We start from the raw sequence: 72,089 nt of genomic DNA on the forward strand, positions 1-72,089 counted from the left end.
CCTCCCCTAATGTCTTTTACACACTACCCCTACAGTTAGGCATACTCCACACCGGTTGTCAGAGATAAATAGCAGAAAGGTTAAGTGTGACCTCTGTTTGGCCCTGTAAAGGACCGAGGTCCCCAACCCTGTCCCTGATCCCACACTAACCCACCACATAATACCCCATATGATAGGCATGAAAGCCTTCTCACACTCTTACTCCATCTGTCTACTACACTAGTATTCCTCTCCCTCAACCTTCATCCAATATCTCCACCCTTATTTCATTCCATCCCCATCCTATGCTCCAATCGCAAAAGGCCCTACATCTACCATTCAGGATGCTTGAGCCTCATCTACCCCACTTTTCTAATAGACCAGGTCCTCCTATTGGACTTCTCTGAATAAATGCTTCAATCATTCATATTAGTATCGTTAACCTCTGGAACATCTCTAAAGCCCACCAACATGAGCTAGACTCTCTGTTATCTCACTACTCCCTTTCCTCTCATCAGAACCTCCCCACACGCCCAAGTCATCACCCTTGATCTTGCTTTTTTATTCTCCTCTCTTTCAACAGTCAACCCCACTGTTGATCATTCCTCCTGTGGCCATGTCAATACTTCTCCTGCCTCCTCATGTCTGCCCACCTCACTAACCACGGAATTGGTAATCAAGCCAGACCGCATGGCCCCATATCTGGCAGCAATCCAGACCTTCTTTTTTGGTCTTTTCCCCCACACCGCAATACCGCAATGAACCAAGCCCTCAATGACTTCATTCCGCTCAACCACATTCAAACACCACGGCCCTGCCCTGACCTTCACTCTACCCACTGCTTGCCCCCAGCCCAGGATCACTCCTAAAATCTGTCTAAGATTTTCTATATCCATGAAGTCCTTACAGTCTTCTTCTTCCTACCCCACTGCCTCTCTACTCTCTGCTAGCTCGTATTTGGTTATTCTCCACTTACTTTCCCATTAACTTGACTTTCCTTCTCTGATCAGCCAACCCTTCTGTGCATCAGTGCACCCCTTTGCTCCACAAGTCCTGAAAAGGACAGCACCCTTAACTTGCTCTTACCTCTTCAGCCTCTTCCTCTCCACAGCGATTGTCCCCAGGCTTTTAAAATCAGAAAAGCCGAAACGCAGTGAGAAGAAGGTTAAGCTCATGTCCGTGCGACACAGCACTCCAGAACCTTTCAGTTTACTGACCCCTGTCGGTCTGTGATCAGGTCATGTGAAATGAGACGGCAGTGCATATAGCTCTGCTATAATGGCTCCTTTCCATGCAAAAGCAAAGGGAAATTCTAAGGTGGTGGCCAGCTGTGATAAAAGTTTGCTCCATAAATGTATGTGAGCAGGAGGCAGGGCAAATTAAATGACAGGAAAGCCATGGACTAGGAGACTGCAACATCCAGAGGACTGAGGATGGGTTGTGATACACGCATGGTGGAGCCGCCAGCAGATGGTAGGAAAGTGAGAGTGAAGCACAGTGGAGAGGAGAGAAGAAGGGAAGGTTCTCTAAGGTATGAGATCACCTTGTCTTGTCAATGAGGTAGAGGAAGGTTGGGTGTTAGGACATAGAGTCAAATGTCTCATACTCCTGACGGCAGAAGTTTGATATTGAACCTAGCTTGAAGACCGACCCAAGTGGGCTGGCCCCTGGTGGCAGATGTGGGGATTGGCTTGGTGACATTCTGTCCTTACTCTTTGCAACTTACCACTCTACTCTTCTGGTTCTTTGGACAAAATCATCAACTTCAATACTTTCACTTTCTAGAGCCTCCCTCACACCTCTCCTTCTTCCCCTCGCCATCTTCATGCCAGTTAGTTTTCTATTTGCACCCATTATATCTTCACATCCCTACTTTTAGTCATAAAATCTATTCAAGGGCTAGGCTTCCCTACCAGCCATCCACTATCTACAGTAGTTCTCGACCCATCTCCTCTCTTTAAGTAATACTCTCAACCTTTCTGTTCCTCTCCCCCCTTGTTCATCCTCCTGCTTTGGATCCACCACTCTACATGCCGCCCACCACTGGAACTCCCCACCTCCTAATAAAAGAAAGAAATCACCAACATCCGCATAGTACAATTAGCATTTAAACACCATATTCTCGAAAAAAGGCACTCTCCTTTTCCCATCTGATTTTCCCTGATCATTAACATCGCTCCCCAAGCCTCAAGGTGGTACAAACCCCACCCCATCCCTCAACCCCATGTATTCTTCTCCTATTTCCACTTCATCGTTCATGTCCCGGAAATACAAATGACAACCTCAACAACCAATTCTTCTCTTATACTCGGATTCCATTGTAAGGAATTCGAAGCATATTATTACAAAATAAATAAATACAAACATCCCCTGTAACTGCCTTGCAAAAATAGAAAGAGGAGAACCCCTAGCTAGGCAAGATCAGTGGTCACCGAAGAGAGCCAGAAAGCGATGGGGAGAAAAGTAAACATGAGAGGGATTTTCAATATTCAATTGCCTTGCCACTGCCCAAATATAGGTTGTACTTGTTTAGTGGCAGGAGTAACGGCTGCACCTATATTACTGTTTGGAGGATTGTTTGGTCTACCCCTTACCTGATAAACGAGTATGACATTCTGGACTCACGCAAGCAAGCAGAACGCTTGGTGTTAAGCGCGTAGAGGAACTACACATGGCCATTTAGATAAACATCTGAAACTAATCTGACCCAGGAATGAAGTCCTAGAAAACACCTCAGACTTGCAAATGGTTAAATTGTCCTTGCAAAAGGTGCAGAGGTTGAGTTCGACAAAGTGGAATGAATAGAGAGGTAATGCATTTTCTGGTGGGGGACCAACCGATGGTGACATTCAGACAATCCATGCAGCATTCCATGGCTTCAGCGAGAGAGAGAAGAGAGCATGCTTTGGAATCCTAATGCACTAATCTCCATGACAACCTATCATTTATAAATGGAAGGTCAACTGTGAATTTAGGATGTTGCCTTAATCATGTCCACAGTGTAATTATCCCTCTCTAGTTTCCAGGGTGTGCATGGGCATCAGTGCCCAGCAGCAGCATTCTCTGTAGAAGGTACGGCCAATCCGAGATCTCAATGTACTTTTTGAACCAGTTTTAGATGGACCATGAGCACAGGACCCAAAAACAACCCGACCCAATATTTATTAATGAGAGCTTTGAATAGTTGGCACCCAGGTATATGTGATGACGATCTCATCTGCGTATTAGAGTAAATAAACGTCAGATGCAGATTCCTGTCCCGTCAAGGAGATGACCTCTGGAATATGTGAAGACCAGAAATGGAAAGCACCCAAGACTCTGGAAGCAGTTCAAAATGGGAACCACTGAACATTACCCTGCCTGACCGTGTTGCACCTGTCTGTGTTAAAAGACTTCATTTCTGTTTACACCTGCATTTTACTTCTCAGTTTAGCAACAATGGTCTATTTTGCATTACAAGTTTGAGGAATGTTGGGGCTTCCTGTGACCGATACTCATATTCCCTCTGTCCCCTTCTTTCGTTGCTTCCTGTCCCATTCCTCCACCCCTTTTCTTATCTTAGACATTTTATTTTATTGTGGTGCTGTATATAACGCAAAAGAAAAAATGTAAATATAATACAGGCCAGGTGAGACATACAGACCATTGCCTGCTATCCTGTTCAGGTGACTGGTGTAGTAGGATGAATTCCGTATTTGTGGGATTTAGCTTCAGGTATGTACTTTTCATCCAGGTTTGGATGAAAGCAAGGCAATTCCTGAGGTGCGAGATGTCCTGGATACCACTGACTTATCAATTTATTTGGTTATCATCCAAGCATTGGTAGAGTGAGATGTTGGGGGGTGTCCAGTCAACTGGTCGACTGCAATTTGGTCGACTGCAATTTGGTCGACGCAATTTGGTCGAATGCCAAATGGTCGAATTTTTTTTTTTTTATATATATATGTGTTTTGTGGGTTTTCGTGTGGGGAAAAAAAGAAAAAAGAAAAAAAAGGGGGTTGGGGGGGGGACCCCCCCAAAAAAAAACAAAAAATGGGTAAAAAAAAAAAAAAAAAAAAATTCGACCATTTGGCATTCGACCAAATGGTGTCGACCAAATTGTCTGTCGACCAAATGTTTTCGACCATTTGACTGGTAACCATGTTGGGGCCCATTCAGAAGTAATCCCAACAGTTCCATGTATAGATAAAATATCACCTAGGAGCACATTGAGCCCTGTGGGACTCTGCAGATAACCCGGCAGTGGTTTAACCTGAAGTTGTCAATATGAAAGTCTCGGTTACCCTCTGAGAGATGCAAACCAGAAAAAAAACTGTGTCTGAGCAGCCCATATTGTTTGCGGGTGGACTGGTCAGCAAGAAATGGTTGATCAAGTCGAACGCTGAGAGGTTAAGGAAAACCAGTATGAATGAGTTCCCATTGTTCATAATTTGAAGAGCATCATCTGCAACCTGGATGGTTGCTATTTCAGTGCTACATTTTGGTCGGAACCAAGACTGCTAATCATGGAGTAGGCCGTGTTGGTTTATCAATCATGGAGTTGGTTGGCAACTGTTTTGTTAATGATATTTATGATGTATGAGAGTCTAGTGATCGGTGCGTAATTTGCAAGATTCCCTGGGTCCAAGGTGGGTTTTTTGAGGAGAGAGAGCATGAGTCCTATTTTTTTGATACTTTGGAAGATAGCTTGCATTTACTGTTTCGTGGAGGGGCTGTGTGTGTCCTTCATGATATGCTTTAGGATGGCACCGGGAATGGGGTGATCTTTGTATATGGTTGGTTTAAGTGATGCAATGGTGTCAGCAAGATCGTTGGAGGTGAGAGGAGTGAAAGCACTCTAGGTTTACGTTATAAGATGTGGGATTGAGTGCAGGAGAGTGACTTATTTTGTGGTATTGATCTGTTGCTGCATGTTATCCATATTGTCGATGAAAACGTTATTAATAGCGTGAGCATTTTATGTGAACTCGGAGACTACCCGGTCGGGCAGTGGATTTGGGCAGTGTTTGACCTCTGTGAAGGGTGCTTTACTCATGTTGGTGAATGCCGAGATAGTTGACGAGAAATCTGCAATTTGGCTAAAATGTTGAAAACTGCCATGTACATGTGGCCTTCAGGGTGAGGTATTTGTTACTCTGTGTTTTACACCCGCATTTTTCAAGTGACCTATTGATGAGCTGTTTGGTTAGTTCTTCTGTGTACCAGTGGTGGAGAGTTTAATCCTGATGTGACATAGTTTCAATGAGTTCTGTTATGGTTTGGTTGGGAGTTGGTAAGAGAGCATTGACGTTGGGTATATAGTGCAGTTTCTTTGAGTTGCAAGCTTGTGCTCTAGTGCTTTAAATGGGAAGTGTAACTTCAGGACATGGTGTGCTTGTCCTATCTCTTGTTGGAAGGGAAAGTATTTGATAGGAAGATTTGGATAGTGGCGTGGTCTGTCCAGTCAAGCGAAATAGGGTTAAGATAGCGTTTCTGGGGAGATGATGAGAAGAAGAGGTCAGGTAGGTTTCTTCTGATGTGGGTGGGATGTAGAGTGTGTTGTTTTGTATCCAGGAAATCCATTAGGCGTAGGAGGGCATTCCTCATGCTTTTAGTGGCTTGGGTCACAGGCAGATTGAAATCAACAAGGAAGATTTTTGTTTTGTTTGCAATTGATGCTGAGGTGATGAGGTTGGAAATGTCATTGAGGATTGACACACACCTGTGACATGGGAGATAGATTAGATGAAATGTGGCTTTATGTCATGTCATTATAGAGGGAGGTGGCATTTGAAGTTCTTAGGAGTTCATGGCTGTTTGGCTGAGCATGCACAGGTCCAGTCTGATTCATGGATAACTATCCCGCCTCTCCTTACCTTGCCTGCCTGGTCAACATGTTGGACCCTTTTTCAGGGTGGGGGGAGGACGTCAAAGAAATGGTGGAGGTGGGGGGAGCCAAGATTCCATGGTAAAAATGGCACTGTGTTTGCGTGTGGGAATGAGGTCCGAAATGTAGGCAGTGTGGAAGATTGACGAGTGTGCATTCATAGCATTAGTTGTGAGAGAGGCAGGGTGCTGGAGATGGTGTGGAAGCAAGGGGGATGTGAATGAGATTGAGTGGATTTGTGGCACATTGTCGCAGCAATCAATTGTGAATGTTTCCTCATGAGTGTGGCAATGGGCTGCAGCTGTAAGAGGTGCAGTGTAGTATCTCCCTGATGCTAAAAGGCACAAACAGGTAATGTCCTTGTCTTTATCCTATGCAGAGGATGCTGGCCATGACCATGTCTAATGAAGGAGGCTGGATATGAGGAAGAGCAGATGGCTCCCAATTGGCTGGTGGGCTGGAGGATGAGGAGGCGGTCATGAGACCAGAGACACTCATCTGAGCCAGTTGGAATAACACTGCAAGGATTGAAAAGAAACAACCCCTTAAGAAATCACTGTTTGGTACGAAAATCTGGCAGAGTTAGATTTAGTCACCATTTGGCATGAAAAACTGAAGGCGGAAGAGCTAGTCACATGACCAGAGACACTCCTCTGAGCCTGGGGGAAGAGTAGTATGCACCATTAGAAGAGGACATGACAATATTACAAATAAAGATATTGCCTCAATTCTGGAAAAAAAGCTGCTCACACTTTATCAGGGACTCAGGGAAACCTTAAAAAACATTTTAGGCTTAACACAGACTTGGAGGTCCAAGTTGGTGGAGTTCAGGGTGCCTTTATGGTAATGAAACAAACAAGCATTAAACTGATGCAAACAGCCCTGACACTTACAAAGATCAAAGTCCACACTTTGATAGACAAGAAATTGTCAGTTTGGAAAGCAGCCTAAGGGATTTATTTTAATTAGAGATAGTGCAAATTGGCAGCAACATGCTAGATTAATATTTTTTTCTAAAAACAGATCAGGGCCCACCCACTACAAGCTAAAATAAAAATACTATGGAAAGAGCAATACGTATCATCCATAACTAGCCTACAAATTAAAACAGAATGAGCACAAGGCTTCATTAGTGACTTAAAAGAAACAGATGAAGAACACTGTAGAAAGAAAGCATATTCATTTAAACTTTAGTTGGAAGAGATAGTTAATAAGAATTAAAAAAGATAATTTCTAAGAGAGGCTTGACGTCTTACAACATGAAGGAAAATAATTTGAAGAGGTTTTAACTGTATATATAAATGTATATCTGTAAAATGTTTATAATGTACTATACAACCGTTTACCGAAGCACCCTTTTACCTCTCGGTCCAGAGCGCTATACAAATAAATAAAACAATAAAACAAACAAACAATAAACAAACAAACAAACTGCATCAGAATTTTAGAAAGTGATTGAGAAAAAGTAAGTAACATGTGATTAATTATTTAATGGCAGACAACTGAATCATCTCTTAGATTTGTATTTATCGCCAGAATTCATGGCTAGGTATTCCTTAAATTCTTGGCAAAAATGCTCCGTGAATCTCTCACTGGGCTTTTTGGAGATGCCTTATGTGTAGTAAATACTACTTCGTGAAACTTAACCCACTTGTTTCTTTTGTTAATTTTTAATTCAACCTGTGAGGTTGTGTCCAAATAATACTCTTCAGCTCTTCATATATCTTTTTTGGTTGATTATTTTATTTAGAAAAGGTTCTCATTATAGCAGAGACCCCGGCCAATGCATTTCGGACACACTGTCCATCCGCAGGGCGGCTTCTAAAATGTATAAACAGACAGTTGGTTATATTAACCCTTAATGCAAATTCGTTAAATATTACACTGTGCCACAGCCATTGCAAACTCATACCTGTAGCACTTTGCTTTGTCTCAAAACACATACTCCTTTTTTATTTCAAAGATGTTCGTGCGTGGTCAACTCATTGAAACTGTGCTATAATTCACACTGCCATTTTCACAAATTATGTGTTCCTTGTATCTTGGCAAAAGTAGCTGTAACAATAAAAAAAGCTTCTTGTACATATTGTCTATCACAAACTACAACATCTCTCATATTGCACATTTTCATCATAAGTTGTGGTTACTGCTTCCATGTAACATGCTAATGCATTTGGAGTCTTACTTTGCTCCAAACTGAGAGACACACATCTTTGTTCTGTGCAGACTGTGAGCGTGCGGTAAATTGCTGGTGTGTTCGAAAAAGGCATAGATTGTGTAGTTACTGCATGTCTGGAATCAGACCTTTAAGTTAAGATGCTTGTGATGAACATGCTTTTCTTTAAACAGCACGTTGTGCGCTATTCACCTAAACGCATTGTAAATCCTGGATGTACCTGCATTCTTGCTTTCGTGGCGCATTCGTCAGCTTCAGTTCTACCCGCGGCGTCCGTGTTGTCAATGGTTGCATGGCGCCGCGGGTCAACTTACTTACTTATAAATGCTATGTCAGCACATACAGCGTGATGACGAATGCGGATATGTTCCTTTGTAGTTTACTGCGAGCCTGCGCCGCAATTATGATGTGGTTGCCGTGTTCCCTAGGTTATGCAATGCCGCAATGTTTCATTATGCTCCCCTCATGATTGAGCACAATAAACAATGCGGATACCTCGCCATCGTCCTTGTCCACAGATGTAACAATTTAACCAACAAATAGCACACATTATCATGCAAATTATACCGAACCAAAACATCATTTTCAAGCATCAATATCAAGGTACAAATGTCAAGATACAAATATCTGCTTTTACGTTGTGTGTCCCAAAATAGAAATGATTGTTTGCTTTTCATAAACAATAAACAATGTACTGTACAAAATGTTCATCCTGTGCAGATAATATGATCACACTTCCATTCAATGTCACTACTCCTTATTGTTTGTTTTCTTGCTAAATCCTGTGAACCAACACACTATCTCTAAAGCTCCATCCAACGTGTCATCTGAAGAGAGCTTCTCTTGGACGTTACAAAAAAATGCACATGTCAGAGAGCACAAAGATCTTGATACTTCTTCTAGTTGCGAACTTTCCATGCTGAATATGGCTCCATATGTAAGATTTGTATTGCATGTATTGTGATGAAATGAGTCTCTCAGCTTTCTTCTTCATAGTGAGCCTCATTACGAGTCCAGCGGTAACCTGCCGGTTTCTCTGGCTCGGTTACCACCAGACTCGTATTACCATTCCGCCTCTGTGATTCCTGGAATTACCGGGGCATTACAACCCCGGTGACCTGGGAATTCCGGAGGCGGAATTCGTTAAATCCCCATTCCCATTGAGTCCCATATGACTCAATGGGAATGGGGACCATGGAAACACCGGCACCATCTCGTGATGGTGCCGGTGTTTCCACGTCCGCCTGCAGGTGGGCGGTGTTAAACCCACCAGGTCAGACCTGGCGGGAATGACACCTCCGCCTGCAGAACTTGAGATCACCCGGTATGGAAACAACGGTGGAGGCGGGTTTACCGCCACTGTTATTTCCTTACCAGGTGACTCGTAATGAGACCCAATGTATTAGTTCAATGTGTTGTTCTTCCTTGTTGTTATAGAAAGCAATGTAAACTTAATTCTTCATTAAGCCCGGCAGGAGCCACTGAGTCTAGTCTATGGATCCAATAAGCTTCACATTGTTCCAATCTTGTGCCAATACTCATGCGCAGATGTTTAGTGTAGACCACTTCTTGTACTTGAAAATGAATCTGTGCTATTTGATGCTTGAATAGGTTGAAGTGTCTAGCAACTGGTGAATTACGATTTTTGGTCCTTATATTGGATTTATGTTCATTCCATCGTACCTTAACTTTACTTCACTTGTTTGGCCAACATAGGTCAGTCCACACGGACATTTTATAGTGTGGATGCAATGTTTAGTGTCACAAGTAGCATAGTTTTTAAGTTTAATTTTTTCTCCAGTTTTTGAATGCGTCAAGATGTTGGTAATGGTTTTGCAATTATTGCACGAGAGACAAGGGTATGTTCCTGGGTGCTTGCATGCTTGTTTTACCTTTGCCTCAGATTGTGTTTTGACCAAAAGGTCCTTCATGTTCTGACTTCTTTTAAATGCAAAAATTGGTTTCTCCGTGAACTGATTTTGAAGTCTTGTGTCATTTGATAGCATCGGCCAATGTTTCAGAATAGTTTTCTTGATCCTTGTTCTTTGGGTGCTGTATTTGGTTACAAATACTAGAGGATTTTCAGACCCAGTCATCTTTTCCTTAGGATTTAACAAACTGTTATGTTCTTGTATGCTTAATTTCACTTTTGATGTGTGTAATTCATCATCATGGTAACCTCTGAATTTGAACTTGTTAAGCATTGCTTCTGATTCCATCTTCCAATTACTGATTGTGTTAATGATCCTTTTTACGCGTAAAAGGTAACTGTATGGTAAGCTCTTTATGGTTGAGGGTGGATGAAAGCTCAACTTGTGTAGGAGATTGTTTCTGTCAGTGGGTTTATGATAAACATTCGTGACAAGATTTGAAGCTGTTGGTGTTACTTTTACATCCAAGAAATGTAGACCTGGGTTACCAATTTCAAAAGCAAACTGAATTCTTGAATCAATGCAATTGAGATATGACAAAAAGGAGGTCAAATTCTCTTGTGTCCCACTTCAGATCATAAAAATATCGTCAATGTACCTGCCCCAATGCTTAATGTATCTGTGCCATACCGGGTGTATACAAATGTGGTCTTCTTCATATTTGAGCATGAAGACGTTAGCGTATGCTGGCGCCATGGTCGCCCCCATTGCGGTTCCACTTATCGCAGAGTAGAATGTCTTCCCATGTTTAAAGTAAGAGTTTTCCGCAATCATTTCTAATGACATTACTACAAATGCAGCTGATGCTCCAATGTTCTCTTCTCTTAACAGTATCCATTCCACTGCTTGGCATCCCAGATCATGTGGTATAGGCGTGTATAAGCTACACACGTCGATGGTAACTAAGATATCTTGCGGTTCAATCATAATTTGATGTATTCTGTTCAGAAAATCGGTAGTATCCTTGATGTATGTAGGACATTTTTGTGTGATTGGCTGTAAAATGTTGTCAATGTAGGTACCCAGTGGTTGTAATAATCCATTTGTTGCTGCCACTATGGGTGTGCCAGAAGGGTTATCTAAGGTTTTATGGATCTTAGTAAGTAGATAGAAATGAGGAACTTTTGGGAATTGTACTGTAAGGAAAGTCTTAGTTTTGTCGGATATCCATTCATTCTCTTCAGCTTCCATCAAGAAGGCACCAATCCTCTTTTTAATGGCTTGTGTGGGATCGCTCAGCAATTTGTGATATGTTGCTGTGTCATTAGGTTGGCGTAGACATTCCATTTCATAATCTGATGCATTCATTATTACAAGAGCATCTCCCTTGTCTGCAGAGCGTATCGTTATTTCATTGTCTTCATACCGATTTCTTATTAATACCAGTTCTTTCCTACTCAAATTAGTGTATTTTGGTCGTTGAAATGGAACTTTCTTTAAATCATTAAGAATCGCTTCATGGAAGACGTCAATGGTCCCATGGGGTGTTGGAGGTATGTAGGTGCTTTTAGGACATAGTTCCAAATAATTGGAGGCTGCCTGCTCTTGTTCCATGTCAATTCCTGCAAAATGTGCTTTCAATTTCAGTTTGCATGTAAACCGAACTGCTCGATTTTGGTATCAGAAAGAGTTGAACAATGAGTAGGAACAAAATGTAAGCCTTTCTGCAATGTCAGACTCTCAGAAGTGCTTAACCTGCGTTGGGATAAGTTAATCACTAAGTTCTGCGGCTCGGGTATCTGCTCTGTGGGCCGACTGCTTCCGCTCTTTCGTTTCCCCCTCCTGGTTCTTTTCTTCTTTCTCTGGCTTTTTCTAAAAAAGGAAGGCATCCTCTAGCTGGAGGTGACATCTGCGTGGCCGGTTGTCTTGCTGAGGTCTCTGGTTGTTGTTCAGGTCTGTCTTCTGTGGGCTGCCTTGCTTGGGTATCTGAATCTGAACTTGTACGGTCAGCCGAACTGTGTCTTTGTGGTCGATTTGGGTTGTTGTACTTAAGCATCCAGGTATACACCTCATCATTATGATAATCATATGTGTCACGCTTAAATTTCCTTATTTTCTTGGTTTCTAATTCAGTTTTGTAAGTTTCCAATTTTGAATTAATGTCTTCCAAAGTTTTTGTGATTTCCTCCTTACTGAAAGTATCAACAATTGACACCTGGTTCTCCTCTATCTCGGTGTTGATCACAATCAATTCCTTCGATAATTCCTGTATAGTTAATAGGATGAGGTCTAAAGAACATTTGTTCAGTATGCTCTCCCACTTCTTTACGAAATGTTTGTTGTCCTTACAAAGTGTCGGTCGTAACGGCATGCGTAAACCCCTTGGTATGCATTGTGCCCTATGGTATTTAGTCAGTGTCACAGCATGGCATTTTTCTATTAATTTGCTTCCAAATCAAATACTCCAGCTGATTGATTTTTTGTAGACGGATCAGAGGGTTTTAGTGTGAGTCCAGAGTCTGCAATAAGGTTTAGAATGGCCACTGCATCTTCAGATGTGAAGTCCATTGTTTCTGCATGTTTAGTCGTGATGTTAGAAATATCCTCAAACAACTTCTTAATTTCTTGCCATATCGCCTTCTCCACCATACAGTGCCTGAGAGCATTAAGTAGATAATTTGCCAATCTACTTTGCTGGTTTTATTCCTATTTACAAGGTCGGACCTACTCTCTGTCCTTGTCTGGTAAAACCTCCTCTCTGTTTTCCTTAAAATGCGGTGTGCCTCAAGGCTCTGTCCATGGCCCTCTCCTTTTCTCTATTTAAACTATCCCCCTTTCTTCATTAATCTCTCCTTTCAATCTGTCTTCCCATTTCTATGCTGATGATGTTCAAATCCTTTGGTCCTTTTCTTCCTTTTCCAATGAGATTTATACAACTCTTTCCAGCTGTCTCTTGGCTGTATAAGCAGGGATGAATTCTCGCTTTCCACGCTGAAATCCATCTAAAACTCAAGTACTGTTTTCCAGTGTCTCTCTTGGATCCCTCTGCCACCCCCTTCTCTTTTCTCTCCTCCTTCCTCTAGCCCCTTCTATTACTCTGTTAGGAAGCTCTGTTCTGTTTGATCCTACTATTTCTTTCACCACACATATTGCTAATACTGCAGAAACCTGTTTCTTTCACCTCTACAACATTCGCCCTCCTTTTCCACCTCTCTCCTTGTACCTCTGCTCTTCCCTCTCCTCGTTCTATCTCCTGCCTTTCCTTTTATTCGCAACAACTTTTCCTTTTCCTCTGTATTGTTTCCAAATGCACTCATGACTTGGCTCATCAGTAACTTTCTTCTCTGCTTTCTTTCTATCCTCCTCCTCCCTGGCATCTATGCTCGCAAGCTCAGTTCGTACTCACTGTCCCCAAACCTCCGTGTGCTGCCCCTCATTTCCATTATGTTTCCCTTTTGGCCCCCAAGCATTATTGGAATGTACTTCCTCTCAACATGTGTGCTTCCTCCTCTCTTGCCGGTTGCCATTCTCGACTTCAGTCTTACCTTGTATCAAATGATTTTTAATCTGGATGTTTATGATTTGTAATCTCCTTTGTCATTTCCATTTTGTTTGTGCACTATATAAATAACAATAAACTACAAAATATTGCCAAATACCTTTGTTTAGTAGTTCAACATTCACCAAAATCTTTAGTGTTTGTGCATTTTTGGACTACAGGAACTCCTACCTTAAATACCAGGGGAAATAGCTTTTCCATGAAATAGATGAGGCAAGGTGACAAGAGCAGGCAACACTGGACAATGGTCTCGCAGGAAAAAGCCTTTCGTTGTGAGGTGATGTTAGTGTTACAGCCATGCATTTAGTGCAAAATATTGCACTCATTTCTGACCTGTGCACTAGAACAACTATACGCTCTGTGGTGGTACAAGTTAGAGCATCTACTTCCTTTGTTGTGATGGAGAGCTTCTGTGAAATTGATTAAACTTCGTCTATTCGGTGGTTAAGAATTCAAACTGGTTGCAACTGACACACATGTGAGCATTGCCAAAGTCCCGCGAGAGAGGTTGCTTTCGATTAGGCACCATATTGATGTTTGGCATGTGTCTAACTCAGTGGCCAAGGAAATCAATGCTAAAGCTCTAAAAAACGAATACATTGTTCACAATCAATAAGTAATAACTCTGGAGGAAGTATTGCAATTGTGATCAATCGGAAGACACACTCGTCGAAAAGTGGCACTCATTTCTGCACCATACTGCCAGCCAGCCTGCATGGGAAGCAAACTGACGCCATCATGCAGGTGCACAACCACCACTGAGCGAGGAACAGGCGAGGAGGACAAAATGGCTTTAGCCAGAGTTGCGGCTGATGCGCCCCTTTTGAAGATAGTATGTGACATGGGATAGCCAGAGATTTGAAGAGCCTCAAAGAATGTTGTCACAAAGGGGTTTAGAAGTGTTCCATAACATGTGTCTCAAATATGGTGCCAAATGTTTTTCTGCATCAATGCATGGAAGCAAGGAGATGCAGTGTTGGTATACAATGGAAGCACAGGTAGGCAACAGCCAAGAACTGGTGCTGGTGCAATCGGAGTGGAAAGTAGTGGAGAATTGTGTTATGGATTGGCCTTCACCAAAATTAAAAAAAAGAGTGGTTATCCAAGCCATGTCTCGTTATGCCGTGCTGCTCTCAAAAGAGTACATCAGAAACGTAAATAGTGTCTTGCGGATTCTGCAGTGAAGTGCCCTGAGAACATGTCTTGGTAGGGTTCATCACATGGATGCCTGTTTCAAAGGAGTTATTACCTCACATTTCCCACAGCCAAAAAGAAAACCACATGGTTTGATGATGCTATCAGCACTGTGACTGCAGCATGGCTGTTTTTGACAAGTACATGTTGATCTGATCCGTTTAGCCTGTATTGGTTTCTGTGTTCACAGTAGTAATGCCATACCTCTAGGCCATTACCTTTGTCAAGGAGGGAACAAGCTGACACTCACAGAGAGGAGAGGTGCATGCCACTGCAGTGTGCGGCAGGCTTCCTTTGTATGGGATTAGCTAGTCCTAGGCAAGGGCAACTGGTCATTAGGGCACTACATCTGGATTAGAACTGGGAAAAACCAAAGCTTGTTCTACGTTGACAGATCCTTGTTAATAGGCTGACATGCCTACTCGAAATATTTGTTAGCCACCCATTGAATTCAAGGAGAATATTTAAATTTGACGTAAACAGACAAGATACGGGGTGGAGCAAGAATACAGCACTCACTTGTGAGAGAGGAATATCTTTGATGACGGGACTGAAAGTGTGGCCCCTTCTCTGTGTTCTCATAGACGTACACAGTTTGATGTACCGTGTCTTATATACACATTTCCAGGCCTACATTTGGTCCCTGTCCACCAACACGTTTTGGAAAGTGAAATAACATAAGTAAAGAGTGGTGGTCTAGAGATCTGTTACTCCAATGGAGCGTTGTGTAAATTGTCAATCACTGCATCTAAACATCATGAAGCATTAATACTTAAATCTGCTTAGGTGGCTACATTTGAAACTGCACCAAAAGAGTTGAGACCTATATCCCAGCCTTGCCACTGGATGACACAGTGAGCGTGCTCAAATGCATCGTATCTCACTGTTCAATACTGTGCTGCCTTGTGTGAGTTGTCCACTCGAGGTTTGAGTCGTTTTGAAAGCACAGGGCCTCCTCTTTCTTTCACATGAGCAATTTATGGGGAACACGTTTTTGGTAGGTGAGAACCAGCATAATGTCACAGGTCTTTGCCATTTGATTAATTGATTGATTTGTTTATTTATAGAGTGCCTTACACCAAGTCACTGTACAATAGAACTAATACAAAGAACAACAACAAACATTGGGAGCAAAAATTACATCATGAATCATTCAACAACAAAACAGTGCAAAGAGCAATTAACTGACCGGGAGGGGAAGCGTAGTGGGAGTAGGATTGGTGAGGGGGGTCATGAGAAGGATTTTTCTGAATATTTCTGAATATTTAACACAAGCAACTGTTGTTTTTTTTTAACAATTTAAAATGTAAATCGGCACATCATGAATACAATTTCTCAAGAGTATGTTGAGTGCATTTACAATTTAAAAATGCAGCTGTACAACTCAGATGAGATGTTTTAGGATCAAATCGATTATTATTGGGGTACTATTTTACTGTAGTCTATCAGATGCACTAGAAGATAAAGGTATAATCTTTCTTCTATAGTCACGCCTCTAAAGAAATAGTATCCCATTGTTCATCGTCTCATTTGTGCCCAACTCATGTCCACAAAAGAATTAAATATTGCAGTAAAACAGTAACACATTTTGGACTAGAGTAACTAGGTGAGGGACATGGTGACATGCGAAAATATCTGACTAATCTGAAATGCCATCTTCACCTCAGAACCAAGGTGTGTGATCCTGGGCAAGTCATTCAATCACATGATCCGCACCCTGTCTAGTTAGCCATGCACCAAATCTTTCATAATAGTCACCACCTATGAGTGAAAAGGTGTCTGTGGTAAGCAAATCCGAAAAACGGCACCCTATAAAGTTGCATGATATGTATTTAGTGTATATGCTCATATTTTAAAATGGCTTCTAAATGTGTCATAACTCCCTATGGACTTGGAACCTACAGGTTTTTGCCCAAGAGGCAAATAATATATTTTTTTATAACACACTTAATACCAGAGAGGTCCTAAGCGCAAACCCGGGATTCGAACCTGTGTTGCTCTGCTTCGTCTTTAGCGCTTTGCCTCTGAGCTATACCACCCGTGCCTAATCACGTTCATGATGATGTAGCAGCTGCTTGAAGAATAAAGACATTGACCTATCCAATGGTTCTTGTATCAACGTTGGCAAGTGTGGGCTAAGCCATGCCCTTTCAACCAAAAATCAACTTGACAACCGGTTTGAGGCAGTTGTGAGAATCATCAATTGTGCTCTGCATTTGTCAGACACTAGTTCTCCATACCTACCATTGCTGCTTTGAAGGACCGATTAATTTTAATGAAACACTATTAGTTTCGTTTTTTGATATGATCCAAAGAAAAAATTGGAATGTGCGATGTGTTTTTTTAATCTCTTGCTGGTCAATAGTAGGTGTTCACATACGCTGCTTTGACAAAGTTTTTACATTGCAGAAAAAGGGGAGCTATTTAAATGTGTCTTGTTCTTGAGATTCCAAGTGCACAGCAAAGGAAAATTGAAAGCTTCCAAAAAGTGTAGAAAGTTTTGATAATTTTTAAGAAATACCACAAGTACGGTGATTCACAATGCGCTTATTTTAGGCACAGGTGTATGGGAAGGAGAAAAGTATTTATTTCAAGTCTTTAATAAAAGGCTTAAGACTGGACATGAGAGAAAATCCAGAAAAATAGTCTTCATACCTGTTATGTAAGTACAGAAAATGTTGCATTGCATGTCAAACATATGTGATGGAAAACAATACATTAATAAGTGCATAGCTAGCTGCCACATGGCCCGGTCTCATGCAAGACACTGGGAGCCATTCCTGGCCTTGAAATTGCATACTGGGTTTTGTAATTTCGTTGTTTCCACTTAAAGTATGGACCTACCCTTATCAACATGCAATGGAAAGACCACAACTAGCTTGAGGTGTCACACATGACACAGTGCAACATGTGCAGCTACTAAATACTCACAAGGGACATGTATGACCTGTTAAGGCAGCTGGGCAAGACCAGGTTCCGTGAGATAACTGCCGTTGTGTTATTGTCTTCGCCATATACTGTCGCAAGACCTGTGTGTGACGCAGTCTTACTCTACCGCCCAAGAACCATGTGATGACATTCCTTCCTAACAGCCAACTGGTCTCAGTGATGATGATGAGCCCATGAATGCTGTTTTGCCTGTTTACAAGACAGAAATTGGAAAACATATTACAACCTGCCATCAAAGTTAAAGAAAGATAATTTGTTATCGCCCCTAGGTTTTCCAAGTGACCTCATTTTGATTTTGCTCTAAAATGTCATGAAACATATCACATTGACTGACTTCAGGAATGTAAAATAATTCTTGCTCATTCAGAGACATTGCCACCAACTCACAGCGGTGCATAAATAACTATTCCATTACAAGTTTTGGATTCTCATTCTACGATGTGACTATTGAAATCATATTCCTATTCGAGGTTGACAGGCCCCCTAACCTGCATAACATTTTGGGTTTATACCGCAACCTTCGTCAGGCCAAAACATCAGAGGTAAGGGAGACCATACCATATGCATGACCTCTAGTGATCACATGTTCTTGCATAATCATGTACATGTGGAGTTTTCTCTATGAGTGACCTCTGTTGAATTGGGTGGCCTGGCTTTCTGCACTGCAATGAGATTCCTGGTGGGACAGGATAGAGATGGTGGTGGGGAGAGAGTATTGGTGATAGCTGAGGAGACCTGGAGTGACAAGAGGGGACAGGGTGTGTCCTAACTAGTATCTGGTGAAGACAGATGGAGATGGTTTGTTTGTTTGTGTGTTTATTTATATAGCGCTCCAAACCCGGGGGTATCTGGGCACGTTACACGTTGAATTAAAATACTTTTTCACATTACAATGTTGCTAATACAAGAATCCGCAAGTTGGACAATTGCATAATGAATTTAACATAGTTACAGGTCAATATTTACAAAGTATTTACAAAGCTGTAAAGGCAATGCAGGAAACAGCAGATAAAAGATAGACGAGGAGATGTAACCATCGGATGATGGTTACAGGTATCTGGCGAAAAGCCAACTTTTTCTTTTTTTTTCTAAAGCTGAAGAATGATGGGTCAGATCTTAAGGCTGTGGGCATGGAGTTCCATAGCTGTGCTGCCATGACGGGAACGCTGCTTCCCCCTGTCTTTTTAAGGTTATATCTGGGGACTTTGAGCGAATGTGAATACACTGTCCTTGTCGGTCATGCAGATTTGGTTTTGGTAAATGTATCCACAAGGTATTCTTTAAGTCATCTATTTGGTTTTTCAAGTTGACTAGGGCAGTTTCTGTGCCATGTTTGGCTCTAAAACCCGATTGGCGGAGCCCCAGAAGATTATGAGTCTCTAGGTAGGACTGAATTTGAACGTAGGCAGCTTTATCAAGGATTTTTAAGAGGATTTATAACGTAGTTATAGGTTTATGATTAGTTGGGATATTTGGGTCCAGAGTAGGCTTCTTTAGTAACGATAGGGCCCAGGCGTCCTTGTGGTTGCTAGGAACTGAGCAGGAGTCAAATGAACCATTAATTAAAGACGTGATAAACAGGGCTAGGTCCCTAGTCGCTCCTTTCATAATGGATGCCGGGCAAGTGTCTCCCTGGCATTTGGAAGGTTTGAGGGATGTTATAATGTTCTCCCCATCCAGGATAGACACAGGGGAGAATTTGAATCGGATTAGGTGGTTTAGTAGGGACTTGCAGATATCCTTGCAGTGGGGGGCAGGGATGTTTCATTTTTAGCTTCAATTTTATCTTGAAGAAGGGATATTTTGTTGGACAGTGCCATTTGAATATTAGTACACCAAGTCTTATCCTTGATTCATGTATCAGTTAGGGTAGTGGGGTACTCAAGTTCTTTCAGTATAACAAAGAGCTCTCTTGTACTTGATCCTGCTTTGTTGATCCTGTCATTGTAAATATCACATTTGGTTTGGAGAATCTCAGATTTATATTTCAGTGAGATTTTGGAAAGACCATCCTTATTTAAGGTTGAAGGGTTGTATTTCCATAGGGATTCAGCTTTCCTTTTTTTTGCTTGAAAAGCTTTGAGATTTGGGGTGAACCATGAGTTGAGGTGGGCTCTAGGTTTACCTTTGCACATTTTTAAGGGTGCAATGTTATCTATGGCTTGATTAATTGTAGAGTTGCATAGGTCAACTAGGGCTGCCGGGTCAGTGCTGGAAACCATAGGATTAGTAATAGGTTGGAGCAGCGGCAGTATATTGTTCACTGTTGTTAGGGAGAATTCATAAATGTGCTAATTCCCTTCACCTTAGAGACCCCCAGCAAATTTGCTGGATTTTGAGGACTTGATTTGTTTACCTGGAAAGAGTGTGAGCCTTTTTTCCCACTCTTTCGTGTATTTTGATGTGTGTTTTACTCTTGTGTTCTTTCATTATGGAGTTTTAGATAACTCCATAGGCATAATCTGTTCATGTGTGTTACACAGCACCCTCAGTGCAGTGACACAAGGATGTCTTTTAGACTTCGGAAAGGTTTAAATACCTTCTCTGGGATTAACTACTGTTTCGCAGAGAATGTAAGGTTAAATCGACCTTACTAGTCTTTTTAGATTCCTAGACCCAGCACACACTATCTTCCTGTAGAGTGCTTGAGGGGTTACCTAGTATGCCCTGTGTCTAGAAACTAATGTAACAGTGAAATGCTACCCTTTCCTATCGAAATGGCTGGTGGCAGTGGTTTTACAACAAACTACCATGATGTTTTCCAATGGCGAACACCGGTAGCTAAAAATCATGGGAGCCATGTTTTTCAAGATGGCGACTTAAGCCTCTTTGTTTAAACAGGTCCTGGTCTTCTTTTTTAATTAGTTCTCTTCACTCATAATAGTGCAAAGTGTTAAACCCTTGCAGTCCCTTATCTTTGAATGTCCTAACAGTCATATGTCTAATGTGACAGGGAAAGGGTTGTAACATTTTAGGTAGAGTGAAAATTACACACAGGCACATTTAAAGGTGTGCATGTATACATAGATTGACAGTTGCACAAATATATAGACAGCAACACGCAGATGATTAATGGAAATTGCCCACACATGTTCAGAGAAACATGTGTGTACAATTTCACAACTGTACATTCCTAATTTGAGAAGACTGCGCACACATGCACGAATCCTTGCGAGTATTATTTTCTGAATTCAAACCTGTGCAGGTCATATTTAAGCTGGCCATTTTGTACATTTGAATGTCTTTCAGATAGCCTATACATTTGCAATCCCACACGTATACAGGGGAACTAAGTGAAAGGAATATACAAGAAGAAATTGGTACTGGCTATTCGTGCTTTGCCTCGGTAATAGTTATTTTACGAAGTTAATGTTAAAATGACTGAAGAGTCTTGACAAATCTTCATCTGTTAATGGTTTATTCTCAAAGATCAGCCGAAACGCGTTTTGACCTAAGTCGTCCTCAAGGCTGATACAGTGAAAATAGAATCATGATCAAGTATTGAAAATAGTTAAGAACGTGTATTTACACATGTTATAAATGTTGTCAACATACAGAGTGAAAAATAAAAAATTAAATGCACAATTATCACAAGGAAAAATTGTAAAAGCAAAATGTTGGTAATTAAAGCAAAAGGTTACATACCCCAAATCGTGTCACATATGAAGGGGTATGCAGAAAATACCATCTACATATCGCTTCCATGTAATAATCTTCTTAGAAAAACCACTGTTATTGAGAGCATGGGTCTCCTCAAAATGATCCAGGAATAGGTTAGCAAGAGATGGTGCATACTTGGCTCCCATAGCCACCCCTTTCGTCTCCATGTAATATATTTCAACAAGCACAAAGGCATTATTAACAAGCATAAATCTAAAGAACATTTTCAACATTTTGACATGCATGCAAAACGATGCTGAAAGATTGTGGTAAGTATAGTGAACTGCTTTGATTGCCAACTCATGATTTATACTTGTATAGAGGTGTCAACTCTAGCACTTGGGAAGTGATCTGCACTGATATCGAGATCGTCACTGAGGCCTTCTTCCCCCTCCTCCTCCTCCTCACCTGTTTCTGTAGATTAGACTTGGGTTTTCTTCCCGCCTTTCTTCTTGTCTTTGTGTCTTCTTTCGTTGAGATAGGGTCTCACTCGGTTCGAAGCCACTCTGCTGCCTTTTGAATGATGGCAAGCAAGAGGGACCCCTTCCCGCTGGAGTCCAAACAGAGGAAAAAGCCCAAAGGCAGAAAAAACCTCTTGGATTCTTGTCCAGAAACTGGAAGCTGTAGTAGTTGGATAGCGGTGGTGATACGACACTATTAGTTGACAATGGATGCAGACGGAAGCTCCAGGTAACAGTACGAGCCTCCGATGTCAATAGGTTCCAAACTGCAGTAGGGTATGTCCAAAGAAAACAAAAGGGAGCTTGGGAAGGGCACAGCTGACAAGAACTGTCCCCCCTCCCTTGGTACGGGAAAAGACGGCAGCCAGGTATGCTCTGGAAAGGAAGTGGAAGGGAAAACAAACAGACCGGAACAGGAGTAGTGTAAAAGGCAGATGGGAAAGTATCCCGGTGGAAGGTAGGAAAGAAGCAAAAGATCGGAGCCCAAGACGGGTAGAGAGTCGGAGCGGAAGGGTCCAGAGAAGACGGAAGATAGCAGGACGAAGTAAACAGAGCGAACCACGGAGGGGAAAGGTAAGCGAAAAGAGGAAAAAGAACAAAGATACTGGAGTGTGGCTAGGAACCTGGAAGGAAGCGACAAAACACAGAAGGAAATCACTAGCGTTAACCTCACGAAAAGGAATACAGTGAGTTGCAACACAAAGCTAGAATAGAGGTGATGGGCTTAAAGGCGGAAGGAAGAGAGGTGCTGTAAAGACTAGACCTACACACCCGAAAGGATGGGAGCATAATGGAAAACCCTACAGGCGATACAGTCGCCTAGAGGGCCAAATGCGCCAGGAGAATCGGCGAGTGACAAGAGGGCTGCTAATCCTAAAGTTGCTTACACCTAAATCTTGATACTTACCACAAAGTCACCATATGCCATGCATGAACCAAAAGTTACCTAAATCTAATCCATTTCACAGAGGGAATTGCTATAATGGCCATGAAAGAACGGGGTGCATTACATACCCACTCACAGAATGTAATTTGACACAAATAAGTGTGTGAAATATTGGAACAATTATGATTTATTGATCTTGTCTGTTCTTCTTGCTTCTACATACTCCTTCATATGTGACACAATTTTGGAAATGTAGCCTTTTGCTTTACTTACCAACATTTTGGTTTTACAATTTTGCGTTGTGATAATTGTGGATTTTTACTATTTTTCATTTTTCACTCTGTATGTTGACAACATTGATAACATTTGTATATAAACACATTCTTAACTATTTTCAATACTTGGTCATGATTCTATGGTTACTGTATCAGTCTTGAGGATGACTTAGGTCGAAACACGTGTCAGCAGATCTTTGAGAATAAACCATTAACAGATGAAGATTTGTCAAGACTTTTCAGGCATTTTAGCATTAACTTTGTAAAATAACTATTACCAAGGCAAAGTGCGATTCGCCAGTACCAATTATTTCTCGTGTTTCACTTTTATGAGGTTTTTATGGGCAGACCTTGCGGTATTGGCTAATCAGCTTGCCGTCTCATTGACCTCAAGTGGTCATAGCACACTCTCGAGTGGTTGGACCATACCCATTTTCACTTTGAGAGGAATTTATGTTTTAAATGTTGTTTGTTCAAGTAACTTTTCTACAATACCAATTGTTCCTATAATATGTCGAATTGGTTCCATTGAAAAAATGCATAATGATACAATGGCTAGAAAGCGGCAATATCATCATTGAAATATATTGTGTTACTTAGATGTAAGCAATAGAAATGTTTAGAATGCCAAGTATGCTACAATTAATATACATTTCTTTGAAGTTGCTTTAAATGGTTGCATAAAATTTGTTTGGTGGACCAATTGTATTTGAGAAAATAACAGTGTGGTGATCGCCATGGTGTAAAGCTGGAGACAACCTTGATTAAAATTTGATTCTTTTCTTTCTGTCTGTTTTTCTTCCCCAGAATTATGGGGTGGGACTGTATACTGGGGGCATGAATCTAGTCATGCCACGCTAAGAGAAATATGCATTTAAATGTGTCAAAATAAATTTTATATATATATATATTTTTTTTTTTTCTTTTGTTTTGTTTTGTTTTACACAGCCTGCAGTAGCGGCCGTGCGGTTATGGTTAAGTTGCTAAACTCATAGGAAGAGCACTTTTTCAGCGGCTTATAACTTTGCTCTCCCTGGACGAATCCTTACCAAACTTTGCAGAAGAAGTATATGGGCGGCTCTGAATTTTTCTGCCAAGTTGGGCGAGGTTTCGTGCAGGGGGGGAGTTATAGGGGGTCCCAAACATTTTTTTCCCCATAGACTGAATGGGGAAAAACTTTGCACATGGCTACAGGTCGAACGGCTGGACGGATTTTCACCAAATCTGCGCCAGGAGCGGGGGTTTGGGCCAGAAAGCATGCTTTTGTGTGGTCAGTGGAAATCGGACTGGTACATTTTTTGCTAAACACTGAAATGTACATCCCAAAAAATTATTGATAACTGGGTCCGCTCTGCGGACCCATTTCCCTGTTTTCTCTGCGGGCAGAAGTGTCACTGGATTGCGGTTCGGCGTGGTGTCGGAGAAGTTTGGACACGGCAGGTGGTTGGCTGGAGAAAAGCGTGCTGTGCGTCAACCTTTTTTGGGAAAGCCGCCATGGTGTATCGGAGGACAGTGCGGCTGTAGAAGGGGCTGGGAAACGTACCGTATCCATTGTGTTGGTGGCAATAAGGGAGGGAATGTTTGGGGGAATGAGAAGTGGTTTATATGTGCCATATGCAGGCTAGTATTTTCTGTGGTGATTGGAGGCAGCTGTTGTAACAGTCCCTTATCTTCTGGTGCAACCTGTTTGTAGCAAACTCTTTACTTGGTGAGTGGTGGCAGATCATGTGCAGATGGGGAGTGAATTGCACATGACATAGGTTGGGTGGGAGCGCGAGTGGCGGTGCGCTGCAGATGGAATGCGGTAGTTGGGCACATGGAAGCATGCATGGGTGAATGAAGGTGTGGTCGGTCTGTGGAAGGATTACACTATTGGGTGCATGGCCGAAGCCCCTAGGCTGTAGAGCATGCACTGAGGAGCATAGGACTGCAACATACACACCGCTGGAAAGCATGTTTGAGTCTGCATCTGGTACAGGGTGGTGCTTGCATAGTGCAGTGTGTGCAGATTGGTTGAACTAGCGTTAGTGTTGCAAACTGAATGTGGGTAGGTTGGCAATGACACAGTACTTTCTGAATGGGAGTGGGTATGCCTATAGTATGTGAATGAAAGTGTATAGGGGTGCAGGAGAGAGTGTTTTCTTTCAACATTGTGTTAACTGTTGCAATTTGTTGCTGCATACCTACATGGTGGTGCGCAGGTTGGGTAGGACTGCTGGGTGGCAGTGGTGTGTATGTCGATGGTCGTAGGTGGTGAAATGGTGAAATGGATGGTGCCATTACGTTGCTGTTGGTGTGTTCAAGGCCTATGCTGTGTGCAGAATTGTTGAAGTAGGCCGAATGTTGTGAAAATGTTGTGGTTAGTGACACAATACTTTGTGAATGGCTGTGGGTAGAGGTGGTGGAGGATGTGGTATGTTTGTGCATTCTGGTAAGTGCGACCTGTGTTCATGATTGAGTGTTTTATGGTGTAGGGGAGTTGGGGTAACGTGTGGCACGTTTCTGCAAAATGGTAGCTGGCCACATGGCCATTATGTTAACTGTTGCCATTTGTTGCTGAGTAGCACCATGGCAGTGTACAGGTTGGGTAGGAGTGTTGGTGGAAGTAGTGTCTATGTGGATTGTCAAAGTTGCTGATATGGAGACATGCATGGTGGCATTATGTTGCTGTGAGTGTGTTCAAGGCCTAGACTATTGCATGCATGGCCGAAGGCCGTAGGCCATGCATTGAAGAGCCTAGGCCTTGAGGACACGCACGGCAGTAATGCATTTTTCAATGTGCATGAGTTAAATGGTGGTGCATGTAAGGAATGGGTGTGGAGCACATTTAAGCCGTTATAGGCCACTGTTGCAAACAGATTGTGGTAGGTTGGCAGTGGCACAATACTTTGTGAATGGTAGTTGGTATGCCCATAGTATGTGATTGAAAGTACACAGGGATGCAGGAGAGAGTGTCTTGTTTGTACATTATGGTAACTGCTGCGATTTGTTACTGGATACCTTCATGTCGGTGCCCTGTGGTTGGAGATGCTGCAGTGAAAAGTCTCACTGTGTGCGCACTGGGTGTAATGCTTGTAAACTGTCAGTACGTTACAGGGTATGGTTGAAGGGCAGCTTATATGTGCTTGGATAGTGTGCTGTGTGCACACTGCTTGCAGTATGGGCAATATTCTATACATGTTGTGTTTACGTTGCCAGTGGAACAACCCTTTCTAAGTGGAAGTGGGTAAGACAATAGTATGTGAATGAAAGGGCATAGGGTGCCGGAGACATTGTAATGTTTATACATTATGGTAACAGTTGTATGTAATGATGTGTGTGTCCATTGCGGTGTTGAGGTTGATTAGGAGTGCTGGTGCCAGTGGTGCATATGTACATAGTGGTAGTTGGTGATATGCTGACATGTATTCTTGAATTACAGTGGGGGGAATGTGTGCAAGGAGCAGACCCACTGGAGCAATGCAGGTTTGGCAGTGTATGAGGCACAGGCTGGTGATCTTTGGAGAATGCGTGTGGAGCACATTGTCGACGTGCTACAGCAGCACAAGTGAGTTGCAAAGCGTGTATTGTGCATTCTATAGTTGTGGTGATAGTTGGAACATGCTACAGTATTTGGTGTGCGGCAGGAGATGGGCAGTGAAAAGTTGGGTAGTGTACCCACAGAGTGCAGTGTGTACGTAATGTGAGTATGGAAGTGGCTATGGTTGAAGGGCAGCTTGTATGTGGTTGGTTACTCTGCTGTGTGCATATTTATTGAAGTAGGCCCAATGTTGTGAAGGTGGTGTGCATAGGTTGGCAGTGGCACAATAGCCTGTGAACGGTAGTGCGTAGAGGTGGTGCAGGCTGTGTTATGTTTGTGGCTTCTGCCAAGTGTGACACATTTTCTTGAATGGGTATTTTACGGTTTGGAGGAGATGGGTAGAACTGCCGCTACGTATGTAAAATTTCTGCATAATGTTAGGTGCCCACATGGTTGCTTGCTTGGATGTGTAGTGTTGCGGTGGGTGTGGAAAGTGTTGCAATGTTCTGTGCATACCTAAAGGTGTGCTGGGGGCATGTTAGGATGTGTGTGGATGCTGCAATAGTGCCTTTTTTGGCAGACATTTCTGGTGGAGGGGCTTTGCAATCAAACGGAACATGTACTGAGAGTGTTTAACAGTAAATAATGAGTGGTGTATAGAAATGACAGTGTGTAATGCAGAGGTTTTGTATGTGATTGGTGCATGCGTGTTTTGAAATGTGACAGAACCCAATTTCGGAAGTGTTGTAAAAAGTGACCATGCAAAGGGAAGAAGTATTGTCAGAGCTTTACTGGGTTGGAAGGAGTGGACACTTTCTGGACCTGTCAGGGTGACTGCAGTTTCGGCGGGATGGTTCGCCTTTGCAGATATGTGGCGTCCATCAGAAACGTGGACTGTGTCGTGGTGCACTCTGGAAGTGCACATTTGGGTTACATGTCGTGCAAATGATTACTCAGTCTACTGATGAGGTTGCTGACCGCAGTGATGCATATTTTGCCTGCTGCCAAGATGGTTTTCTCATGCATAACACCAAGAGCAGTGTGGGTCCATGACGGTGCAATTGTCCCCAGCCAGTGGTCGGAAGGGGTGCTATCAACAGAATAATGCTTCAGTTTATGCAAACTGCTGGCATGTTCTCCACCCACTATGAGATCATGAGGTCGCGAAATATGCAGTGGTTCCGTAGAAATGGCATTTATTTGAGTGCCATTGGCAATGCCGTTTTCTTTCAAACTGTGCAAGAAGCATTGACCAGAATGTTGTAAAAATGTGAGGACAGGCAAACAGAAACACATATAAAGAGAAAATACAAAAAAAAAAGCTTGCACGCACGTAAAATAAATAATATTCTAATAACTTTATACATATACGCTGGAAGAATGAACCCCTCAACCCCCCCACAGCCTTCACTGTAACAAAAAGGTAGTGAATTGCGTGGTACTTTCAGGATGGCACATGCCACATCTTGAGTGGCTGTGTGGATGTATGCGGATGGAGAAATCGTGCATACTTTCATTGAACTTTGCAGTGGACGTGCTTCAGAACGGCACGACATTTGTACTGTAAATGTGCAACAGTACATTTCAAGTGTTGTACAGCAGTGACAGTGTTTGATGATGGCGGCTTTAAGGCGATTGGTGGATGCGTGTGTGCCTATTTACCAGTAACCTAACGAAGTAGAGCTGCAGAGAACATAGTGCAAAGGGAAGAAGGACTGTTCCAGTTATACAGGGGTGCGGTCCGCGTGCTACTTTGGGAGGCGCTCGTGGCAACATCTTCCCTTTACACCACCTTGCCCAATTGCCATGGCAGTGTGGGGATTAGCCAATCAGGTAGTGTGGGTGTGGTTAACAGGAAGGGGAGGTGAAATGGCTGCACATTATACTCTGCGTACTGAGGGTGGATGACATGGCGAAACATATTGTGTTGCCTTTAGATTTTCCCTTTGTAATAGATCTGCACAACTATGTCTTTGATGGCAATTTTGATTTGGAAGGAGTGGATGCATTGTGCAATGCTGTGCATAAGTGCCATTTCTTCCATATGCATGAACTTTGCAAAGACCTTGTCACATTTCCAGTAGTACATGCTAGCGTAATTCATTACGGTGGCATGCATTTGGGTTACCTGCCTTGCTTACATTTGTTTCCGTAGACTAAGGAGGTTGCTGGATGTTGTGAGGACGCTTTTTCTCGCCACCAAGATGCTTTTCTCATCTATAATACCGCGAAGAGTATGGCCTACTGCTCATAGATGTTGTTCCAAGTCAGACATAGGAAGGTGTCTCATCAGCAGAAGCATGTACACTTTTTTGTCCGCTCGTGGAATGTTCTTCTGCAACAATTACCTTATTACTTGTGGAAATGCGGAGTGTTTCTGAGAAAATGGCATCCATTGGCAAAGCAGTTTGGTTTGCTCGTCTACAGGATACAGTGAAGAGTTTACTGAACTAATGTGTGTAGAAGAAAACACAAAAGGTATTGAAAACAGACAAAAGAGGTGTTTTTGTAGAAGGATCTACACAAAAAAACAGACTCTTTTAAGAGTAGCCCCTTACTACGAACTCCCCCTGCACGTTATTCTGCCACGCCTGTATGCAGCACGAAAGTCACATACAGGGATTTTGTGGGTGGCAGCCACGTAAAAGGAACTATGGGGATTGTCCAATGAGTTGCTTAGGATGTGCGACAATAGGAAGAGGGACTCCTGCTGCACTGGGGACCGGCCCTCGACGTACTTGGGGATCCGCACATGCCACATTCGACGCTCCTCACCATACTGGCCTATAGAAATGGGACTGTAGCGATTGTCCTATCATGTGCTGCTCAGGGTGTGCGTCAGAGGAAAGAGTGCCAATAGGAAGAAGGACTCCTCCGGCTTGACTGGGCCGTGGCCCTGGAAGTACTTGGAGAAAGGCACGTGCCACATTCTGCGTTTGTGAGCTTAATGGCCAATAGATATGGGACTATGCCCTTTGACCAATCAGGTGGTCAGGGTGTACATTACAGAAAAGAGCACCAATCGGAGAAGGAGTCCTCCTGCTACACCGGGGCGCCTCCCTTGCAGTGATTGGGGAAAGGCACATGCCACATTTTGCCCTTCTCACCATGTTGGCCAATCAGGTGCTCTGGGTGTGCATCACAGGAAAGGGAGGCATTCACTTTTTCATAACTTTGTATACTGCAGCTGGCAAACATGGCAAGATGCACAGTTTCTGTCGTGGGTGATCACTTTGTGGAAGATCTTTGCGTGTATGCCCTCCAAGAAGACTTGTCTAGCAATCAAGGTTTGGAGGGAGTGGACATTTTGTGGAGTAATATGGAATCGTGCTGTTTCGGCAGTCTGCTTCTAGAATGTCGACGCGTGGCCTCTTCGGCAACTGTACATGTTGTGATTGTGCACTTTGGAGGCTTCTTTTTGGGCAACATGCCTTGTTCCCGTGTGTGCAGTCAACTGAAGATTTTGCTAAAAGCAGTGCAGTGCATTTTTCCTACTGCCAAGGTGCTTTTCTCATGCATACTGCTGAGATTCATGTGGCTTTATTCTGAAAGCTTCCTGTCACCTGCCAGAGGTCTGAAGGGGTCTCATCAACAGAAACATGTGTGACTTCTTGAGTGCTGCTGGGATGTTCTCCTTTGAGAATGAGAACATTGGTTCACGATACATACACCTTTTCAAGAGAAATGGCATGTCTTTGTCGGCCAGTGGCAATCAAATGTTCGTTCACAATCTACAGGCTGCACTGAAGACCCTACTGTAAGAATGTGAGCTGAAGATAAAAACACACATTCACGTATGAAAACCCCCAAAAAAGTGTTTCTAGGGAAGCACCTTTAAAAACCAAAACAAAAAACAAAAAAAAACAAAGGTTCTTTTAAGAGCCACCACAACCAATGACGTGCGCTCCCCTGGTAGAACGTTATTCCCCCACTCCCGCACGCATGCTGCACGAAACGTCCACGAATATCACGATAGCTGCAGGGTACATACACCCCTTTTGCAGATGACACCCAAGAAAATGGGTTTGCACAGGCTACGAGATTGGGCAATAAAGTTTGTGGGTGTGGTGTATACGGACCAACGGTGCTACATTGTGTATTTGTTCAATGAAATGCAGAGGGTGCCGTTATGGCTGTGTGTTTTAGGAGGCACGGCGTGCGAATTTTAGGGTATGCCGACATACATTCAGTGAAAGTGAACGCAAACACTGTACACTCGCTACTCATTTGCTAATCTATGATGTGCATGTGTAGTGCTATGGACTAGATACAATGAAGTGCCTGATTTTGGTTTGTGTGTGTCATACGCAATCATGATGATATTATTGTTGTTCATTGTGCAGGGAACACTGCACAGCATGTTCCACGTGTTTCAATGCCTTTTGCGATGAAGGAGGCACTTGCCCAGTTCATGCGTTTCTATCCGATCCCTTGCATAACTTTTTATCGCAGTATACAGCTACCGATGTGGCAGCGTCATTTTCTATTTGGTCTGTTAATGGAGACAGCGTGGTACTTTGCAAATAAGTGTATTTGTGCATTTCTTTGTCATGTGCCAATGGGATTCTTCGCCCATGGCATTATAATGTTTCACAGCGCAAATACCTTTCCCTAGCTACAACGTTCATCTTACTGTGCCAGCTATCTCGACTTCTGCACACCCCATCTAATTTGCCTTGGTGCCTTTCTTGCAAGTAGTGATATTTTCTTCTAGTCTAGTAAGTTTTGCTCTGTGCCTCTCTTGCGAACGCTCTGCAACACGTAAAGACATCTCTTTGTAGTGCGCTGTCATGAATGAGATTTATGATGGCATCTTTGATGTCATGGGTGTTAGTCCTTCCAGTGCACACTGGTGGTACGAGTTATAGTTGTGTAGTTTACCATAACTGTTGAATTTCAGGGTTTTTTCAGTTTTACCTGTAACCATAACGTTCCTGTAACAATATTTTTCCATTGAATATCACTGTTTTTTTAGTAGTGCAACTTAACCATAACGTCCCTTTAACAATGTTTTTTGTTAGTAAATATATATATATACATATTACACGGCCACAGTGGTGGCCGTGTAGTTATGGTTAAGTTGCTAAACCCATAGGAAGAGCACTTTTTGGGTGGCTTATAACTTCGCTTCCCCTGGACGAATCCACACCAAACTTTGCAAATAAAGTATATGGCCCTGAATTATTTTGCAAAGTTTGGTGAGGTTTGGTCCAGGGGGGGAAAGTTATAGGGGGGGTCCCAACATTTCTTTTTTTCCCCATAGACTAAATGGGGAAAAAACTTTGCTCACGCCTAGAGCGCAAACCGCTGGACGAATTTTCACCAAATTTGCGGCAGGAGCAGCGGCTTGGTCCCGAAAGCGTGCTTTTGTAAATTTGGTGAAAATCCGTCTGGTAGTTTTTTAAAATGACCAAAATGTAGGTCACAAAATATTTGTGATATCTATGTCCGTGCCACGGACACACTTCCCTGTTCGCTCCGCGGACAGGACACCGATTGGCTTATCGGCTTGCGTCATGTCCGCAGACATGTGACATGTCCACAAATTGGCTGGGATGAAGCATGAGGTACGTCTGATTTTTTCGATGCGCCTGCCATCTTGGATCCGTGTTGGGTGTCCGCGGACATCACAGTAAAAACATATTAAAAAACACAACATTGCACTTGTCAAACTGATCAAATAATCTCTGGGGAGGTGAGGGCTGATGAGGATGGGATGGGATATGGCTGCAAAAAGCAAAAAACAGGTGTTTTTTTGTCGCAAAAGTCCAAACAGTTAGGATGTTCGTGAACAGTCCTGTGCAGGAACGGAAGAAGTGGTTGATTCCATCTACGCCTCCACACAAAACACTTGAGAAGACTGTGTTTGATAAAACTCTCAAGAGATCTGACGGGACTCACAGCATTTTGTCACCCGGTAGATTTGGAGGTGTTCCACAGTATGATTGCATTTCGGCATTCAAGGGATGGAGATGTATAATCATGGAATTGTGTGCGATTTTGTTCCGAGTACACATACATTGTCAGAAAACATTGCCAGCGTGCCTTGTCCACCTAAAACAGAGCTTGTGGAACAGTTCAAATCCAGGTACAAATGATTACCATCTGTTTTTTTTTATCAACAATGTTTTTAAGAAGTGTCCAAATAAAGCATCCAATTTATCTGTTAAAATGTATCCTCTTTGTTAATTTTTTTTTCAGCTATTCCACTTTTTACGATTGCCTTACAACCCCACAAAAGGGATGAGACCTAGGATACATAAGTTAAGGAGTCTGTGACCTAAGCATAGATGGGCTATTGCTAGAAACACTTTGACTCTTTTTTGTGTACACTCTACTTCAATGTTGGAGTAGGGCGCATTCTGTCATTGCAAAGTTTCACTAACCCTTAGCAGCGGCACGATCATCGAGCAAGGGCAGCCCCCACATTTTTCCTACTGTGCACATGCTACAGGGCCGGTCTTACACCAGATTGCACCCCAGGCAGGAAGCATCATTGGCACCCCCCCCAAATGTTGGCAGAGGTGCTAACTTCAGAGACGATGGGGAGGGGCAAACTTGTGCAGGGCCGGTCTTACACCAGATTGCACCCCAGGCAGGAAGCATCATTGGCACCCCCCCAAATGTTGGCAGAGGTGCTAACTTCAGAGACGATGGGGAGGGGCAAACTTACTTGTGTGGGGGCATCAAACCTCTTTACACATTCTAATGAGACTATTCTAGTGCAGCTTCAATGTTACAATCAGTTATATCTCTCTTTCACTTATAAAACCACTCAGAAACCACACACTTAAGCTCTGCTGTGAAAATGAACGGCCTCTTGCCCCTACACTTACAATCACTCCCCTGACATGCAAGAATGAACACCCATCTGATTTCAATTGCCCAAAGATGTATGCATACGATTGCAGGAGCTAACAATAACATGTTTTTATTTTCTGTGCCTTGTCCTTCTACGGCTCTGTTCATCTTACCAAACACGATGATCGGAAGAGGTGTGATCGCTGGAGTCTGAAATGTCTTACTAAGATAAGGGGAGGGGGTTATGGGATTTGATGTGTTTTGCTAAAGATTCCAGCTCTCAGATCTGTATCACTGAAGCTGATCATGGGTATTTGCCTGGGCTCTGCTTGATTCCCTCAAGGTGAGGGGTTGGGTGCATATGGGTGGGTGGGTGTTCATTCTAACCGGTGGCTGTGCCCACCATTTATCCACACCCTCTCACTTGTGCCTGATCTGGTGCTTCTTCAGTGCCTTTGTGTGCCTCGGCATGTGACTGGGTGCAACACAATGATGGGTGCAGCTTTGTGTCTGTGTGTGTCCTGTGTAGTCTCTTAGCAAAACCAAGCAGCATGGGGAAGCCTGGCTTGGGGCATATTTAAGACAGATTGCAGAGTGCTAGGGAAGTGAGGATGACCCACAAAATATATAACCACATGTGGGTGCGGTATCACTTCTCTGCACAGTGCTTTTAGCCTGCAACCTTCACTCATTTTCAAGTTCATTGCATTATTTCAGTAACAACACAGATGGTGAGGCAGAAACGTAAATGGTGGACTTGTAAACCTAGATTGTTGCTTCTGCAGTCTGCAACCCCAACCTTACCTTGTGGTATTACAGAGTAATACCACAACATTCCGAATGCCCGTTCCTCTATATTGTTTATATTGGTTGCCCAATATTTATTAATATTAAATAGAAGCAATTTCAGGTTATTTTACACTCTTAATTAAAATGCTTGATGTTTATAAATTGATGTGCTTGTGCTACACACAGAGCACGGCAAAGAAAGGACTATTCATGTCTGTGTTGAAATGTAATTAAAATAATAATGGAGTCAGACTGGCGCCCCGTTGAGCCTGGCACTTCAGGCAGCCGCCTGCACTGCCTGATGCAAAGACCGGCCCTGCATGTGCATCAGAATTACAGTTCCCATGGATGCAGTGAGGCAGTTTGTTGCAAACTAAGAATGTATGTTGATTCTGAGTGAAGATCACCAGATTTGAATTTTTGCTTGAGAGCTAAGGAAGCCCAAGCATCGGACACACAGTAGAAGGTTCAATTGTTTTTTGACCTTGAGAGAAAGGGACCATTCCGAAAGGAATTGAATGAAAGGAGGGTTGTAATAATGTAAGATATGTTAAGGTTATTCATTCCAAAACTGTACTAAGGAACATGTAAATTCAGTTCATGAAAAATCGTTGGTGCAAACAGATTCTGCGTTACGGTCTGAGTTACGCCAAGAGAATGGAAATGGCGAATATAATGTAAGTTTGATTTTCGACGATTTTATACCTGACCAAGCATCAACTTATCATTATCTGACCATTATTTCTGGGTTACATTCTACTTGTTTGTTCTGTGTGGCATATTGCAATGAAACGCAAGTATAACCTTTGTGTGTAATATTCTTTCTACCACCCACATGGGCAGGCCAGCATTGAGATGCATTTAGACCACTACTTGGTTCTCCCAGGTTCAACGCTAATATTTAATTAAAATGCCATCTATGAGCTCCTCGAATTGTAGCGTCAGCTAGCGTATCAAGTTGAGAGTTGATCATACTACATAGCAATGTCCTCGGAAGCAAATTGTGTACTACTTTCCACGTTTTTTTCTCTCTGTTGACATTGTTTTATGTCTGTGCTAATCAATAGTTTAAACTCTATGCCGAATTAATAACTCAATAGATAAATTGTAATAAAGATCGGCTAGTGAGACACATTTCTATTATGTTTTCGAAACAGGTACATCCTGCCATTCTGAGATTGTCTTAGATTCCAGGTGCTAACTGACAGGTTCTTTAACCGGCAGCTGAAGATACTTGTGAACAACTGGATATATTTGACTCTTTTTTGGGACAATTGGCAAGGGCCCATATGCCCTTACGATGTACTAGCGATAAGGAGCAACATAACATCCTTTACGGTGGTCTAGCCCCAAGTTGATGCACAAGCCCTGGAATTCACTGTGCGACCCAAGCGCTTCTTTTACCTAAAATGAACACCTTGTGTACGTAAAAAGAACAACGCGTGACTCACGATAAACATTTTGGATCCCGAGCGAAGAAACAAATTTCCAATATGGCAATAGTCGGATGTTCTCGGAGCGTTTATTGTGAAATAAAAGTACTTTACAAATTGTACAGTCTTGTTGTTTCCTTTTAAAGTACGGTTTAATATTCCGATTTGTGACATGCTGTGTTGTGAGACGATGTGTGTTAATTTTCGGGTTCTGCCTCACATCACGTAGGTGATGACTGGGCGCGTTTGGCTATGCTGCCCAGGAACATCACTGATAAAGACGGAAAATGTCGCTAGGTTTGGTGATGTGAGGCTCAGAGGCGGGGCATATGATTTAGTGCCGTCAGGGCAGTTCACTTTAGGCGGATGTAGCAACGGATAAGATTAGCACAAGATGGCCACGCCCTGCTGCCAGATTTCGCATGTGTACAAAAGAGGAAAACTAAGGTAAGGTGCATTGGAAATGTTTGTGCAATCGATCAACGTATGTATAAAATACATGCCTGAACCCTCGGGACAATAATATTTTCTGAGCATTGCACTCGTCAAACTTATCAAATAATCTCTGGGGAGGTGAGGGGTGATGAGGATGGGATGGGTTATTTCTGACCTGATTCTGAATGAGTTTACAAAGTTTGGTGGGATTCTGTCATGAGGGGGGGAAAACTAGAGGGGGGGTCCCAAAATAATGTAATGGTTTATAAACGATGTGCCATTTGACGGATCTACACTTAATTTACCAAACTGATAATAGATCTAGATATAAATGTTTTTGCTGAGTTTGGTGGGATTTTGTCCAGAGGGGGCAAAATTAGAGGGGGGTGCCAAAATAATGTAAAGGCTTATAAATGAAGTGCCATTTGACGAATCTACACTTCATTTGGAAAACTGATAATAGATCTAGATATACATGTTTTTGCATAGTTTGGTGGTATTCTGCCAAGAGGGAGCAAAATTAGAGGGGGGGTCCCAAAATATTGTAAAGACTTATAAATGTGGTGCCATTTGACAAATCTACACAAAGGTTTGCAAAAAGATTATAGATCTAGATCTAAATGTTTTTGTAAAGTCTGAATGGATTTTGACAAGTGGGAGCTAGGTTATATGATGATTGTATGTGCATACATTTGACACTTTTGAAAAAAGAAAACATGGGTGGATTTCCAGCAAACTTGCGTAAGGAACATTGGCAAGGACCTACAAGCATGGTTTTGGAAATGTGCCAGTGTTTTATTTTTTGACAAGTGTCATAATGTAGCTACAAAAAATAGCAGTACACCTTTAGTGACTGAGGGGTAACCTGTGGCCATGGGCAGTGGCCAGATTGTCTGGGTCATGGAATAAGGTCATGATCCAGACAATCTGGCTACTGGCCATGACCACAAGGGACAAAACATAGGATTAAAGTGGCCATGTCCACCTGGGACTGGCTTTGTGGTAAAGTTATTCGAAATTAGGATAGATTTCAAAGGGAAGAAAAATGTGCTTGTGTTAATATGGTCATAGGGTTCTCTTTTTGCCTTCTGCAGGCTGCCATGGAAAGCGAAGAGGGGCCCTGTATGGAACCCCCTCCTTCCCTCTCCATGGTGGCCATATTGGAAAAGGATTTTCCTTTCTACACCGGTACGCCACAGGTGTCCCGTTGTAGGAAAAAAAATCCTCTTTTTTAGTACCCCGGGTTCCCGTTTTGTGAACCTAGGCTGCTAATGGCCTTCATCTCCCATTTTAGGGGCTGGGATGGGGAGATAAGGGTCCAGAGACCTCATTATCCACCCTCGCTTCACTTGGGCTGATAACTTGGGCTGCTGGGCCGGTATCCACCATTCCAGTCCCTGGAAAGGAGGATGAACGCCACAATATTCCCGTTAGCATAACACAAAATGCAATTGGAAATGTTGGAAAATCTTATTGGGTCTATGTACTTTACTGAGAAATATAAAGTAGATGAAGTATATACGTTTTTTTTTAGTTCTATTTTTTAACTGTGAAAGGTGGTTCCTAAGGAACATTTATTTTGTTTTTGGATGCACTTTTTTTGGCAGGAGAGCTTAGAATGAAAGGTGGGGAGGGAAATGAGGGAAGAGGCACCAAACACTAATATGGAGGGGCAGGTGGACATGGGAAAATGTTGCACGTGTGTTATTTCTAAGGTAGGGGACAATGTTTCTCATGCTCATTGATTACAGCAGTGGTGGTGTCTCTTGGGGAGGAGAGATGGCATTAACTGATTCTATTTTAAGATAAATAGAAGTTTTGCTAAACGTATGTACTGTGTACTAGATTGTTAATGGATGAGTAGGAATAGGTGTTGGAGCTGGGCAATGGAAATTTTGAAGGTGAAAGTTCCTAGATCAGTAGAAAATGCAGTTCCGAACTGTCCGCAAAGCACAGATCTTATTGTGATGTGCGTATGGGTTCTTGGACACGTCATCATGCTGCGCGCCAGCATATGGTCATGTGGCACTTTCCAGAAGGTCTGCAATGAAGTCAGATGTTCGTAGACATTATGGTTAAGTTGCACTATTAAAAACCTATGAAATTCAATGAAAAAACTTTGTTAAAGGGACGTTATGGTTAAGTTGCGCTACTAAAACCTATGAAATTACGTGAAAAAACTTTGTTAAGGGGACGTAATGGTTAAGTTGGACTCATAAAAACCTATGAAATTCAATGAAAAAACTTTGTTAAAGGGACGTTATGGTTAAGTTGCGCTACTAAAAAACCTATGAAATTAAGTGAAAATACTTTGTTGAAGGGACGTTATGGTTCCAAGTAAAACCAAAAAACCCCTGAAATTCTCCAGTTATGGTAAGCTAAGCAACCATAACTCGCGCCACCTCGTGCACTGCTAAGACTAACACCCAGGACATCAAAGATGACATCACAAATGTCATTGATGACATCACTGATGACATCACATGTGCATTTACCTTTCATGAAAAGTCTGTACAAGGGACTCTTATTGTAATGTTTATAAAAAAGTGTCAAGGATCATTGGAATAAATATCATGAGGTACACAGTGAATTAAGTAATGCATTAATCCAAATAGCATTGTATTATGAAGTTTTTTCAAATATACTCAGGTACACACGTAGTAACATAGATAGAGTGTGCAGTAGACATGATGAAGATGCAATATTAATAATCTTGCCATGTTAAATACTAAAATTATAAATGCTTTATTATTAGAGTCTTGCATACTGTGAAACATTTAATAAGTACCTAATCAAACCCACTTACTACATTATTGCATTACTGCACACAAAACACAAACAGACAACAACACATACAAATAGAGCATATACAGGGAAAGTGAAGTAAACAAAAAAACAGCAGTATTACCCGACAATCTTCATAAACTAACTGATTATCTTCATGTACAGAAATGATTGCTCTGCTTCAAAGCTACTACTTCCCTATGTATAACTATCACATATTGTGACTAGACCCTAAGGAAAGTAGAGTAAGTGCAATGTGTACAAATATGAGCATATCCAGGGAAAGTACAGTAATAAAAAAACAACAGAACTATAAAACAGTGTTGATAACCTTACTAATCATCTTCATACATAGAAAGCATTGCTGTCTTCCAGGTCTGTGTTTTCCCCTTTGTATATGTTTCATATGCTTTGAGTGGACCCTACGTGAATTACTGTAAGAACATATTTGAAGTATAAGTCTACAAATATAGTACTTTGTACTATAGTATAGTGAATTTTTAGTTTGTGACTGTTACCGGCCTAGATATATCAGTAAAGGAAAAAAGAGTGAGCCAGGCATGTGATGTCATCAGTCATGTCATTAATGACATTTGTGATGTCATCTTTGATGTCCTGGGTGTTAGTCTTAGCAGTGCACGGTGGTGGCGCAAGTTATGGTTGCTTAGCTTACCATAAATGGCAAACTTCAGGGGGTTTTCGGTTTTACTTGGAACCATAATGTCCCTTTAACAAAGTTTTTTCACTGAATTTCATAGGTTTTTAGTAACGCAACTTAACCATAACGTCCCTTTAACAAACTTCTTTCATTGAATATATATATATTCATATATATATATATTCAATGAATAAAAATAGTTAAGGGGACGTTATGGTTAAGTTGCACTAATAAAAACCTGTGAAATTCAATGGAAAAACATTGTTACAGGGACGTTATGGTTATAGGTAAAACCAAAAATCCTCAGAAAGTCACCAGTTATGGTAGGCTAAGCAACCATAACTCACACCACCACTGTGCACTGTTAAGACTAACACCCAGGACATCAAAGATGACATCATAAATGTCATTGATGAAATCACTGATGACGTGTGCAATATTAACGTTGATGAAAAGTCCCTACCTACAAGGGGTTGTTTTTATTATGTTGGTAACAAGATGTCAGGGGTGATTGTTGTCACACTCACCTGTGTCTCTGCAGGAGCGATGGTACACCCCCTTTGACCCTGAGTACACACTTCCCTTGATTCATCCTGGAAGAGATGCCTGCCAAATAAAGAGATACAGACTAAGATCTGGGTTAAATTGACCCCTTGAGCTCCCTCCCTTCTCCCTAGCAATGTGCTGAGATGTTCCCCAAAAGGCTCACCTTAGTTTTTAGTTGGGTGCACACTCCATCCTGCTCTCCGCAGGGGCCCGGTTCTATTGGGAGGAATCTGTAGTACTACTCACGTAGGTTTGATGGCCAATGTCTGTCTTGCCAACGTTCAAATGCCATGCTGTTCTGGCTTCACAGCGAGTACTATACAGTTCAAAGTGCCAGTTGCTTCACTAGCAGGGAGTTTCCAAACAGACTCAGGTAAGTGCGCCTCACAAGTAACATAGCGCTAGGATTCGAGATAGCACAGGTTATGATTCTGTTCTTATTTGTCTTTCAGATGCTGGCAAACGTAGAAATATCAAAGGTACCTTAGGTAAGTATGCGCAGCGGGATGAACTTTGAATGTCCGGTGAGTATGCGCGGCGTTGCTGGTTTGAAGGTCTGGAGAGTGTGCGCGGCATTACTGGTTTATGTGCACCACGTAATGTTCTTCCTTTCTTTTGCAGCAGTAGGCTGATGTACGCTCGCGCTACAAGCCGGGATGCAAGCGTTGCGGGATGAGCCTCAAAGGTCCAGTGAGTATGCGCGGTGTTGCTGGTTTGAGCTCTAAATAATATTCTCCCTTTCTTTGCAGATGCCGATGCAGGTGTAACCCTGTGTCCAGACGAAGAATGCTGCTCGACAAATGTGCTTTGGAACATCCGGAGCAGATAAGCCAGAAGCTGAAGCACGCGGACAGATCAGGAGCACGTTGAGTGTGTTGCTGATGCAGCTTACAGAAAGCAACACAAAGCGCTTGAGGAACCTGGGGCGTGGCTTATATAGCCAGCTACGCCCAAACACTAGAGAGCACATTAATTCCCATACACTTCCTTTTTGGCAACAGGAAGTGGTAACAATGAACAGGAAGTGACTGAAAATAACAGGAAGTAACCATGCTAAACTAACTAGAGGAGGTTTACCAACTAGGGGTGTTTGTGCGTGTACAATCCCAGCATGAACTCTACCAGTTATGGGTGTTTGTGTGTCTATGCCAGGCCTGCCAAGCCTTCACCCAGCTTGCCCCAACTACAAACCTGGTATTCATGACAATTGTGTAATATTTAACAAGTAATAACTAGCTAACAATTCAAGACTTACTACACATTTGTGCTAGTACAAACAATACATATGAAGACCCACAATGCTTATAAATCAGAAGCACATACGGGGAAACTAAAGTAAGGAAGAGAGAAACAGCATCATCAGAAAATGTTAATAGCATTAAAGTTTATCTTTCTGTATACAAATGAATTGTGTGTTTGAGGCCTGGTATTGCCCCATGCATGTGCACCATGAGATGAGACCAAACCTTAAGGAAAGTACTTTAAGAACATACGACAAGGTTACTGTTTTGATGTACAGCACCTTTTGAATTTTAATATTCTGATTGTCAGTGAATAAAACCACTTGGCCTAGATTTTTCAGTGAACCAAAATAAGTGAGCCAGATATGTGATGTCATCAGTGATGTCATCAATGACATTTGTGATCTCATCTTTGATGTCCTGGGTGTTGGTCTAAGCAGTGCACAGTGGTGGTGGGAGTTATGGTTGCTTAGCTTACCATAACTGGCATATTTCTGAGGTTTTCCGGATTTACCTATAACCATAACGTCCCTGTAACAATGTTTTTCCATTGAACTTCATAGGTTTTTATTAGTGCAACATAACCATAACGTCCCCATAACTACGTTTTTTCATTGAATTTAATAGGTTTTTATTAGTGCAACTTAACCATAACGTCCCTTTAACAAAGTTTTTTCAGTGAATTTCATGGGTTTTTACCCGTGCATGCTATTTTCCTACAACTTACTAATATCATACTTAGCCAATAAGCAATACTTTTTGTCCAATTTACAAAGTTTCACCTTAAAACTCTACCATTTCCCACTTTGTAGCATCATTTTTAACACGTCTATACACTTTTTGCAATTTTTTGAAATACTTTTGCATGTCCGGGAACGTCTGATTTGATCGCAGATCTTCTGGACAGTGCCATGTGACCATACGCTTGCGTGTGGGATGGTAACGTGATTGCGGAGGGGTCTGCACTTCATGATCAGATCCATGTTTCGAAGACAGTTCAGAACTGCATTTTCTACTGATCTAGGAACTTTCAACTTCAAAATTTCCCTTGCACAGCTCCTACACCTTTTCGTACTCATTATACATTACCAATCTAGTACACAGAACATACTTGGAAGAATTTGATCAAAACTGCTTTTTATCTTAAAAATGGCAACAGTTATTGCCTCCTCCCCAAGAGCCACAACCACCACTAGCTGGAGGACCTTCACAACAAAAAAAGCGCAGTACTTTCAAAGACAATGAAGAGGACCAAGAAGATGAGGTAGAGGAAGTGCCTAGATCGAATCATGGGTGTGCCCGTTCTTTGATACTGTTGGGAGTGTACCAAAGGCTAAAGCTACCAAACTGAAATGAACTGAGTGCAATTTTGTACTCAGTCGCATATTACCTAGACAGTACTCTTACAGGACCACCTCCATGCACCACCACACCAAATCCAATGACCGCAATGCTCTCAGAAAGGTTGTTCCTTTCTCAGCAAGTAGTAAGCTGTCTTCCTCCACCTCATCTTCCTCAACAAATAATGTAACCACACAGCCTGATGTCTGCGGGCTTTGGCGGGTTATAAATAAATAAATAAATAAACAAATAAACAAATAAATACATAAACAAACAAATAAATAAGGAGGGCTACGGACCATTATCATCCATTGCAGCTGCTGAAATGGGGGATAAAGGCCATTAGCAAACCTGGTTCCCAAAGCGGGAATCCATGGTGCTAAAACATATATTTTTCTTCCTATAGCGGACGCCTGTGGCGTCCCACTGTAAGAAGGAAGGATTATCCATCCTACAACGGAACGCCTGTGGCGTCTTGCTGTAGGAAGGAAAATCCTTTTCCAAGACAGCCAACATGGAAAGAGAAGGCAGGGCTCCATACACAGCCCCTCTTCCCTTGCCATGGCAGCCTGCAAAGGCCTATGAATATATTACCACAAGCACTTTTTTCCCTTTCAAACCTGTCCTACCTTCGAATACCTTTACCACATAGCCAGTCCCAGGTAGACATAGCCACTTTAACGCCATTTTTCGTCCCTAGCGGTCATGACCAGTAGCCAGATTGTCCGAGTCATGACCTTATGCCATGGCCCAGACAATCTGGCTACTGCCCACGGCCACAGGCTATACCTCAGTCACAAAAGGTAAATTACTATTTTTTGTACCTACGTTATGACACTTGTCAAAAAATAATACACGGGCACATTTGCAAAACCATGCTTTAATGTCCTTGCCAGTGCTCCTCACGAGTTTTCTTGAAATCCGCCCATGTTTTCTTTTTTAAAAAGTATCAAAATGTATGTACATACAATAGTCATATAACTTAGCCCCCACTTGACATTCTGTCTTTAGACAAACATTGAAGGTTGGGTCTATAATCTTTCTTAAAACTTTTGTCCAAATTTGTCAAATAGCAACAAAGTTATAAGCCATCTAAAAATGTTGAGATCGCCCCTCTAATTTCGCCCCCTCTTGAGAAAATCCTACCAAACTTTTGAAAACCATTTATATCTAGATACAAAATCGTTTTGCCAAATGTTGTGCAGATTCATCAAATGACACCACATGTATATGCCTTTACAATATTTTGGGACCCCCCTTTAATTTTGCCCCCTCTTGACAGAATCCCACAAAACCATTCAGGATTAGTTCTAGAATAAAATTGCAAAATTACATGCAGTTTCATTGAGTGGTGCAAAAGTTATAAGCCATCTAACAACTGCATTTACCCAACCCTGTAATGCAGAAATAGGTACAGATGTCCAAGGACATCTGAAGTGTCCGCGAACACCACAGGACTGCCCCAGGACATCTGGATTGTTTGCAGACTTTCGGGGGTTGAAACAACACGTTTTTTGGCTTTGTATGGCCATACCCAATCCAATCCTCATCCCCCCACATTCCCAGAGATTGTTTGTTGAGTTTGACAAGTGCAATGCTGCTTTTTTTTAAATGCTTTCACCGCGCTATTTTTTGTAGTTACGTTTCGACACTTTCAAAAATATAAAGCACAGCACAGATTTGCAAAAGCATCCTTTCACGTCCTTGCTGATGCTCCTCGTGCAAGTTTGCTGCAATCCCGTCCAGCACTCAGGGCTACAGCCGCAAGCAGAATTTCTTTCCCCATTTAAACCTAGAGCATCGGCCATGCTGCATGCCCCAATTAGTAAATCAGAGTAGGCATTCCTCCTTGCCGAGGGCTAGGCCCATTGTCCATGCACCAAACTTATATCACAATTTTTTGTGCTTAAATGTGGACACTTTGAAAAAATAAGACACAAAACAGATTTGCAACAGCAGCTGATGTTCCACGCACAGGTTTGTTGTAATTCAGTACAGCAGTTCAGGCTGTAGCCGCAAGCAATATATTTTTTCCCATTCAAACTTAGGGCTTCAACCATGCTGCATGCCCCAATAATAAAATCAGAATACACGATTACTAAGTATTTTCAGGGCGGTAAAATCGGTAGATCACTGCGCTTCATCTAGTACTTTAAAAAGATTACCCTGCTCCTAATGATGGGGTTCTTTGTAAAGCTGCCCTTCCTTCTTCAAGTGTTAAGTTTCTAATAGGAGAGAGAGCCCTGTTCATCTTAGCGCTGGGTCATTCAATAAGTAACTATTGCCGTAATAAAGTCTTGAAAACCATTTTTAGTGCTATATTTATTGCTAGAAGTCAGCTGACACGCGTTTCAACTCTCTAGGGTCTTGCTCAATGCTTGTGGATTGTGGGCCATATGGTTGCAAATAAATGTGGTTAATGATTTAAAGGGGTGGCCTGGTGACCATGCGGGCACCTGGTTCAGCATCCTTGATAATTATCTGCTGATTACCATTGTCTCGCAGGGTATGCAGCGGTGGTCATTGCACTCTGTTGATGCAATACCGTGCAGCACTTCAAGCTGTAGTTACGGGCAGAATTTTAGCCACTGGCAAAAGTAATGTTCCCATTCAACCTATCCCGATTTTTAAAAATGTTACCACATAACCAGTCCCTGGTGGCCATACCCACTTTAACCCCATTGCCAGTGCCTCATGGTCATGGCCAGTAGCCACATTGTCTGAGTCATGGCTGTTGGCCATAACTCAGACAATCTGGCCACTGCCCATAGCCACAGTCCATGACTTGTAGAATCTGGCCACTGCCCATGGCCACGGGCTATACCTCAGCCACCAAAAGTATATCACTATTTTTTGTACCTACATTATGACACTTTTCAAAAAATACAACACAGACACATTTGCAAAACTATGCTTTGAGATCCTTACCAATGCTCCTTGCAACACTTTGCTCCGTCCATGTTTTATTTTTTTAAAAGTGTCACAATAAAGGTAGATTAAAAGGTCATATAACTTAGCTCCCACTTGACAAAAACAGTTCAGACTTTGCATAAACATTCAAGGTTGGGTCTATAATTATTCCCAAAAACCTTTGTACACTTTCGTCAAAGGGCAACAAAGTTATGAGATATCTAAAAATGGGTATCACTACATATCATCCCCACCAAAAATAAAGCCATATATATGGTCATCTGGAAGGGCCATAGGTGATATTTTTTTTTGGGGGGGGGGTAATTTTGGTGGTTTTTGGGAGCGGCGTTGGGGGGGTGTCCCTGCTCCTTTATATATAATGCGGGTGTTGCAGGGGTGTCCCCCGCAGGTTCCATGACTTAATATCAGCGCAAAAATATGACGATATTTTTGTATTGCAAAGTTTTTGTGAGGATATTAACACATGGAACCTAAAAATGTTCAAAACCCCCTCTAATTGTGCCCCCTTGTCATTTAAATCTGGGTCTTATATTTTTTTGCAAACTTTTGCGCAGTTTCAAGAAACGGCACAAAATGCATATGCCTTTCAAATATTTTGCGACCCCCCCTCTAATTTTATTCCCTCTTGGCAAAACAGCACAAAACTGCGTAGAACCATTCAAGGTCTGGTCTAGAATGATATCACATAATTTCATGCAGTTTTGTTCAGTGGCGCCAAAGTTATAAGCCAACCAAAAACTGCTTTTGACCAACCCTGTAATGTAAAAATATGTATGGATGCCGCCGAACATCTGAGATGTTCGTGGACATTACAGGACTGTCCTGAATTTCAGAGGTGGAAACCCACACATTTTTTTGCTTTATATGGCCATATCCCATCCCATCCTCATCACCACTCACCACCCCAGAGATTGTTTCATTAGTTTGACAAGTGCAATGTTGTGTTTTTCAATATGTTTTTACTGCGATGTCCATGAACAACGGTGGCTGTCCCGGAATCCATCATGGCGACCATTTCAAAATATCTGATGCAGCTCACATTTTTCACCATTCAATCAGCGGGCACGTCCGATGTCTGCAAACATCATGTTGCCCCCTGATTGCCCCAGGGGCCTGTCTGCACACTGAATAGGGAAGTGAGTCCACAGACCGAAACCCAGATATCACTCATTTTTTGTACATACATTTTGGTGGTTTTTTTAAAAAAACGACTTGACGGATTTACACAAAATGTACAAAAGCATGCTTTCGGGACCAAACTGCCTCTCCTGCCGCCCATTTGGTGAAAATCTATCCAGCGGTTTGGGCTGTAAGAGTGAGTAAAAACTTTTTTCCATTGCGTCTATGTGGAAAACCACACATTTTGGGACCCCCCTATAATTTTGCCCCCCCTGGACGAAGCCTCACCAAACTTTTCTGAATCAATCCATATACTTTTTTTTGCAAAGTTTGGTGAGGATTTGTCCAGGGGGGGTTAAAGTTATAAGCCGCCCCAAAAAGTGCTCTTCCTATGGGTTGAGCTACTTAACCATAACTACACGACTGTTAGCAGGCCATGGCCCTCATTACGACCCTGGCGGAAATCGGAAAACGATGGCGGAAATGCAATACCGCCATCGAATAGCGCTCGGTGCGACTATGACCCGTCACCGCAAAGTACGAAGCCATTAGCGACACCGTAGTGAACGCCAACGCTAACTGCACCAAGTACGCGCGCGCGCGCCATGCGAAACCGCAAACACCACCATGGCGCAAGGGTACGCCAATTCCGACCCTAGCGGACATGTACCTAACGCCATCAGGCATGGCGTAATGTACCATTCCGCCATGGTGAGAAGTACGGCATCGCGAATCAACCGTAAACGGCCCCACTGAGTGCCTGTACACCGCTCCCTGCCCACAAAGTACAACTCCCCGTAGGTGCAATGAAGTCACAATGCAACCATTGAAATGTACAAGTCACCCATGCATGGCAACGAAGAAAAGAAACACAAGAGGGGCCAATGGGAGCTGCAGGGCACAGATGGCACGAATACAGAAGCCATCCCAATGGACATGACCACAGTCCCCCACCAAGAAACGCACGCAAACACAGGCACCTGTGACCAGCAATATTCCGAGATTCACATCATTCCACCAGTCCACCTGGCTGACCAGCATCTGTTACACAAAACCCAATCCCCCGCCCCTGAGCATGACAACATTCAAACTGTCATATTGGCAGCCCCCATCCCTGACCTCACGGGCCTAGTAGGCAAACGCGCCCAGTACAGTACCACGCAACTAAACTCCGAAGCTGGAACCCAATGCAGATCTCCTCACAATACATCGCCCCCCAAATAGGCACATGCCACATCACTTGCAAAGAAAAACGCTACACGGGCCAAATCAGAATAGAAATTTAATGCACATCAAAGTCACCAAGCCCATACAGCCATCAGGCCATGAACTCCAAAACACTAATCACCATTGTGGGCTGCATCCGCAAGAAATGACCAGCCACTACTTGTGTGTCGCCCTGTTCCCCCATGGTACACAGAGCCACATTCACGTACGAAAAGGCAACATGGAAGCGCACAGAACCGCAGGGCCGTCCCAATGGGGAGGCACTAGTCCAGCTGAAAGGCCGAAATGTTGCTCCGAGCCACCAGTACTGCGTAAGGGCATGTGGCCCATTGGCGATCGTCCCATAAGATCGTAATGCTGCTCCACTGATTAACACGAAGCAGCAGGTGTCGGGAGTAAAACCCATCTGCAGGAGTGGCATACAGATGGCAGTGGCAAAAGGGGAGGAGATACCTGTCAACCAAAAGAAAAGAAAAAGAACAGAATGGCCATCAGAACTACATTCCAACAACTCACTTCAATGATCACACGAAGTCCACAGCCATATGCATGCTAGCCCACTCCAAAGGATCATCACCACCCCAAAACCACTTGCGACTCATAACCATCTATATCGAGGTGCAAACACCATCACAAACGAGTGTACCTGTGCATGCGTCTGTCAAAACAGAATCCATCAGATGTGAATGTTAACGTGCATGGACACAAGTGTCTGAGGGCGCGTCGAGACAGGGAGGGCTCAACAAGGCCAGATAGACGATGGTCCCACTATGGCAGCCCTGCATCACATAGCGCAGGGGAGGCGGATAGATCCCAAGAAGCCCTGTACATGGCAAACTCTGTATCGAATCACCTGCCCATGCATCCATTCATCATTCCCTCATCCCGGGATCAAAACGCCTGAATAATTACTCACATAACATTAGAAACATCCATTGAGTCTGTGCGTTATGCAGCCTGCAAAATCCACAGTGCCCCAGCCCGTAATTCCAGTGTTGTGAAGTAACATGTATTTGGGAACGGCCGGCCTCATCGCCCACGTAGCTATTGCGCATCCCAAACTATTCATATCAATCATTGCTTCCTCGCCATGGGCCCTGTCTCAAGGACATTGAACAATAGAACGTTATATTTGCAGTCAGACCTGTGGGCATCTCCTCGCCGCTAGCTGGAAACCGAAAGCGCCGCCCTTCGAATTCCACATTTGCAACATCACGTCGAAAAGGCATCTGTGGCCGTTTGAAATCACTAATTATTCCATCGAGTGCGGCTGTGTGTGAAAATGGCAACTGCCTTCACCCACAAATGGGACGCCCCGCCCGTCGTTGCAACTCGGTACAGTGATGCATGAGGGCCCACCGTTACTCGAGTACTACGTTCCACTGACCCTTCACAACTCTGTTCGCGACTGCACAGATAGTATGTGAAACAATGGGACCACAGCAGAATGAACATATCAACCAATCTTACACGGCCATCGGGTACAAATACATGATTGCAATAGCAAGATGCCATTCCCCGAATTGCAGCGTTGTGCGCGGGACGTGCTCGGCCAAAGGGGAGAGCAGTTTGCACAGGTGGAATTAATCACCACAGGTGGAGGCCATACAGCCTGAAAACACATAAATTGCACAGCCAGTCTCCTCCCACAACCACACCGAAATGCTACCGGCAGGACTCGCGATGTTGGCCCTGGGGGACCTGATAGCACTGCAAGTGCTCCAACTCCAAGAAGAAGACGACCACCAACTACAACCAGCCGCACGGAGGAGACGCAGGAGGAGGAGGAGGCCAAGGCAGGGCCAGCAAGGCCCACCAGCACAGCCACTACCACCACGCAGGCAGCCCGCAATCCCACGCCTCCGAGCACATCCGTTCAACCTCACTGATGAGCAGATCCACACCCTCTACCGTCTGGACCGGGACACCATAGCCGCCATTGTGGACATGACACAGGCTGACCTTGTCAGCATGATAGATAGCCCAACCGCCATCCCACCCCTACTGAAGGTGGTGTCTGTACTCCACTTCCTGGCCACAGGCACCTACCAGCACACAGTCGGACAGTTGCATGGCATTTCTCAGCCACTGTTCTCACGGACACTATTTCAAGTGCTCGATGCCCTCCTGCAGCACGCAGACGACTACATCTCTCTACCACGCTCGGAGCAGGAAATTACCAACACAAAAGTGGGATTCCATGCACTTGCCGGCATACCGGGTTGCATTGGTGCCATCGACTGCACCCATGTGGAATTGGTCGTCCCACATGCCATGGAGGCCCAGTACCGCAACCGAAAACAATTTCATTCCCTGAATGTACAAATGGTGTGTGACTCCAACAGGATCATTACACATTGTTGTGCCAGATTCCCTGGATCAACCCATGATTCTATGGTCTTGAGGAACTCCACAATACCACGCTACATGGAGCGACACGCAGGGAACAGATCCTGGCTACTCGGTGAGTCTCATTACATGCACGATTATGTGGGGTATGTGATTTGGCAATGACCTGGCAGGAAGGGGGGGGGGGTGTGCGTACGTATCAATGGCATTCCACATCATACGTTTCTCGTCCACATACAGGTGATGCTGGATATCCACTGAAGAGATGGCTCCTCACACCAGTCCGGAACCCACGGGACCAGCATGAGGAGGACTACAACCATGCCCACTCACGTACCCGTGTAGTCATTGAACAGGCATTCGGCCTACTGAAGACTCGTTTCCGCTGCCTCAGCAGGTCTGGCGGGGCACTCCTGTACCGCCATGAGAAGGTTGCAAAGATGGTCATGGCATGTGTCATGCTCCACAACATGTGCGTACGTAGAAATGTGCCCATGCCCCCTGACGCAGAACTGCTAGCACCTGATGATGGTCATGATGGGGGTGGGGATGTGGCTGCACCTCATGGAGTCTGCGAGGCACCGGAGGCCCGTGACATTCGTCAGCATCTCATTGATGCATGCTTCTAGTACTCACGCCTGGTGGCTGATACATGGACACGGGACTCGTGGCACTGCATGTGTCTGGGACATGCACAATATGGACTGTACGCCTATGAATGCCTAGTACACAAAGATCAATGTCCACACATCTCATTGGTTGATCGTGCACTTTTTATGGCATATGTGATGTCATGTTGAACACCCTATCGACCCGCCACCCAAGTGAGCCCAACACACCCCCTCCACCCTCCTACCTCCCCCCCGAACACCAGTGTCCAAAGATGCTCATTGTCAGTGGGCTGTCGCTATTGCAAGCCCCCTCTGCGGGTATCAGGGGCACCCCTGCCTGTGGAGCGCAGGTTCCTTCCAGATCTACGTTGGGGGCTGCCCTGGACGGAACTTGCAACGGATGATGTGTCTGCCTGCTCACGTCCATGCATGTCCCTAAGGGTTTGCGAGAGCTCAGTGAGCACACGGCGCACTGCGGCAAGTTCGGCACATACGTCTTTGGACGTCGCATGCAGTTCCCCCCTCAGGCTCTCGGTGCTTCTCTCCATTTGGACTCTCAGGCTCTCGGTGCTACTCTCCATTTGGACTCTCAGGCTCTCGGTGCTACTCTCCATTTGTGCCCTTAGCGTCTCTGTACCTCTCTCCATTTCTGCCCTAAGTGTCTCAGTTGATGTTTCTATGTCTGCCTTAGTGGCCCCACATTCATCGGCATGGTCCTTGAGGAGTGTGGCCAGTTGCTGCTGTTGTACGATTAACTGGTCGAGGGACTGTTGCCTCTGCTGGGCCATGGCCATTTGCGGGGGTGTCACAGAGGGGCTGTTGTCCTCATGTTGCCTTGCCACAGGGCTTGTGGGGGATGGCCAGTCGTCGTCTTGTGGGTGCCCCTGCGTGGTATCCTCATGTTGAACGGGATGGGACAGACAGGGGGATTGGGACAGGTCATGGATGGATCTGACTTCGACATCCCCGTTTTCTGTGTCCGAGCATGCTGCCATCAATGGGGTGTCACCTATGGTGCTGCTGCCACCAGAGGCAGTGCCTTCTGTGGCATCCATTGGGGGGACCTGTGGTGGTGGTGTTGTGGGCATGCTGGCTGCTGGGGTGCCTGTTGATGTTCCCTCCTCTGTGCTGCCACCTGATTTGTGCTGCTGCCGTGTCTTGATGCGTGCAGCTGAGGTGGAGGGTCTCTGGCCGTTGGTCTTGGCCCTCTTTGCAGGTGTGCTGGTAGGGGTGTCCTGTAGCTCGTCGTTTGGATCGGACCCTGTGGTGGATTAAAGGAGGGCGAGGGTTATTGATGGGTCTGTGGGAATGGCATTGTATCACATGCTTTGGGGTGGTACCTGAGGGTGATTTGGGTCGGGGCCTTGGAGGTGCTTTCATTTGTGTGTGGAGTGAGGGTGCAGTTGTTTGGCAGCCTGCAGTTAGGGTGTGCCTGCTGCACGTGTAGTGCGTGTATTAGGGGTTTTTAGTTATTTATGTATTTATTGTGGGTTTTAACGTGCGCTATCAGGCCGATGTGTGTGGACGTTCTCCTGGACATGTGTTTCTGTTGCACTATGTGGACGCATGGTACTTCACATGGATGGACTGTGTGGATTTGGCATTGTTTTATCTGGCCCACCTACCTGTATCTTCGGATGTCTGCACTCCTTTCTCCATCCCTCCGACTCCCTCTATGCTCTCCATTCCGATGGTGGAGGCACAGATTTCTTCCCAGGGGGTCAACTTGATGGGTGATTCAGGACCTCCCCCGGTGGCTGTGGCAATGTTGCGGTTGGCAGAGAGTATGCTGCGGACGCGTATCCGCAGGTCGTCCCATCGCTTGCGGCATTGCTGTGGGGTGCGGGGTGCGGTCCCCACCGCACTTACCCGCTGTGCCACCAGAGCCCATATGGTCTTCTTGTTTGCAAGTGCCGTTCTGGTCATTTGCGTGGAGAAGACGACGGCAGCATTCTCCTGGAGGGTCTCTGTTAGCACGGTGAGTTCCTCACGGGAGAAGTGGACCTGCCGCTTGCGGTCGCACGCTTTCTTCGCTACTTTTCCCATTTTTCTTGGTTTCGCTAGGGTGGGTGACGGGTTGGGGTGTGTTTCAGGGTAGTGATTTTAGTGGTTGTGTGGTTTTAGTGGTTTTATAGGTGTACGGCGGGATGTTTCCCGTTCCGGGCCCATGTTTTTACTTCCGTTTCCGTATATTTCCGGTCACCGTACTTTCCGGTAGGCGCACACTGCGGTGACCGCTAAGAGGGGTGGCGGTATAGCACCTAGGGCGCCGTACGGCGGCGGTGTGGGCCGTTTTGGGGTCATTTCCGCCATCGCGGACTTTGCACTTCCGCCGTGGCGTGGTGCTCGTGCCCGATGGGTCGGAATGGGCCGCACTTTGCTCCTTCGTGCAATGGCGGAAACGCTATTTACGCTGTGGCGCTCCGGTCAGTCACTTTCCGCCAGGGTCGTAATGAGGGCCCATGTAATATATATATATATATATATATATATATATATATATATATATATATATATATATATATATATATATATATATATATATATTCACACACTATGGGTAAGTTGCGCTACTAAAAACCTGTGAAATTCCCTAAAAAAGAGTTATCATCATGACATTATGGGTCACGGTAAAACCGAAAAACCCCTGAAATTCGCCAGTTATGGTAGCCTAAGCAACCATAACTGACTGCACCATTGTGCACTGCTAACACTAACACCAGCTAAGCAACCATAACTCGTGCCACCACTGTGCACTGCTAAGACTAACACCCAGGACATCAAAGATGACATCACAAATATCATTCATGACATCACTGATGACATCACATATCTGGGCCACTTGTTTTTATTTATTGACAGAAATTGGTTAGGTGGGTTTATTTACAGACAGTCAGAAACGTAACTTTCAAAAGGTATTACATTTATAGATATTGCTATTCTCACATGTTCTTACACTACTTTCCTTAGAATGTAATCGCATCTTATGCTGTACATATATAGGGGAAGAAGTAGGCCTGCAACACAGCCATCATTTTTGTATGTGAATACAATCATGTACATTATACACAGTTGGTATTGATAGTGCCTCTTGTTTGCTTACTTTACTCTCCATATATAAGCCCCATATGTTCATGCATTGCAGTCTATTGATGTTTTGTGTGTATTAGTAGAAATATATAGCAAGTGATGCATTATTAGCTACTTAGTACATGTTTCACAGTACGGAAAAGTGTTATGCAGAGTCATACACCGTTTCATTATATAACTTTGGAAAATTTCAAATGTAGCTCCTCTGTGGTGTATGCTGCAGCCAATATCTACATTTCTGTATGAGTTGGTTCCTGCACTAGAAAGAACACTGCAATGGAATGTTCTTTAGAACACTACATTGCGTGATGAAGAATGTAGTTTATTACACATATTCCGATAATCCCTAATATTTTTTTGCCAACATTACATTCACCACCCCTTGTATGAAAGGTAGAAGCGCATGTGGTGTCATCAGTGATGTCATGAATGATATTTGTGATGTCATCTTTGGTTGCTGGTGTTAGTGTTAGCAGTGCACAGCGGTGCAGGCAGTTATGGTTGCTTAGGCTACCATAACTCGTGAATTTCAGGGGTTTTTCGGTTTTACTGCGAACCATAATGTCATGATGATAACGTTTTTTTTAGGGAATTTCACTGGTTTTTAGTAGCGCAACTTAACCATAACGTGCCCTTAACAAAGTTTTTTGTGTGAATTGGACAGGTTTTTAGTAGTACAATTTAAGTATACAGTGTAGCTAAGAAAACAATGTTGTACGGCATGGCACAGATTTTCAGTAGTGCAACATAACCAAAAGGTCCCTTTAGGAAGGGTTGTTTGGTAAACAGTATATAGCTTCCGAAGAATGCCACATGAAAAAATAATGTCGTACAGCACCGTGACATATCCTAGAATCAGTACACCCTTACCGGAACAAAGTATGCCTGTTAAGCAATGTGGAAATAGATTATAATCATGTAGGGACGTCCACCTTCAACATTTGCTTTACGCAATGCCAACACGTATTGGTATGCAGCGATTACCAGTGCACTACACATTATATATTGGTAGGGAAGTTGTACTTATCTGAAAAAGACATCAGCTAAATGCAGCCTTCCTCCCTAAGAAACAGCAGTAGTGGTGTAATGCAAAAGCATAAGAAACTGAGTTGCTACCTTGCACATAACAGACAAAAAAATGTGTTGCCACACATACAGTCAATCATATTACCGTTTGATGCCTTTTTGCTCAATGCGGGTCGCATATTACCTTATTGCCTGCCGTGGCAAAAAATAAAGCCACCCGTAAACAAAGTTAATAATGGGTTAATAACGACCTTTGAAAGTATAATTGAAAAAAAAAGAAAACTTGAATACACTCCACGTAATACTTATTTCTCTGTAAAGTACATAGGCGCAATAATCTTTGCCAGCAATAGTCTAAATTACAAATGCAGTAACGTGTGCTACTAAAAAGGACGTGTACTTGTAGTAATCCGAGGCGACTTTGGCAGTAAAGATCACAAAAGAAAATCCTCTTTCAAGATGGCCGCCATAGAAAAGGAAGGCGGTTATTCCATACATAGCCCCTCTTCCCTTTCCATTGTAGGTTGCAAAAAGCACAAGTACGTGGCGTGACGCAGAACCTGTAAATAAACAATCAGCGACATACAAGGTAATAAGTCACATTTGCAAATAAAATAAAACAGTGGAATGGCAAAGAACACGTGAGCATTTTACAGGTTACAAAGTAGATTTATTTAATAACAAACTTGCAGAGACAATCGGAATAAGCGCATACTCAATGCAATGATTACAATGCTGGTTAGGGAGGTATTGAAAATGTTGAAGATGAGGAGGCCATTTTTTTTGTTCAAACAAACATTTTGGGGTCTTCGTTAAAGCAGTCACTGTGTTTCCACAGTTATTTCCTGGAAGTCGTCATGACGTTGAGCCTAAAGCACCATAAATGATGTCACGTTGCCCTGAATAGCGAGTTCAGTGAACGGACAAAGCGGGCTTACAGTGTCAATCCACATTATTGTTATAGACAGGCAACCGCTCACCAGCAGTTGTATTTGCCGTCCGAAGAAGCCCTCACTCAGGATTTGAAAACCATGGCACGCACAGTACGGCAAAATATACCTAGGCGGGAAAGGGTACAAAAAATAAGTGTTAGTAACCAAGCTGTACCAAAATGTTTTAAAAGATTAAATAGAAATTGTGCAAAGTGCTACACAAAAATACGTGCGCAAAGTTGACATTATAGTAATATGTTACTAATGTCCAAGTGTACCTATAGGTGCAGGTTAGAAACGGCGAAATTTTGCATGCGCCGTAAGAGAAGAAAAATGGCAAGTACACAGAAAGACGAATATTTAGGTATGAAACAAAAAAGAGTGGACAAATAAAAAAAAAATGATGTCTCGTCATTTCAAAGAAGACCAAAAAAACGTGCAAAGTTATACACAAACCTATGTGGACAAAGTAAGTGTTTCAAATTAGAAATATAAATAGTAAAAAAGGTTGAGTGCAGTCATACCCCTCAAATGAGCAACCTCTGCACTCTGCAACATTACAGGAAAATTGAACAAGGGCAGAAAAATAACACGTCAATTATATTAGCACAAATAGATGTGCAATTACGTAAAAATAAAGCATGGTTCGCTGTACAGTGGGCCAAAGTAAACTTACAAAATATTTACAGCCTCCATTCTTTTTCGGCAATTCAGTCACGAATGTGTTCGCAGCGAAGAATCTTCGTTGACTGATATGCATGTCCCTTACTAACTTCTTAAAACATAACCTTATCAATTGCTGTTTTTTTTTTACCCTTTCATTCCGTGAATAGCGAGCAATTTTCTCTTCTTATCTTGGGCTCAGGGTCAAAAAACAATTGCCCCTTTACATTCACGCGGATGCACGGGCGTACTGAGCCGTCAACCAAAAAAGCAACTCATGTGGCCTTCACTCAGAAGGCAAATACATTCTTGCTTGGAAGCAACATAATGAAATCTAATTATGAGAACCTCTACTCCCATACAGCTGCAGAAGCGCTGTTTCAAGCAAACAGTGCAGATGATGGCCTTAGTTTTCAAAACTGAAGAGGCCAATTTGAGGGAAATATTAGTCCAAAACACATTTTAATCCACACGCTGTAATTGGTCGTGGTGCAGTGAGCACGAACTTCCATTTAAATGTATCATTTTGCAGGCAAGAAAACTGCATTTTTCACTTTGTGCTTCCGCAGCTCATTGGCCCCCCTCAAAGGTCACCTTGAGAAATACTATTACTTGAGTGTGAGAAGTCTAATGCTGTCTTGTTTTGGAGGTGTTACTGGCGGTATCCTAGCACACGAAAACATTTGTAAAAGATAGGGGGCCACCAAAGAAAGCCACCTTACAGCACGCTGTTCTGCAAACTATCTGGGAAAGAGCCACGGGAAGACCTAGAGGATAAGATATATGTCCACATACTTTTGAATGTATAGGTGTACAATGACTTATACCTCCACCACTAACAAGGTTGTTTCTAAGTGCATGGGCTTTGGCCATGCAACCAACACTGTACACCCTCCCCATCTCACATGCTAACCTATAGGACGAGTGTATGCATTGCAGTAATATGAAGTGGTGTTTCTGGGCAGGGCCTAGGGTTTTAGGAGTATGATGTATGGGCTACGGGCTGCAGCCATGGAAGCAAAACTCTACATCCTGCCCACAATCACCTCATTGATGTACAGTTCTACGGGTGTATTGATACGTGTGCTATGCTTCGCTTATTCATGGCCAGGCAATGCACTCCTAGCTGTTTGTGCATAGATATTATTGCAATGTGTTGATGTGCACTGGCTTATAACTCCAGTGCCTACAACTTTGTTGTTGGGTGCATGGCCTTTGGCCATGCATCCAACACTGTACACTCTCCCCTCAACCATGTAAGCGATAATCAATACTGAATGTGTAGGCATGGTCGTGACGTGCAGCGGTGGTTTTGGGCAGGACCTTCAGTCTTGGAAGTATGGCCTTGGTGAAGGCAAGGCGTGCGAAACTTTACCACACTGATAGTCAGCTACTTTTGGCTGCTGTCCAAGGTAAGAATATCTCTAAAACCTGGTCTTATCTTAATCAAGTGATCTCGGGCTTCCAAACAATAATTCAAGCAAATGAAGTCTCAGAGCATGCCTGGATTGCTTATTTCTCCAATCTTTATAAATTACCTGACAAGGATGCATGTCTGGATAGCTCTCATTCTTCTCCTAAATTTCATCTAGAATTTGATCTGGAAGATATTCTTTTATATATCAAGAAAGCGAGCAATTCAGGCGCATGCGGTCCAGATGGCTTGTCCAACAAGATGTTCAAAGCCTATCCACAAGTGTGGAGTCGTATTTTGTATACCATCTTTAGTCTGATCTTGAAGTCTCAAAAATTACCGTCGTCCTGGACTCATTCTATTATTGTTCCTATTTATAAAAAAGGAGATAGGAAAGAGCAGTGCAGTTACCGACCTATTGCACTTCTAGATGCGCCAGGAAAAATCTTTTCTCGACTGATTTTAAGAGACTTCAAAAAGTGGACCTCGCAGGTTCAACTTAATGACCCATTTCAATCAGGCTTTGTGACTGGCTTAGGTACCATCCCTAACATCATTACGCTACAAATGCTCCTTTCGGATTACGCAGCCCAAAGGCAGCCTTCGTATCTGGCCTTTGTTGATTTCCAGGTTGCGTTTGACTCAATTGATCGATCACTTCTACAGCATAAGCTGATTAAGCATAATTGTCCTTCTTCTCTATTATCTCTAATCAATCTATTACACTCCAACACTACCATGCAGGTTCGACTTAATTTGCGTGGTGATTTGACTTCAACATTTCGAACATTTAGAGGGCTAAAACAAGGTTGTATTTTGGCGTCATCCATTTTTAATTTCTTCATTTACGACTTGGGCGTAACCTTGAGTCAAACTGTGAGCGACTCACCTCGATTAGGCCGGCATAATGTTCCTTATTTATTCTATGCCGATGACTTGATTCTTTTCTCAAAAACCCATACAGGTCTGCAGAAACTTTTGCATAGCCTTGAAATATATGTAGACACGAATCATTTGACAATTAATACTAAGAAAAGCCAAATCATGGTTTGTAAGAGGCATGAAAAGTGTAAAGTTAAACCCTTCTGTTGGCGATTACACAATGTTCCATTAGAACAGGTATCCAACTATAAGTATTTGGGCACCTTTATAGTGGATACCTTACCAAGTATTGACCCTGACATAGAGATCCTGGGCAAATTACGGTCCTTAATTGCGCAAGCAAAGATACTTATGGCCAAATTTGGCAAATTCACGTGTAAACATATTCTCACCTTCTTTCTTCAGAAGGTGACGCCAATCTTGACCTATGGGTCTGAGGCTCGTAGTCCTAAATCTGTGGAGTGGTGGGATAGAATTGAATCCTTGTTCTGGAAACAAGTACTACATCTGCCCGCTTGTACACCTTTACCATTGATTCGATTTGAATTGGGATCTCTTTCAATGTTTTCATTCGTAATTTGGAAATATTGTGCCTTTTTCCGTAAATGTCTATTGTCCTTAGAGCGATCAGACATTTTGGGAAAGGTGGCCTGTCATCTTTTAGAACAAAATCAGGCCTTTTCAAAACAATGGTGTACTTTTACTATGAATGCAATGTCTGATGCCTCAGTTGATTTGGAGTTACTTTTGAACAATGGAGCTCGTGCCAAAATGAAAATTCAACAACACGATTGGATTCTGACCCAAAATAAATGCCTCAACTACAAGGATTTTGATCGAGCGCTATTTGGGCACAAGCAATGTAGAACAATGTCTGACTACTTGGCCAAATTTCCTTGCTCAAAGACTCGTCAGACGTTTCTCCGTTTTCGGCTGAATCTTTGGCCGACATTAGATGTTCAGGCACGAAGAAATCAAATTATGCAATCAGAAAATGTATGTCGCTTTTGTAAGGTTATTGACAAAAGAGAAACGCTGGAGCATTGTTTAGTGTTTTGTACAAACTTAGCCACTATTCGACAAAAATGCTTTGGAAATTTCTTCGAAGACCAAAATGCACATATTAATAAGAACTTATGGCATTGTATCTTCTCAGCAACTGCACTAAGGACCAAAATAGCAATTGTGCGATTTTTGGATGAAATATTCAGTGTACACCCTTAGTTAGCGTGATTGTGAGGCACTAAATTTTGAAATTTTAACTTAGTGAATGAACAAACTGTAAATCTTTCATGAATTGTAGTGTTTTGATACTGTGATACTTTTTGATATTTGAAAGGTTGATTTTATTAACCATATAAATTAATAATAAAAAAAAAAAAGTATGGCCTTGGGCCTACGGCCTACAGCTATGCATCCAAGTCTCTATGCCCTGCCCACAACCATTGCAGCATGTCACGTCCATGGTGTCATACTAAGCAATAACACACCCATAGGAAAATGTAATGTAATAGGGAAATACACTCAAAAGCAATGGTGACTAACGCCACGCATGTTCTGCGAACATTTTCAAAGTGCCTGTACACAGCACGGACTCAAATAGTAGCCTTACCAGATCCCTCCTTTTTTGCACGTACAAACATCCTGAAGAAGGCGCCAATGCAGAATATATAATAGACAATTGCCACCCAAACAAGTACAGTATTTCATCCGTCTCTTACTGTTTAAACCTCCCCAAGCATTGTAGGAAATCAAAATCATTTCCCAAACACCATTTATCTACCGGCCAAACAAATACAGTATTTAACCCATCTCTTACTCCGTAAAAGAGCAAAACAGTTTCGAAAACAGCATTTTGCCTCTGGTAAGTAGCGAGCTGTCTTCGGATCCAAGATGTCGGGCACATCCACACATTCTGACGTACATCACGGCTCGCTGTAGCCAATCGGCGAAGACGTTGCATGTCCGCGGTGATCACGCCACCCCCTGGCCAATCGGTGTCATGTCCGCCGAGCGAACAGGGAAATGTGACCACGGAGCGGACATAGATATCACTTATTTATTGAGACATATTTTTTGGTCGTTTTAAAGGAAAGTACTGGACGGATTGTCGAAAAATGTACTAAAGCACGCTTTCGGGTCCAAGCCTGTGCCCCTGCCACAAATTTGGTGAAAATCCATCCAACGGTTTGGCCTGTAGCCATGCGCAAAGTTTTTCCCCCATTCAGTCTATGGGAAAAAAAAGACGTTTTGGGACCCCCCTATAACTTCCTCCCCCCGGACCAAACATCACCAAACTTTGCAAAAAAATTCAGAGTGTCCCATATACTTTTGTTCCAAAGTTTGGTGAGGATTCGTCCAGGGGGAGCGAAGTTATAAGCTGCCCAAAAAGTGCTCTTCCTATGGAACATAACTGCATGGCCACTACCGTATACACTCTGGTGAGAATGAGCCTCTCACAAGGGCCAAAACAAATAATCATTTAAGGAATTCTGCTTGGCAGAAGCATCCCAAGAGGCAGGTCATATTGTTTAGACTGGGACAAGGAACAGTAGGACTATGAGTAATGACGATAATCAGGGCATTACACCATGTGCTGTGCACAGCTGAGTAGTATTGTCTCCTTGTGCAGGTTCCCGACCTGTTGATGTTTGGGTCTGAGTTCCGCTCTTTCACCCCCATGTCTTATCCTCATCTCCATTGTGGAGGTGATTTGCATGTTCCTAAATACAAACCAATGATTTGAAACTAATGCCAGAAGCAAGGTTTTTCCTGCATATGCTTCATTTCCTCACTCACTAGTTTTAGCTATTAGGAGGCACATAAACTGACAATATTGCATTAGGCTACAGCTAGGAGGCAGTTGGGATATGAGGAGGGACACAACGCTTGTAGGTGTTTGCTTCTTAACCGACCCATTGACGGTCAACTACCATGCTAATCCCTTTTGCCATGCCTCTCCACAGCCAAAAAACATCCTCTTTGGATCTCTTTGAGCTACCTTTATCAAGCATCAACATCAAACTTTATACTCAAAGTGCCCACCATTGTTATTTCAAACCAGTCTTCTGACCTTAGTTGGAGCTGTAATTGTGCAACATGTGTAATAAAAATGCGTTAACCGAGTGTGCCTTCAGCCACTTGACTTAGAAGCAGTTGGCTGTCCTTCCTGGAAGTCATGTTAAAAACAAGCATTGGCAAAGCCAACAGTTTTGGCTTGTGTACAGGTAATAGATGGGCATTTGTCAGGCAATGCTATTAGAGGGTCAGGAACTCAGACCATTTTCTAGCTTCTACATTATGGGGCAGTTAGTACTATTACGGCAGTGCCTGACAAATGCCTATCCCATGCCTACACAAAAGGTAAAAATGTTGGCACTGCTAATGCTTGTTTTTGAATGGGTAAAAAATGCTTTCCTTGCGTTTTTTCTGCCCACCCAGCACCCGGGCCTCTGCATTAATGTCACCCAATGTTCGGCGCAGTGGAAAGATAATACAGGGAGATATGTATGTGATGCAAACATACCATGTAACAAACAGGAAGGCAACCTACTTCCAGGGTCGGATTGGCCCAACTGTCACTCTACCTGTGGCTGGGCCGAAATCATGTGTAGTCCCTGGGGGCTGGTTTCAGCCCACACCTGGGTCGGTTTGGAAAAAAAAAAAAGTTTAGAAAAAAAGTTATTGAAACAAACAAAAAGCACACACAGTGGCATCATTCATCAAAGCAGGGTAACCCGTTACCTTGCTTTGATGATTGATATGCATGCATGATGTGTGCATCATAAATTATGATGCATGTATCATTCACATGGTGCTGCAGCATGCGGCCAGCTTTGCACCAGACCTGCATATAAACTTAACTGGTCAGCTGTTAATTCTCAGTTATCAGTTTAATGGTATCCACTACAGAATAATTGCTCACATTACTATAGCTGATATGATAGCTCAGTGGGTTGAGCGCTCACTGCTGGCGATGTGTGTTTGATCGGCATGTTGCCTGTTCAAATCCCAGCAAGGCCATCTCAGCCGTTCATCCTTTTGAGGTTGATAAATGAGCACCAACACAGGTTGGGTGATATTGTGTGCATATTTGTTCTATAATAAAATAGCTTAAGCGTAAATGCTAAACAATAACATATTATCATTTGGCCTTGGACGTCTGCTTGCATTCAAAGCAATTTGACAATTGCTTTGAATGCAAGCAATTTTGCAAGCAAATTTGACAATTTGACACACAGATATTAATGATACATATGGTGATCCGATCTTGTATGGAATGTATATCACATTAGTGAAATCATATCCATATTTTTCGAAGTGTACTTAGGAAGAATGCTATTTGATGCCACTTCCTGTTTTGTCAAGGAGTGAAAGGCCGTGTTTCATCGCTTCCCGGGATGTCACTTTTGGGTGGGGTCAAATGACATCACTTCCGGTGATGTCATCAGAGGTCAAGAGTCGTGAGGCAAGGGGTGGGCCACTTTTTTTGAGGCGAGGAGCGGGCCACTTTTTCTTGGGTGTCCGGGCCTATCTCTTGTCCCAGTCCGACCCTGCCTACTTCATCAGTTTCTCAGCTTGCAGAGCGAAATGACCAGTGGTAGAAGAATGCCAGAAAAAGTAGTGGAACTGTCACTCCGACAGGGCCTGGGGGTAGGCGTAAGGGAGCCAGGTGCAACACATGTTTTAACGGGTTGTGGAAGGGCCACGTTAACGGCCTGGTGTGTGGAACAGGCAAAATGAGGTTTGCTTTAATGAATTTCTCTCAGTTTGTCAGTCAGTTGGAGCAGTTATATAAGTCCTTGTGATATCAATCCCCTCTACTTGCTGATCCTAACGCTACTGGAACCCATACTTAGCACCTACCTGAACAGCAGCTGCTTCAACAGGAGCCTGCCACCAGAAAAATGTGTGCTGTCAGAAGCAGAATTTAGTAATTTATTACAAAACCTGCCTACCAAGACTGAGAATCTTTTTTCTCCTCTGTTCTGACACAGTCCAGGGGATGAATAGTCTGTAGCCCTGAAGTATCCCACATTAGTACCCGGCATGCGCTGCGCACCGGGAATACAACGTGCGGATTGGCTCTTTTCCAAGCCATACCACACGGTATTCCTGTGTACGTTAGTGCGTGCCGGGTACTCTGTTCCCGGGGGGGGCGTGGCAGCCCCTTAGCCAATGAGGAGGCCCGAAACGGGGCAATCCCCGATCCGAGCCTCCCCATGGCTGGAGGCTGCCTTCGTCCACTGCCGGGGACTCGGGTACGTTTTTTTTCCCTCCACCCACCTCCCCCGCAAACTATCCTCTCCCCACCCTCCCAACCCCACTTACCTTCTTTTTTCTTCTTTTCTTGGGAGCGAACGCGCTGGAAACACTTCTGTGTCCAGCGTGTCCGCTCCCGATTGCCAACATGTAAAGGAAAAATGGACTATGTTTTCCCTTTTCCAGCGGCCATTTTTTGTCAACTTTTCTTTTCTGTTTCGAAACGCAGCAGCGTTTCGAAACATTAAAAAATGCCATTAGTACCCTGGTCTAACGGGCCGGGGTACTAATGGCTATAAGACCCTCGGCGGCGGGCCAATACCGCCCACCGTAATGCCCCTGGGGCTTCGTTAACTACGGCCCCAGGGGCATTACCTGGGGCAATATTGGCCCACTGCCTCGGGTCTTATTGCGACAGGAGTGCATTACCGTATTCAAAGTGACCAGTCACTAAGGCCCCTACTATAACTGCACACTGATGTCATTCAAGCCTGTGAATGTGTTGCTGTAGGGTGATAACATTAATTAGTACCTGTCCAGGAGGCTGGATGGAGAAGGAGGGATGAGGGAGGGGTGTGACAACATCCCAGCAAATGAGGAGGCTCGGAACGGGGGATTACCAGACGGCCATCTTCCCCTTTGCCTGTAACTATGGGCCCCGGGGCATTACCTGAAGCGGTAATGCCAGGTGTCGACGAGGAAACCCAAAATGGAGGAGGCACCCCCGATAACCCGTGCGGTGTCCTCCTCCAAAAGCGCCCTCCCCCTCTCCTCAGAGGGGGGGAGGCAGAGCGCGGCAAAAGGCAAGGAAAGCCCGCGAAGGGTGGAGCGCGGCAAAAGGAAGAGGAAGCCCGCGAAGCGGGACAATGGAAAAGGGAGGAGTTACCCGCTTTAAAGCAGGCGGGTCCCCTCTGCAGAACTCATTCACCCCTGGCAGTGGGACCCGCTTGCCACCAAGGAACTTGTTTTTGTTTCCAGGGCTTCGTTCGTGTGATTGCAAAGGACGTCGGCGGGAGGACGAAGCCAGCGACGGCAGCCCAGCAGCGGAAGCAGCCCTCGCCGGGCTAGTCGTTACGGGGAGAAAGCCGGGAAGAGCGGCGGCAGCCCAGCAGCGGAAGCGCTAGGAAGAGGAAGCCAGCGGCCAGCGGCGGCAACGCAGAGGGAGAACCCAGCGACAGGAAACTGCAGCTGAGGGAGGAGCCAGGCAAGCGATCGGCGGAGGAGCAGCGAAGGAGGCCGCAGCTACTCGCGAAAGGAGTACACGCCGGTACAGGGAAGAACCAGGAGGCGGGCCGGCAAAAGGGAAAAAAGGTCGGTGCTCTCCACAAGGAAGCCACAGCTCGACGAACGAGCGGGCCCGGAAGTAGGAAGAGCAAGAGGGAGCGAGCGGCGGGGAAGCAGCGAAGGAGGCCGCGGCCGCTCGCAAAGGAGCGCACGGCTGCTCACGGAGGGCCAGTACAGTGGTAGGCAGGTCGGAGCCACTGAGAGGCCATGGCTCAGAGAGCGAGCGGGCCCACCCACGGCAAGGCAGGGGACATACGCCAGGCCACAAAACAACGGCGCACCCCACGTGGCCAGGAACCAAGGACAATCAGCAGGCCGCAACTCGTCAGGCTGGGCACGGCGGCTCAAGCAATCAAGGTTGCGGGCCAAAAGAGAAAGGGGAACGTCAGCAACAAGAATGGACCTTGCTGTATTTTTGAACATGGCCAAACAGGCCGCAGCAAAACATGGGCCCAAATGGTTAGAGGTCTTGGCGGACCAACAGGAAGGGGAAGGCACAAGCCAGGGGCCTAGCTCCCCGGTGCTTTTCCCAGACAATGACGAAATACAGGAACTGGGAGAAGAAGAACAAGTCGAGGAAGAAGAAGAGCCGGCAGGAAAGAGGAGGAGGATTCAGACGCAGCGAGCCAAGGCGAGCAAGGAGCAGGCGACAAGGAAGCCCAAGACTGTGGGGGCAAAGAAAAAGGGACGGGCACAGGAGGTTGCAGCCAGTCCGGCACCTGCACCTGTGGCGCCACCAAGGGAAACAGGTCCACCCAGCACGCTTGTGACCGTACCGGTGGCTGCAAGGGAGGAAGGGCCAGCATCCCTGGAGGCGGTTAAAGGTATGCTAATACAATGTATGCAGGCTTGGGCAGGTACTAAGCGGGAATGTGAATGCATTTAATCAATTGAGCGCCGGCACGGCAATGGGGCAGCAGCCAATGGGGGCTTGGGGACCAGGAGGCCTGGGGGCAAGGGGACTCCAGGCAGGGAATCAGAGTGTTCACGGGTGGCCAGGGGGGGCGAGCCGGGAACCATGGGGGCCAAACCAGTGGTCCGGGGCCTGGGTGAACTCCCCGTTTACAAGTGGGGTGGCACAACAGGGGTACGAGCCGACGGCTATGCACAGTGGGAATGCCTTAGGCCAGAATGGCCAGGGGCAAGGGCCTCAGGGTGCACAATCTACGGCGGGGAGCAGCCCTAGCCCTGTGGGGGGGCCACAGCCTAGCTGCAGCGCAAGGGGAAGGGCCAAGGACAGGGGTGGCACAAGCACCAGCTGGGTGGGGGCCAGGCCCTACGGTGGCGGGAACACCGCAGGGGGGAGGGCCCGTGGCAGGAGCCAGTCAAGCACCAGCCTGGTGGAGCCAAGGGGTAGCAGGGGCAGGCACAACCCCGGGGCCTAGCAGTAATGGAGGTCTGGAAGGGTTGTGGGGGCCCATGATGACACAGTATGGGAGGACAATGCCAGGGTTTGGTCCGGTAAGGGTGGCAGTGAACTCCTTGTCATGGCATATTCCATTGACGGTAAAAGAGAGGGTGTGGAGAAAATAATTTATTGATATTCTGGATTTTGTAGGGATGGAACCTCTGGGTAACGGGTTGAAAGAACTATCAGAAAAAGAGAAAGAGAAGAGGGATAAGGAGCAACCAAAAACAGAGGCGTCCATTCACAATTGGCTGAAATCTTTTAAGGTGTACACATCGATTATGATTGAAAAGTATCCACAAGATGCGTCATCAATGTTGGCATATGAACAGTATATCCATGACCTGTATTTGAAGCATGGGGGGGATGGATGGTTGCAATATGACCGAGCGTTTCGTCTAAAAATGCAAGTGTGGCCAGCTTTGTCTTGGGACGAAATGGATGTAGGCGGTTTTTTAGACAAGATGATCCAGCCTGGGGCGGGGGCTGAGAAATCCCCAGGGGAGAAACCCCAAGTTCGGAAGGGTAGGGGTGGATACACCAAACGGGGGAGGGCGTCCTTTCGCGGGCACTCCTCCTGGAACAGTAGAACCAGCTACCAGGGGGAGCAAGCGGAATGCTGGAGGGTCAATTCTGAGGAGGGCTGCCCCTTTGGGAAGACATGCAGATTCAAACACCCCCGAGGGGGGAGGGCCAAGGAACACAACTCCTCAGCCGGCGAGGGGAAGCGTAAGAACAGCCCCAAACCGAATGAGAAAGTTAAGAGGGATTGACGTGTGTAACAGTATGTCCAGGCCAATACTGCATTTGTGTAATAATACCACTAAAGAGGGGCTGCCGACTCCGGTCAAACTGCAAGCGATGACTCCTTGGTTGAATATGTATCATAACAGCGAAGATGCCAGACTTTTATGGGAAGGATTCAGGTGGGGCTTTAAGATTCCATGTGCAGGAGTAAAGAAAGGAGTGGAGGCGGTAAACCTCAGGTCAGCATTAGCAATGCCGGAGGTGGTGGCAGCCAAAGTCGCCAAAGAAATCAGGTTGGGGAGAGTGGCAGGCCCTTTCCTTAACCCCCCACTGAAGGACCTAGTAGTATCCCCGTTAGGGCTGGTGCCTAAAAAGGAGGAAGGACAGTACCGGTTGATTCACCACCTCTCTTTCCCCGAGGGAGACTCAGTCAATGATGGGATCGATGGGGAGCTGTGCAAAGTACAGTATTCCTCCTTTGAAGATGCGGTAGATGTAATAAGGAAGGCAGGGAAAGGAGCCGTCTTGGGGAAGGCAGATATTGAGTCTGCATTCCGGTTACTACCAATCCACAAAGACAGCCAACGTTTGTTTGGGTTCAAGGTTCAAGAAAAGTACTATGTTGATAGATGTCTACCGATGGGTTGTGCCATTTCTTGTGCGTATTTTGAGGCATTTAGCAGCTTTCTAGAATTCACGGTCAAGCACGAGTGCAAGAAAGGGGCAGTGGTACACTACCTGGATGATTTCCTGTTTGTGGGGAAGAAGGGGTCAGATGAGTGTAGGGCTCTCATGGGCACACTCCAGAGATTGACAAAGGTGATGGGGGTCCCGTTAGCAGGGGACAAGACAGTGGGACCAGTGACTTGTCTATCATTCCTGGGAATCGAAATTGATACTTTAAAGGGGGAGTGCAGGCTCCCTCCGGAGAAGGTGCTCAAACTGAAGGTAATCATCCATGGGCTAAAAGGGAAGAAGAAGGCTACTCTGAAGGAACTCCAGGTTTTGGCCGGCAACCTCAACTTTGCAGGAAAGGTTATCCCAGTAGGCAGAGTGTTTGCAAGGAAGATTGAACTGAAAACAGTGGGGTTACAACATGCTAATCAACACGTACGGTTGCGGTTGGAGGTTCAGGAAGTCCTTGACATGTGGGACAAGTTTCTGGATCATTTCAATGGGGTCCGAGTATGGAGATGGGAGAGGGAAAAGGACGACAGGTTCAGGCTATTCACAGATTCATCCGGGGCTCTGGGATTCGGGGCAATCCTGGGCACCGAATGGTGCGGCATGGCCTGGCCAGAGGAATGGCACCGGGCAGGGGTCACCAAAGACATCACGCTGTTAGAACTCTTTCCCATTGTAGTGGCATTCAGATTATGGGGGGAACAACTGAAAGACAGCAGAGTCGTGCTATGGTCTGACAACTTGGCAGTAGTCCAGGTCATTAATCAGGGTACTGCTAGCAACTCCAGGGTACTACGGTTGTTAAGGGGGCTCTACAAATGCATACTGCAACTCAACATTGAAGTGCAAGCTAGGCACATTCCAGGGGTACAGAACACAGCGGCTGATGCTCTCTCTCGTTTGCAGTTGGAAAAATTTCGAAGGAATTGCCCGGGAGCAGACAAGACGATGGCCACATTCAAGGCACAGTGGTGGGGCATGATTGGGGCAATCTGAGCGCACTGATCCAAACGGCGCTCGCCCCGGGTACCACGAGCAGATACAAGGCATGCTGGGAACGCTATTTGCAATTCAAGCAGGAAGTGTTGGCTGGCAGCGAAGGGGAGCAACCAGTAAGGGCCTTCTTGGGGTGGGGCTGGCGCGAAGGGAAGTCCAGGTCATGGGTGGCTTACCACCTGGCAGCCATCGCCCACCACTCCAAACTCGAGGGGGAAAGGGATCCCACCAAGGATCACTACATTGTCACGGCCATGAAGGGGTGGGCGAAACAAGGAGCATATAAGGTTGATGATAGGAGGCCCATAGACGTGGCCAAACTCCAAAGGATCGTGGCACATTTGCAGGAGGTGTGCCGGGGAGGGTTCGAGGTGGCCCTTTTTAAAGCAGCATTCACACTGGCGTTTATTGGGGCCCTCAGAATTAGTGAATTAGTACCCGAAAACAAAGAGGCAAAAGGGGTCGGGTTTGTGAGGGTAAAGGATGTCCAGGTCACAGGGATGCAGCTGTCAGTGTGGCTGAGACGGTCTAAAACAGACCAAGGAGGCAGAGGGTCCACAGTAACCCTCCAAGCCATTGCGGGTGACCCTATTTGCCCAGTCAGGGCGATGGCAGAGTTCCTAAAAGTGAGGCCTCCCTCAAGAGAAGAGGCACCGCTGCTCATCCATCACGAGGGGTTGGCATTGAGCCGCTTTCAATTCAGACGGGTAATGGAAATGGCTCTGGAAGGGATTGGGGAGACCGAGGGTGTCTTCGGAACACACTCATTCAGGATTGGAGCGGCCACTTCTGCCGCGGTAATGGGTATGAGCGAAGGGAGGATCAAACAGATTGGCAGATGGAAGTCAGCGTGTTTTAAGAGATATATCAGGCCTGAGAAAATTTAACTTAACGTGCCACCTTCTCTCCCTCCCAGCGGCAGCCCCGAGAGGGAAACGGACGATCTGGGTGATAGGGCACTCATTTGTGTCAAGGGCAGGGGCATGCTGGTCGGCTGAACACGAGGAAATGACGGACGGCAGGTTTCGAATGGAGTGGCACGGGAAACCAGGCATGAGGTGGGCTCAGCTGCAGGGGCAGGTGCACAGGCTGCTGGCGAAGCAACAGAGACCGGATCTGTTGATCATACACCTGGGGGGGAACGATTTGACGAGCTTAGGGAGAGGGGCTCTGATGCGGGCGATGATGGCCTCCTTACAGGAGCTGGCAGGTCAACTGGGGGACACGGAAATCATCTGGTCCGAGTTAATCCCGAGGCAGGTATGGCGGGGGGCGGACAATCATGCAGCCGTTGAGAGGTCCAGAAGAAAGCTGAACGGCGCTATGGCCAGATTCTGTAAGGGCAGGGGCTTTGGCCAGATCAGGCACGGCTTAATCAATTTAAAATCTCCCAAGTATTTCCTGAGGGACGGGGTGCATTTGTCCCCACAGGGGTTGGATTTGTTTTTCTGGAACATTTGCTCGCATTTATCAGACTTGTAAGCAAGGAGGCAGGGGGGAGCCACAGCGGGCGGTAACCCACTGGTGGCGTGGCGGTGTTTGGGCAACCAAACACAAGAGACAGACTCCGGAAGAGCCAGGAGAAAGCGGGAAGGGTCTTCGCCCTTTCCAGACCCAGCGCCCCTTGAGAGCCTAACATGGCAGGGGCGCCTGGGGGGGAACAACAAGGGATAAGCTTCCCCCAAAGAAACGGCACTCTCCGCGCCCAAGGTTACCTGCAGGGGCAGGCGAGGATCAGGCAAAAGGGCTGGGAGAGTTGGGCCTATGAGGACTTGTGGAAAGCAAGGGGGAAGCAGGTTTTCGGACACGGAGCAGTCGCCGCATCTTACAAAGTATCTCCACTAATGTGTGCAGTGTGTTTTATGACCTGTGGAGAATAAATCTGCGGCCTTTTTATGCCAAAAAACCAAGCAAGGCTCATGTAACACTTTTCTGGGGGGAAAGAAAGGGGGTGTGAGTATTGCTGAATAATGGGTCCAAAAATGGACGGATGCACGGGTTATGCCAGGTGTCGACGAGGAAACCCAAAATGGAGGAGGCACCCCCGATAACCCGTGCGGTGTCCTCCTCCAAAAGCGCCCTCCCCCTCTCCTCAGAGGGGGGGAGGCAGAGCGCGGCAAAAGGCAAGGAAAGCCCGCGAAGGGTGGAGCGCGGCAAAAGGAAGAGGAAGCCCGCGAAGCGGGACAATGGAAAAGGGAGGAGTTACCCCCGTTAAAGCAGGCGGGTCCCCTCTGCAGAACTCATTCACCCCTGGCAGTGGGACCCGCTTTCCACCAAGGAACTTGTTTTCCACCCACCCACCCTACAAACAAGAACAAGCAGGAGGCCTGATCGTCGACGTCGCAGGACGACAGGCGGTGTGGCGGTGTTTGGGCAACCAAACACAAGAGACAGACTCCGGAAGAGCCAGGAGAAAGCGGGAAGGGTCTTTGCCCTTTCCAGACCCAGCGCCCCTTGGGAGCCTAACACGGCAGGGGCGTCTGGGGGGGAACAACAAGGGCTCAGCTTCCCCCAAAGAAACGGCACTCTCCCCGCCCAAGGTTACCTGCAGGGGCAGGCGAGGATCAGGCAAAAGGGCTGGGAGAGTTGGGCCTATGAGGACTTGTGGAAAGCAAGGGGGAAGCAGGTTTTCGGACACGGAGCAGTCGCCGCATCTTACAAAGTATCTCCACTAATGTGTGCAGTGTGTTTTATGACCTGTGGAGAATAAATCTGCGGCCTTTTTATGCCAAAAAACCAAGCAAGGCTCATGTAACACTTTTCTGGGGGGAAAGAAAGGGGGTGTGAGTATTGCTGAATAATGGGTCCAAAAATGGACGGATGCACGGGTTATGCCCCCTGCTTAGGGCTTATCGCTTAAGAGGTACATTTTAACTTCAAAAAGAACCATTCTGGAATGGTGAAATGGTTGTAAAAAGAAGTGGAACTGTTAACATTGACAAATAAAAAAAGTAGCACTCCACTCCCATTAGCTCCCGATCACTTCCACCACTGTGGGTGACAGCAACAGAAAAACAATTTGAAAGGAGCCCAGAAGGGA

Source organism: Ambystoma mexicanum, chromosome 3q (genome assembly GCF_040938575.1).
Source record: "Ambystoma mexicanum isolate Mex_15411 chromosome 3q, UKY_AmexF1_1, whole genome shotgun sequence".
NCBI classification, from domain to species: Eukaryota; Metazoa; Chordata; class Amphibia; order Caudata; family Ambystomatidae; genus Ambystoma; species Ambystoma mexicanum.